The sequence below is a fragment of the Schistocerca piceifrons genome, chromosome 1 (assembly GCF_021461385.2).
Source record: "Schistocerca piceifrons isolate TAMUIC-IGC-003096 chromosome 1, iqSchPice1.1, whole genome shotgun sequence".
Lineage (NCBI taxonomy): Eukaryota > Metazoa > Arthropoda > Insecta > Orthoptera > Acrididae > Schistocerca > Schistocerca piceifrons.
The window spans coordinates 1,220,205,687-1,220,277,775 of NC_060138.1; positions in this window are offsets into that span (position 1 = coordinate 1,220,205,687).

Sequence of the window (72,089 nt, forward strand, 5' to 3'; positions counted from 1 at the left end):
TGATGATTTAACAGCGGCTGCGCTCAGACCTACAAGCGCCGGAATGCGTCAACTGTTTTCAGTCGGCTGTCTCCATAGACCTGTTTCACTCAAATGAATGAACGAGTAGCCCAACCTGTAAATAAAGCTACAACAGGAATCGATTGTTTTCAATCGGTTGCCCCATAGACTCGTTTCATTCAAAAGAATGACTGAATAATTCAACCGACACGTAAAATTAATAAAGAATGAGTTGATTCTTTCGAGCAACCAAATGAATCGATTGTTTTCATTCGCGTGTTCCCATTATTAGTAGTAGTGGGGTGATTCATTTTTTTCTGAAGTTTCACAATATATCACTTAAAACGTTTAACGTCTTTCATTCTCTGCAAACTTCCATATTATCCAATTTATTTTATATATATACATATATACAGGGTGTCCCATCTATATTTACCACCCTAAATAACTGTTTGATCAGATGCAAATTACAAAATGTTTCAAGCAAATGTTCTTTAGCCGTCAGGGGGACATCAATCAGCACGATTGCCTCCGTTGTAGCTCTTTTTTTTTTTTACAAAGATATCAACAACAGTATAACTTTTTTAAATGGCATCCTGTATTTTTTTATTAAGTAATTCATTTCCTCTCCTAAAGACCCATTCAAAAATGTATCACAGTGTACCATTCACTGGAACACAACATTATTAATTACATAACACAACATTGACTTCGAGCCCGGGATCACAAACTCGTCCACTTCCTGAAGTTGTCAGAAAACGAATGAGAACCAAGTAAAAACATAACACAAAATTGGCTTTGACTCTTCTGTACCATTGCCCAGGAGCAGAACATTCAAAGGTGCTCAAAGTGATTACCCTGGACACCGATACACTGGTGCACTCGTTGAATGAAAGAATTATTTACTGCTTCCAGTGCTGCCTGCTGGAGAGAATTACAAGCAAGCACGATACGTTCCCCCATGTCCTCTGGAGTTGTTGGAATATCGCGATAGACAACGTTTTGAATGCATCACCAAAAAAAAAAAAAAAAAAAATAGGATTTAAATCAGGAGACCCAACAGGCCGAGTAACTGTTCCTCCTCGACAAATCCATCTGGCAGGATACCTTCGGTTCAGAACACGGCGTGCACGCAAGACATTATGTGCTGGACATCCATCGTGTTGATACCACAGAAGCATTCTGGTTCATAGCGGCACTTTATCCAGAAGAGGAGAAAGAATTCATCTGATGAAGTTGGCATACGCTGTGCCGTTTAGACTACCATTGAAGAAATAAGGGCCGATAATTGTAGTACCAAGTATCCCACACCAGACGTTAACTCTCCATTGACACTGATGTTCCACCTGTCTAAGCCATCGTGGGTTGTTGCTGGACCAATAACGCATGTTCCTTGTATTCACCTGTCCTTTGTTTGAGAAGGAACATTCATTGGTAAATAGAACTTTGGAGAAGAAGTTCGGGATGGAGAGCATTTGCTGCTGTGCTCACTGACAGAACTGTACACGATTCGGGAAATCATTCAGATGCAATTCTTGATGTAGGAGTACATTGTAAGGATGGAACCGGTGACGTGTAAGAATACGATGTACACTGGTTTTAGGACTGCCAGTTTCGTGTTCAAGCTGTCATGTGCTCACATGAGAATTCATAACAACGGAAGCGAGAACAGTAACTTCGGCAGCTTTGTCTGTGCGAGTGCTGCGACGATTGCGTTGTCATGGGTTGAAACTTCTCGTTTACTGAAGCAGCGGAACAAGACGAGAAAACATCAGTTGGGAAGGTGGGTTCTTTTCAGGATATCGCTCTCTGTACAGTTCCGCTGCCTGCGTAGCATTTCGCCTACCTTCAACATCAACAATAAAGGACACATTATGTCGATGCAGTTTGTAGGAAGGACAGCCTTTACTGTATGCCTATTCTACACAACAGTATTTAAAGGACTAAACTACTGCACTAAATGTACCCGTAATTAAGAAAACAGTTTGCAATTACTGTTCTGCTAACTAATTCCCAAATAGACGAGCAGCATTTCTTCCTTCTCTTCGTTGGCGTACATTCTACTCACACGATTCTTCAACTGGCGATGGTTGACGGAATGACGGGTTTGCATTCTACTTATGTTTACATTTGTCCTCTGTCAACGTCGGTACGTGGATGTACTCCATTACCCCGAGTACCTGCACTATTCGCTGGGAGCGTCAACGTCAGTGTTGTGTTATGTAATTAATAATGTTGTGTTTCAGTGAATGGTACACTGTGATACATTTTTGAATAGATCTTTAAAAGAGGAAATGAATCACCGAATAAAAAATACAGGTTGCCATTCAAAAAAGTCATACCGCTGTTCGTATCTTTGTAAAAAACAAAGCTGGAACGAAGGCAAACATGCTGATTGATATCCCCCTGACGGCTAAAGAACATTTGCTTGAAACAGTTAGTAATCTGCATTTGGACAAACAGTTATTTAGGATGGTCAAGATTAAAATAGGGTGAGTCAGGACGATAGGTACATGCTTTGAAGTAGCATATTGAGATAGCAAGTTGATACGAAAAGTGTGACACGGGACACATGTGGTCTATCAAATCGGGAAACTACCTCAAATTGGCCAACAAAATCTATGTAAGCTACAAAGCATGCGCGTCGAGCGAGTTTTTCAACGATCTAGCGCGCTCTTTGCGCAGACCATTAGTTCTAGGGAAAAAATGTAAATTTAACAGTGGATTCCATCAAAATCGTCGAGATTTTGCAGTCTGGAAACAGGGATTCCACAGAGCACATTGAACCGAATTCTATCTAAGGATTGGCTCTGAGCACTATGGGACTTAACAGCTATGGTCATCAGTCCCCTAGAACTTAGAACTACTTAAACCTAACTAACCTAAGGACATCACACACATCCATGCCCGAGGCAGGATTCGAACCTGCGACCGTAGCAGTCGCGCGGTTCCGGACTGAGCGCGTAGAACCGCCAGACCACCGCGGCCGGCTCTATCTAAGGACCTCGGCATGCGAGCATATCACCTAGAAATAGTTGGAGTTTGATTGCTCGGAAGAAACAGGTGAGAGTAGAACGCCGTGAGAGTCTGGCAGAAAAGTCACGGATGCAGTCAGGCGTTATAGGCAAATGATTTTCAGTGAAGAAGCTACCTTTCATACCAGTGGTCATGTTAATCGTAACAACACAATTTTCTGGGACATTAAAAATCCACGTATCGGTCGTGAGCAGGAAAAGGCATCCCCGAAGATAAATCTGTGGCGTGTCGTGACCGCTACTGGTGTACTTCGTCCAATTTCCTATACAACCCCAGAGGTGAATGTACGTGATTACCTGAAAATGCTGAAAAAGTTTTGCCATTGGTAACATGCCCCTCAACGTATACGAGAAGGGCAGTTCCAACATGATAGCGCACCGTCCCATTTTGCTGGCTCCATTTGTGCTTATCTTGATCAAACGCACCCAAGCCGATGGATTAGTCGCGACGGACTGTTGCTATGGCCTCCCCAATCTCAGGATCACACTTCGTTTCCTGGTTATAGGGTGTGATAAAGGCACGGATCTCAACGACAGAATCAGGGATGAGATATACAACATTTCTCCAGAAATGTGTGTTCTGGCACTAAATTGTACTTTTGAACGTCGGTTTCAGTGCATTACCCGTGCTGGTGATCAGGCTGAGACTTTGTGTAACGAAAACTCTGAGCAAATGCTTTGTTCCGAACAGTGTTCACATAATTTTGATACACTCCGTAGAATGAAAATCAATAGAGGCTGTTACAACGTGACGTACATTGCTTGTTTGCAGCAAGACCAATGTCGAAACGGACAGTGCGAGGTCTGGAGCACTATAGGCTGTTAGCTCGACAACCTTTGTCGCGGCTTCAGTTAACACGGTGTAACCTCCCCCTCACTTATCGACCTTAATGACAGTGAAAAATTAAACCGCGTGTACCTAATGGAAATTTGGGAAAAGCAATCGCCACCGAAGTTAATCTGTCGGTAAAGAGGGAGGAAAGGGTTACATCTAAATGAAAGGAAAAATGCAAATGAAACTGGTGGAAATTAATTTTGAAAGGGGGTAAAGTTAATAAAGAAAGTAAATGTACGGCCGTTACGTTAACAATTAACTAGCGGTAATTAGATATTTGCGATTTGGGGGAAATTACGGTCGTCAGTCCTAAGGACAATTACTATAGTAACTGAAAAAGAAAGGTTATTACACATATAACTAGCACTAAAAGCGTGGCAACTGAAGGTTGACACGTGTAGTGTGAAAACTGAAAGTTTGTCAGAAGTAATAAATTTCGCTACACTCTGACTTAATTTAGCAAAAGAATTAATAAAACCGGAGAGTTAATTTAGTGACTGAAGTTAATAGTGAGCTTTCCTTCTGAAGCACATCGAAATTCAGTAAAATACGGTTAGTCTTGGACTTTGAACTTGAATTAAATGATTCTGAACAATTTACAATAGTAAAATTTAGTATGTACCAAGCTGAGCTGCAGTCACAGGTAAGCTAAAATACGGTATCAAAACTCGCACTCTTAATTTGTGCTTGTGTAATCTAAATATTGTAGCCAGCTATGAATACCTTAACTGAACTTTGAAATTAAAGCAGTGAAATCGAATGCTTTTACTTTAATGCTGGCGTTTGAATTTCAACGACACTCGAGTTCATTCCGGAAAAGGAAGGGACCCTGCTTGGTAACAATTGGGACAATGAGCAACAAATGTTCATGCTAAGTTGCTGTAATTATACACTCCTGGAAATTGAAATAAGAACACCGTGAATTCATTGTCCCAGGAAGGGGAAACTTTATTGACACATTCCTGGGGTCAGATACATCACATGATCACACTGACAGAACCACTGGCACATAGACACAGGCAACAGAGCATGCACAATGTCGGCACTAGTACAGTGTATATCCACCTTTCGCAGCAATGTAGGCTGCTATTCTCCCATGGAGACGATCGTAGAGATGCTGGATGTAGTCCTGTGGAACGGCTTGCCATGCCATTTCCACCTGGCGCCTCAGTTGGACCAGCGTTCGTGCTGGACGTGCAGACCGCGTGAGACGACGCTTCATCCAGTCCCAAACATGCTCAATGGGGGACCGATCCGGAGATCTTGCTGGCCAGGGTAGTTGACTTACACCTTCTAGAGCACGTTGGGTGGCACGGGATACATGCGGACGTGCATTGTCCTGTTGGAACAGCAAGTTCCCTTGCCGGTCTAGGAATGGTAGAACGATGGGTTCGATGACGGTTTGGATGTACCGTGCACTATTCAGTGTCCCCTCGACGATCACCAGTGGTGTACGGCCAGTGTAGGAGATCGCTCCCCACACCACGATGCCGGGTGTTGGCCCTGTGTGCTTCGGTCGTATGCAGTCCTGATTGTGGCGCTCACCTGCACGGCGCCAAACACGCATACGACCATCATTGGCACCAAGGCAGAAGCGACTCTCATCGCTGAAGACGACACGTCTCCATTCGTCCCTCCATTCACGCCTGTCGCGACACCACTGGAGGCGGGCTGCACGATGTTGGGGCGTAAGCGGAAGACGGCCTAACGGTGTGCGGGACCGTGGCCCAGCTTCATGGAGACGGTTGCGAATGGTCCTCGCCGATACCCCAGGAGCAACAGTGTCCCTAATTTGCTAGGAAGTGGCGGTGCGGTCCCCTACGGCACTGCGTAGGATCCTACGGTCTTGGCGTGCATCCGTGCGTCGCTGCGGTCCGGTCCCAGGTCGACGGGCACGTGCACCTTCCGCCGACCACTGGCGACAACATCGATGTACTGTGGAGACCTCACGCCCCACGTGTTGAGCAATTCGGCGGTACGTCCACCCGGCCTCCCGCATGCCCACTATACGCCCTCGCTCAAAGTCCGTCAACTGCACATACTGCGATGGAGCTCCGTATGCCACGGCAAACTGGCTGACACTGACGACGGCGGTGCACAAATGCTGCGCAGCTAGCGCCATTCGACGGCCAACACCGCGGTTCCTGGTGTGTCCGCTGTGCCGTGAGTGTAATCATTGCTTGTACAGCCCTCTCGCAGTGTCCGGAGCAAGTATGGTGGGTCTGACACACCGGTGTCAATGTGTTCTTTTTTCCATTTCCAGGAGTGTAGTTACGAAAATGGAACAGTTTGAAAAGCTGAGGTCTGCCATACAGTTCTAAAACTTTACGTGCTTCCAGTCTTCATTGTTGGTTGATTGAAGGTTTGAAGCCGTCGATCGAGGAGGTGGCGACAGTCACTCATTGTCGGCCGTCGCTGTTGCAGAAGCTGGATGTTGGCGCGCCTTCTTCTCGACACGGTCACCAGGCGGAACGGGCTCTTGATGTGCGCCAGCTAATGCTTCCCGTCCGCGACACCGTGTCAGAAACTATCATAGCAAGTCGAGCGCAATTACATGCTGCCCAACCCCGAAAGCGCGGCAACTCGCGGGAGCGTCACACAACACATCTGCTCCACTGCACATCCCCAGCCAGACTCCTTCTGCTCAGCCCGCGCTCCACGCGGCAGAGTTAACACTACCAAAGATCCTAAACACTTTCGTTCTCCACACGACCTATCGATGTATTCGTTCGATAGTATAGTTTTCCCTAGGCCAGACCCAGCGTATAAATACAAATAATATTGACAAAACAAACCAATTATACATCGACATAAATGCATATATATACAAATAGTAAAACAATTACAATATACAAAGACTCAGAAATGTTATATCTTCAGGTAACAAAATAAGGAAAAAAATTAGCAGTGCAACAGATGGAAATAGGAGGATATGCATTTCCGGCTTTACAACGGCACGAGAGAGCGGCGCGACGTGCCCAACGCCGACTCTGTACACGTGACTGCCACGACAGTGTCTTTCCAGTCGACGTCCGGTTCTCCGTACAGCATCACACACCGCGACGTAAGAATTCGTTTGAGGGGGTTCCGAGGAGAACGAACGTTGCCAGCATTTGTCATCGTCATACAGACCTGACATGGGGTGATACCGGGGTACATAACACGTTCATCTGAGGTACATTTGATAGCAGGGTACCACGTTATACATTTCGGTGAAAGAGGATTTTAACTTTCTTTCTCTTTTTTATTTTTATTTTATTTTTATTTATTTAGTTATTTTTGGGTCATCAGTCCTATGACTGGTTTAATAAGGCTCGCCACGATTTCCTCTCTTCTGCTAACCTCTTCATCTCATAACAGCATTTACAACCTACATTCTCAATTATTTGCTGGATGTATTCCAATCTCTGTCTTCCTCTACAGTTTTTATCCTCTACAGTTCCCACTACAACCAAGGAAGTTATTCCCTGTTATCTTAACACATGTCCTATCATCGTACCCCTTCTTCTTGTCAGTGTTCAACGTACAATTCTTTCCGATTCTCCGGACACTCTTCTCATACCTTCTCCTATCACTCCACTTAATTTTCAACATTCTTCTGTAGCACCACATCTCAAACGCTTCGATTCGTTTCTGTTCGGGTTTTCCCACAGTCCATGCGCTGCCATACAATGCTGTACTCCAAACGTACATTCTCATAAATTTCTTCCTCACATTAACTCCTATATTCGAAACTAGTAGACTTCTCTCCCCCAGGAATGCCCGTATTGCCAGCACTAGTCTGCTGCTCCGTCCGTCATGGGTTGTTTTGTTGCCTACGTGGCAAAATTCCTTAACTGCATCCACTTCATGATCACCAATCCCGATGTTAAGTTTCTCGCTGTTGTCATTTCTGTTATTCCTCATTACTGTTGTCTTTTTTCGATTTACACTCAATCCATATTTTGTATTCGTTAGACTGTTCACTCCACTCAGCAGATCCTGTAATTCTTCCTGTATATTCATTGAGAATTGCAATGTCATCAGCGAATCTTATGATTGATATCCTTTCACCTTGAATTTTGATATCCTTTATTTCGTTTCTGTCACTGCTTCTTCGATGTAGAGATTGGGGTGAGAGACTGAATACCTGCCTTACACCCTTTTTAATCCGAGCACTTCGTTCATTGTCTTCGAATATTATTGTTCCCTCTACATTATATATCAGTCTTTCTCTATAAATCACCCCTATTTTCCCAGAATTTCGAACATTTTGCACCATTCCACATTGTCGAACGCTTTCAAGATGTCGACAAACTCTATGAACGTATCTTGATTTTTCTTTAGTCTTGCTTCCATTATCAATCTCAATGTCAGAATTGCCTCTCTTGTGCCTTTTCCGTTTTCAAAAATCAAAGTGATCGTCATTTAACACATCTTCAATTTTCTTCTGCATTCTTGTGTATATTATTCTTGTTAGTAACTTGGATGCATCAGCTGTTAAGTTGAGCATGATGTTTTTTTCGAAAGTCTGATGGTATATAGCCGCACTCATACATTATACACATCGATGTCTGATACTTCCGCCTTTCTTGCACATTCGTCATAATTTGTACTGTTGTTACTTTCTGTCAATTCTGCGCACACGCCCCTCACTGTTGCCTCTTCGGCTTAGCTCCCTCCCTTTCGTCCCTCAGTGAGAGCCGCCCCATTCCAGCTGTCGTGCTGGCGTCACCACCTACCTGTCACGCTCTGATCACTTGAACACCACGAAAATGTTCACGACAGCAAAACACATATTTTTCACGTGTTAATCTGAGGTGCAGAAGACTATTTTGAATGGTTCCTTTTACTGAGGTACTTTTGTAACAACAAAATATTTGCCGCCTAAGAAGTCTTCTTGAATAATAGAGTGAAATATCTACTAAAACAGAGGACAGAAATAACACAAGTAATTACAGGGAACTCAGCCTTTTGCACGCTTCTTTTAAGGTCTACACCAAAATAATTAATGAAAGGCTTCGAAACAACTCTTAGTTTATCAGAACAAGTTCGTTTCCACGTACCAACGATGTTTTCACACTGAAACTAATTAAAAAAGTCGAGAATTTAATTTAGGAGCACGTGTGGCATTTATCGACTATGAAAAAAGCTTCGTCAGAAGTTGAAGAGAATGACAATCATCAAAACGTCGCGGAATTTCAACGCAGCCACCTTAATGGAAGACACAGAAATTTCATCAGTATGGAAAAGCATATGACCGCATCCACAGATAAAAGCTGTGGTCACCGCCGGAGAGAAAAGGTTTCTCCACTTGCCTGATAAAAGTATGCCAAGTTTTATACAAAAATACGAAAATAAGAACAGATACTGGCAAAGAGTTGACACCAGAAATAGAGATAAGCCAGAGAGCAAGGCAACGCTATAGTATGTCATCTATACTCTTGAACATCTACATCAACAACCCGATCAGGGAATGTATGGAAGGCAGAATATGGGGTTTAAGACCTGGGACAGGAAAATTTCTAAAGACAGCACCTTTTCGCGACGACCAGGTGTTAATGCAGAACATGTTCTCTGCAATCACCTATCAGTTGCCATTATCCTTCGTAGCATAAATAAGAGGGTTATTACAATCTCACTATGAAAATTACACAACTGGCCATTAAAATTGCTACACCACGAAGATGACGTGCTACATACGCAAAATTTAACCGACAGGAAGATGCTGTGATATGCAAATGAAGCTTTTCAGAGCATTGACACAAAGTTGGCGCCGGTGGCGACACCTACAACGTGCTTACATGAGGAAAGTTTTCAACCTATTACTCATACACAAACAGCAGTTGACTGGCGTTGCATGGTGAAACGTCGTTGTGATGCCTCGTGTAACGAAGAGAAATGCGTACCATCACGTTTCCGACTTTGATAAAGGTCGGTTTGTAGCCTATCGCTATTGCGGTTTATCGTATCGCGACATTGCTCCTCGCGTTGGTGGAGTTACAATGACTGTTAGCAGAATATGGAATCGGTGGGTTCAGGAGGGTAATACGGAACGCTGTGCTGGATCCAAACGGCCTCGTATCACTAGCAGTCGAGATGACAGGCATCTTATCCGCACGGCTGTAACTGATCGTGCAGCCACGTCTCGATCCCTGAGTCAACAGATGGGGACATTTGCAAGACAACAACCATCTGCACGAACAGTGGTGTACTCAACGACGAACCTGGGTGCACGAATGGCAAAACGTCATTTTTCGGATGAATCCTGGTTCTGTTTACAGCATCATGATGGTCGTATCCGTGTTTGGCGACATCGCGATGAACGCACATTGGAAGCGTGTATTCGTCATCGCCATACTGGCGTATCACCCGGCGTAATGGTGTGGGGTGCCATTGGTTACACGTCTCGGTCACCTCTTGTTCGCATTGACGGCACTTTGAACAGTGGACGTTACATTTCAGATGTGTTACGACCCGTGGCTCTACCCTTCCCTGCGAAACCCTACATTTCAGCAGGGTAATGCATGACCGCATGTTGCAGGTCCTGTACAGGTCTTCCTGGATACAGAAAATGTTCGACTGCTGCCCTGGCCAGCGCATTCTCCAGATCTCTCACCAACTGAAAACGTCTGGTCAATGGTGGCCGAGCAACTGGCTCGTCACAATACGCCAGTCACTACTCTTGAGACCGATGACCGTAGCAGTCTGGTCCCTTTGATCCCACACAAACCACTACTCTTGATGAACTGTGGCATCGTGTTGAAGCTGCATGGGCAACTGTACCTACCGAGCGAGGTGGCGCAGTGGTTAGCACACTGGACTCACATTCGGGAGGACGACGGTTCAATCCCGTCTCCGGCCATCCTGATTTAGGTTTTCCGTGATTTCCCTAAATCGTTTCAGGCAAATGCCGGGATGGTTCCTTTGAAAGAGCACGGCCGATTTCCTTCCCAATCCTTCCCTACCCCGAGCTTGCGCTCCGTCTCTAATGACCTCGTTGTCGACGGGACGTTAAACACTAACCATCACCACCACCAACTGTACCTGTACACGCCATCCAAGCTCTGTTTGACTCAATGCCCAGGAGTACCAAGGCCGTTATTACGGCCAGACGTGGTTGTTCTGGGTACTGATTTCTCAGGATCTGTGCACCCTAATTGCACGAAAATGTAATCACAGGTCAGTTCTGGTACAATATATTTGTCCAATGAATACCCGTTTATGATCTGCATTTCTTCTTGGTGTAGCAATTTTAATGCCCAGTAGTGTATAATAAAGTCTTCACCCGTGCCCTTCCTCATCGATTCATGATTTACTGGTCGGGCTGGATTGTGGGGGTCAGTACCCGTGCGACGGTAGGAGCAGCTGACGGGGAACCGGCACGCAACAAGTGCGTGCCGTGCGTAGGGGGTGACACGCTTGGGGGAGATCGGATCAGCTTGGCGAGTTTGGTCACAGCCGCACTGCAACAAGTGGCTGGCGCCCCGGCTGTCTGCCAAGTACCCCAGTGCCCCAGTCCTGCTGCCTGCTCCCGAGCCGCAAATGCGCCGCGGGGAAAAGTGAGTGACGCGGAAAGGGAAGACGTCGTGACGTCACACATTAGTCAGCACGTCTCCGATCGGAAGAGTGGACACGGTGTTGTGGGGCGCAGTCAGTGGAGGGTACGCGGCCACGTAAGCCCGTTTTACACGACTAGCTTTCTAGTTAAAGTCGACTGATCGTGGAGGGAAGAGCATGTGAATCCACTTCAAAAAAATCATCATTCCGTTAAATCGATGTTTAGAATTTCTTGAGAAAATTATTAGTTAAAAGAACTAAATTGGACATCAGGAAATTGTTTGAAAATCAAAGATCTCTCGGTGTACGTCCATTTCCATGTTTCCGTTGCTTCCACTTGTCAGTGCTGTCAATAGGCTTCTGTTCGAGAAACGTATACTATACATCTACTTTTCAAGTTGACAGCCCTGCTAAAAGATACGCTTTGCGATGTTCTACATCTATCTACATCTACATTTATACTCCGCAAGCCACCCAACGGTGTGTGGCGGAGGGCACTTTACGTGCCACTCTCATTACCTCCCTTTCCTGTTCCAGTCGCGTATGGTTTGCGGGAAGAACGACTGCCGGAAAGCCTACGTGCGCGCTCGAATATCTCTAATTTTACATTCGTGATCTCCTCGGGAGGTATAAGCAGGGGGAAGCAATATATTCGATACCTCATCCAGAAACGCACCCTCTCGAAATCTGGACAGCAAGCTACACCGCGATGCAGAGCGCCTCTCTTGCAGAGTCTGCCACTTGAGTTTGCTAAACATCTCCGTAACGCTATCACGCTTACCAAATAACCCTGCGGCGAAATGCGCCGCTCTTCTTTGGATCTTCTCTATCTGCTCTGACAACCTGACCAGGTACGGATCCCACGCTGATGAGCAATACTCAAGTATAGGTCGAACGAGTCTTTTGTAAGCCACCTCCTTTGTTGATGGACTACATTTTCTAAGGACTCTCCCAATGAATCTCAACCTGGCACCCGCCTTACCAACAATTAATTTTATATGGCCATTCCACTTTAAATCGTTCCGTACGCATACTCCCAGATATTTTACAGAAGTAATTGCTACCAGTGTTTGTTCCGCTATCATATAATCATACAATAAAGGATCTTTCTTTCTACGTATTCGCAATACATTACATTTGTCTATGTTAAGGGTCAGTTGCAACTCCCTGCACCAAGTGCCTATCCGCTGCAGATCTTCCTCCATTTCGCTGCAATTTTCTAATGCCGCAGCTTCTCTGTATACTACAGCATCATCCTCGAAAAGCCGCATGGAACTTCCGACACTATCTACGTTTCTATATATTGTGAAAATCAATGGTCCCATAACAATCCCCTGTGGCACGCCAGAGGTTACTTTAACGTCTGTAGACGTCTCTCCATTGAGAACAACAGGCTGTGTTCTGTTTGCTAAAAACTCTTCAATCGAGCCACACAGCTGTTCTGATATTCCGTAGGCTCTTACTTTGTTTATCAGGCGACAGTACGGGACTGTATCGAACGCCTTCCGGAAGTCAAGGAAAATGGCATCTACCTGGGAGCCTGTATCTAATATTTTCTGGGTCTCATGAACAAATAAAGCGAGTTGGGTCTCACACGATCGCTATTTCCGGAATCCATGTTGAATCCTACAGAGTAGATTCTGGGTTTCCAGAAACGACACGATAGGGCGAGCAAAAAACATGTTCTAAAATTATACGACAGATCGATGTCAGAGATATAGGCCTATAGTTTTGCCCATCTGCTCGACCCTTCTTGAAAACTGGAACTACCTGTGCTCTTTTCCAATCGTTTGGAACCATCCGTTCCTCTAGAGACTTGCGGTACACGGCTGTTAGAAAGGGGGCAAGTTCTTTCGCGTACTCTGTGTAGAATCGAATTGGTGTCCCGTCAGGTCCAGTGGACTTTCCTCTGCTGAGTGATTTGAGTTGCTTTTCTATTCCTTGGACACTTATATCGATGTCATCCATTTTTTTGTTCGTGCCACTTATTTCGATGTCATCCATTTTTTCGTTCGTGCGAGGATTTAGAAAAGGAACTGCAGTACGGTCTTCCTCTGTGAAACAGCTTTGGAAAAAGGTGTTTGGTATTTCAGCTTTACGCGTGTCATCCTCTGTTTCAATGCCATTATCATCCCAGACTGTCTGGATATGCTGTTTCGATCCACATACTGATTTAACGTAAGACCAGAAATTCCTAGGGTGTTTCTGTCTTTTCCTTGTATGCGTTTCGCTTTTGAGCGTTGCTTCCCTAACGAACTTTTCTGTAGTTGGAGTTGTTGTCATTTTGTAATTTTCGAAAGTTATTATGCCTCTAATTTCATTTAATGATGGGCTGTGAGGAGATGTGAAGTTCTAGAGTTGTAAGCAATATATTCTGGAGTTAGTAAGAGACAATCGCTGTTGGTAAATGTTTCCATGAGAGTGGCCGAAGCTGAAAAGTGGGTCCCTCAGGCAACTAAAGACCCCAGAATAACGAGGAGAAGCAGGAAAGGGAAGAGAGAAGACGATAAATGTGTAAACCAAGAAGATTATGCAGCTAGAATGTATTAGGAACAACAGAGGTGAGTAATAGATTAAATATAAGTTTGAACTGAATTTCGCGAGAGTTAAATTTTCTGACATGTTTATTTTATGCACAATAAATCTATTTGAGCTAGAAGCATAAAATTTCTTGGGATGTTCCAAGATACTATTTGGAGGAAAGTAGACTACAGGCACCGTACTATCAACAGGAAGAAAAATAATACTGGCTGATTACAAAAAAGTAATCTTAATTTCGATTAACAGATGTCAAATTTCTAGAACATAAACTTTTGCTTGAAATGACATGTTGTAGTCGACGTTTTAGATAGACGTGTTTTATGTATTACTTAAAGTTTCAAGCAGCTAAGTAAGATAAACAGTGCATGATTCCGATTATGAACAGGGAAATATAAATGAAATTTACTGAACTTCACAAATAATTATAATAAAGTCTGTTTCTTTTACCAAGAGACTGGACATCCCTGATCGCATCCTTGTGAAACACCTTGGCATAAAATACCAAATACAATACTGTATGCACCGTCTTTAGTATCTGCAGACTCTGGAACATTTTTCCTAATATAAGACTGTTTTCAGTAAGAGGAAAATAGACACAAATTCTTCACAAGTGCACAAGTGATACGTACTAGCTGCTATATTAAAAAAATAATCTGGAGATGAATGCACAAATGACCTCATTAATCAGAGGTGCTGCTGGCTGCTGCAGGGTTGCATAAACAAGAACACAATTTGTTTACTTGTTTGTTGTGGTCTTCACCCGAAACCTGTGTTGGTACAGCGTTCCGTTGTAATCTATTCTATGTAAGCTTCTTCATCTCTACCTAATTACTGCATCCTACATCCAATCGAATCTGCTTACCGTTGTCTCTACAATTTTGCTTCCATTACCAAACTGATGGGTCCTCGATGCCTCAGAATATGTCCTGTCAACCAACCGCATATTTTACACAAGTTGTGCTATAATTTGCTCTGTCTTCTCAGTTCGATTCAGTACCTCTTCATTAGTTATAATAGCCACTTATTTAATATTCAGCATTAAAACCATATTTCGAAAGCATTCATTGTCTTCTTGACAGAACTGTTTATCGACCACATTTCAATTACAGACAAGTCTGCACTCCACACTCTAACTTCACAAAATAGTTCCCAACGTTTAAATTTATAATCGCTCTCAACAAATCTTCTTTTTCATGTATGCTTTTCTTGCTATTACCAGTCTACATTTCATATCTTCTCTACTTCTGTCTTCTCAACTACTGCTTCCCTTTCAAGTTCTTGAAGATTTACAGCTACAGTCTGGTCTCTGTACAAGCTGTAAATAGGCGTTTCATTGGTAGTAAATATGCGACTAGTCGCTTTTTTTCGATTTATGCAACCATGGACGTGTTTTCGAGCCACTGCAGGCTCATCTTCAGATTGAGGTGTTACAGAAACATTATGTTGTGGACCAAGTGCAGCTAGACGCAGTGCTGGTGTCGGGTGCACTGCCTCGTTGTATTCACATCAAAGTGCTTCTTCTAACGCGCATTATTACGCTATGTACACAAATAAACACAGTATGTAGCTACACTTGGTTTTACACTGGCTCGCAGGATGTAAACATTCGAATGTTATGATACACTCTCAGAAGCTGTGTAGGTATTTCAGTCGAGATTCTCAAGATCTCTTAATCTACAAATGCCATTAACGTAGGTTTGCCTTTCTTCTGTCCGTCTACAAAGATAGGCTGTAGCGTCAGTATTGCGTCACATGTTCACACCTTTCACAGAATTCTAACATTGTGCTCAGTTTAGTTTGTGTAGACTCTTTCACAGCCTACACATACTCCCTCCACATTCTCTGCTTAGTTCTGGCTTGCCATCTGAGCTGTTGATATTCGTACAGTTGCTTTTCTTTGGTCCAAAGATTTATTTTATTTGATTGTCCTACATGCAGCAACTATCTTTCCCAAGTGCAACTGCAAAGCGTTTGTTGATTTCTGTCAGTGAAATTTTTTGGACATCTGTATTTCCTTTTGCCTACTTGACTTACTTCTTTTTTATATTTTCTTCTGTTGTCGATTCAAGTCAATATATCGTGTGTTATTCAAGGCATTCTACGGTACCTTTTTTCCCATTTTTATCTTCTGCTGCTCACGTTAGCTGTTCTCTCAAAGGTACCCATTCGTCTCCTAGTGTATTCCTTCCTCTATTTCAATTAATCGTTGCCTAATGTTCCCTTTAAGATTATCGACAAGCGATGGGTCTTAAGTTATTTAAGGTTTCATCTCTTAATTCCCTACATTTACCGGTCTCTTTCGTTGTAATCTGCAATAAATTATCCCAAGTCTGCATCTACACCTGGAAATGTCTTAGAATTTAAAATCTTGTTTCGAAAAGTCTGCTGTATTCCACGTACACGAGCTTCTTTCATGATTCTTGAACAATTTGTAGGCGACGATTAAAATACGCTCTGCGCAAAATTTTATCAGACGGCTCCCCCTTTCATTCCTTCCCCCTAGCCCACCTTCTCCTAATATTTCACCTTCCTATCCCCGCTACCGAATTCCAGTCTTTCATTACATTTCGAATATTTGTCTGCTTTAACAATCTGATTAATTTACTTTATTTTATCATTTTTTCTAAACTGTTTATCATCTGTGGTGTTGGTGGACATGTAAACTTGTACCTCTCTGGTGGGTGGGTGTTGGTTTTGTGTCTATCTTCGCTATGACAATGTCAATTGCAGCTTAGAGAGAAGTTGAATACTGTGAAACTATTTCATTGGTTGTGTCACTAACGAACACTCGCGAAGTGGTTGAAATATGTGATCTTAATAGAGAAATAACTGAGGATCAACTGACAGACATATTCAGTAACAAATAAATACCTACCATATTAACTGTAATCTACTATCATTACAGTAACTCAATGTAGGTACTCCATATTGCAATATTAAAAACTGTTATTAGAGTCACGAGAAATTGTTATGCTGGAATGATCACTTTTGTAAATGTTGTTGACTACACTAGGGAACAATCATGAACAGTTATTCATTGAAAGTGTCAGAGCTTGACGTCAGGAGCTACGGGAATTTTCGGCGAAGCGCTCTAGTGAACAGACCCGCTACTATGAAATATTTATCATCCGATTGTAAGAAAATATCCCGTGAGGAAAAAAAGTTATACTGTTTTCCGTCTTGGAGTCTGATATCCTCGCTCGATAAAGGGTTGCATTTTTTTCGTTATTCGTCGTTGTTACTGTGCTGCACGAAATCAAGTAAGAGACTTCACGGAATTTTAAAGAAATTCCAGAGATGAAAGCGCATTGGGTAGACCTTGCATTTGGTTCGTTTTAGATCTCACATTAATGCAGATGAAATGTAGGCCACATATGGAAATTATATTTAAAGTTGAGAGAAGAGCAATATGTATTTTCGTTCTCGAGATATTGGTCGATATGTCAGCTAGAAGGAAGATGTCGGACAACACAGAAGTCTTTATTAATGAACTCCGCCGTTATCCGTGGCTCTACGACCATAGCCGCCCAGATTATAAGGCTCTACGGCGGGAAAATGAAGGATGGAGGACATTCTCCTACACTGCTGGAATGAGAGGTGTGTACTTCATACGTTGCTAGAATGCTATCCATTATTATAAAATTCCGCCACCGTAGATCCTTAATCTTACTCACGGTCAATTAAATGGAAAATATTTCTGGCCGTCATGTTAGTTTAGCGTAGTATGTGCTTAAGAATTCGTACTTAAGCACAAATACACAAAAAAGGAGTAGTCGTAAAAGTTAATTGTTAGGAAATTGTGGCGTTGTTACTGCTTACTGATGTTAAGGTACGACTCAGCAAACAATAATATTCAAATTATTATCTGCCATAAACCTTAAGGCTTGAACTATATTACTTTTGTCGCAAAGTAGTGAAAACGAAAAATGTTTTTGTGCCTCGATAGTAAAACTGTCTTCGTAATTTATGCAGTTCGGGGCTGCTTAGTAAGATACATGTTAATGCAATATACTTTGGAACTGCCTTTTTTTAATGGAAGCTTTGAAAGTCTACTATACAGCATGTCCAAGGAGGAACTGTCAGTATTCAGGGATATGACAGGGACGATTATTCGAAACAAAAAGTCTAGTAAATATAGGCTCTAAACTGCGTGCCCTAAGAGTTATGATCACTTGTTCAGCAGAAGATGTATGTTTCACATTAGTGAAGATGAAGTGCTCATAGCCCTTAGGGTACGCCCTTTGGAGCCCACGTTTACTAGATTGTTTTCTTTCGAGTGATCTTTCGTCATATCCCTGACTATTGACCACTCCTCCTGAGACATCCTGTACATCTTATGGACACGAGTTCTGTGAACAAATCGTTACGAAAACAGTGTTAAGTATATTTGTCAATCTGCAGCCATTTATAAGTGTGAAACCTTCATGTACCTTCTTCGACATTAATGTCGATTTTAGATATTATTCCCATTTTGTACCAGCCTTGTTACGTACGCGGGGCAACTTAGTTGATCAAAAACTTGTCACTGTTTGATCACATAACTTATGCTGTCCACTAATCTCCAGTATTTCAAAGATAGCTGATAGTGCTAGTCGCTAGATCGTTGAAATTATATATTTTTTGTTAGAAAGACAATAGTTGTGGGAACAGGCTTATAGACATAAGGTAGTGCCCCGTTTGAGATAGTTTGTGAGCTTCCTTTCACACGCTCTTGACCACCTGTTACAGTGCTTCACCTGAAACGTGTTCAACTGACGAGCAAATCAGTGCTGCTCGTGTAAATATGAAATTAATAACGGCTTCATTTTCCAGTGGAGAAGAAATTCCATGTGGTCGGATATAAAATAATAACGTCATGTAACTAATATTCGTGGATGATGAGCCATTAATGTTAGACAAGCTCGCAGGTGATATGAAAAACTTGAATGTTACAAGCAGGCTAGTTCGTTACCCGTCGGTATGCTGTGGATGCTGGATATTCTACAGAAAATCCTTTGCTAGCCTTCACTGACAAGAATGTGCGAAGATAATACTTATATTTACTAAGTACTGTATTACTTTTTTACTGACACAGTTAAGCTAGAAGGTGTGAACTTCAATTTGGCACCGGAGTTGGAACACAAAAGAAGAAAGTTCTGCCCACTTCTTGACTCTCACATGAAGATCAGCAGTGTAGGGTTGGGGAAACAGTAACTATCTCCCTCGTTCTAAATTTCTGCTAAGTATCGAGCATCTACATACATGATTATACGCGGAAATAAAACGTACCTAGTAGACACATTCATGTCACACAATGGCGTTAATGGAGAGTGTTCCGTGTCAGGACTCAAAGGACTTCTGCCTGTTCAGGAGCACTGAGGTCGAAGTTAAATTTAAGAAATAGCACATACATCGTATCTCGTAGGAACAGAGTTAAAGCATATGCCACTAAATTAACGAGAAATAACAGTGGCATAACTAAGGTTGAGGACGGGGGGGCTTTGGAAATGCATTTTGGGAATCTTGTTTACTAATAAACATTCAAAGAATGGATATGATTCATCAGACTTTCAAAACAAATCTTATCGCCAACATCATCGAAGTTAAAGCAGACATGTTTTATTTACAATACTTAATACTACTGGAGCATTTACTCTGGAGCCGCGTGTTGAGTTTCTGAGGAACGTATTGATTGGTTTTAATTTGGAAAATTATCTTTCTACCGTAACCGAAGTAACTGGCAGAATAAATCACAGCAAAAGAGTCGTATGTACAGGGGGTAAATTTTAAGTTGACAAACCAGAATAACTTGGAAAATAAGCTTCACACGAAAAAAATGTGTAGAATCCAATACTGATTATTTTCGATGGGGACATCTACGGTGGGGTAGAAGCAACTTTAAAATTTCAAATGGGAACCCACATTTTTATTGTAGAATCAGATTCTACATTAAAAACTACGCACATTTTGTCTTGAACATTTGTTTTGATTCTTGGTAGTGGGCGCTGTAATTCAAGAAAATCCATGTTCTCATTTTTGGGTGGAAAATGGTTACGGATAGATAAAAAATATTTATTTACATCGTAAATTTTGATTCGGTAAAACGGAAGCTCTCCCTCCCTCCCCATAGGGTGGGGTTTGAGAGAGAGGAATTAGAGTTTTACAAATGTTGACCCAAATATTAATTTTTTCCGCAAATTCGGATAAGTTTGGGTCAACATGTCTAAAACTTTAATTCCTCTCTCTCAAACCCCACTCTATGTGGAGAGTTTTAGTTTTAGCGAATCCATATTTACGAAGTAAATAAGTATTTTTTATATATCCGTAACCATTCTCCATGCAAAAATGAGAACATGGATTTTCTTGAATTACAGCGCGAACTCCCAAGGATCTAAACAAATGCTTAAGACAAAATGTACGTAGTTTTTTATGTAGAATCTGATTCTGCAATAAAAAATGTGGGTTCCCATTTGAAATTTTAAAGTTGCCTCCCACCCCACCACCAGGGGGCTGGGGTGGAGGGCTAATTTTAGCACCAGTAGATGTCCCCTCGAAAGTAATCAACATTGGATTCAACACATTTTTTCGTGTGAAGCTTATTTTTCGAGTTATTCTGGTTTGTCTGCTTTAAAAAACACCCTGTACGGTATACCAGGTTGACAACCCCCAAGAAAAATGTTTTCAAATTCCGCGAGAACGTTAATTGACATTTTTCCTTCCTTTCCAAACTCCTTCGGCAAAAGTGTTTTCATGCACACAATGCCACATGGTTGATGCATGGCGGTTTTTAGTCAGATTTTCACCTCTTTTCTGAATAGTTGTGAATTATAGTCGCAGATGCAAAAAGTAAATGGAAGCGTTTAAGCGATAGGAATTACAAAGAAGTGCATGAGCACCAGCATTCCTGTGGATCTGGTGCATAGGCCACAAGCACGTGGCCGCAGATGAAGCAATTGGAGTTTGTGAGAGGAGTGACACGCCATAAACCGTAAGATGAAAAAAGAAAAAGTAGCGTGTTATTTAGTATTTTACTGTAATGTCAATATGTCTACACCTGACATATCGAGTAAACGATTTTTATTTTCAGAACCACTGGCAACTGCTGGGCCCCCTAAGTCCACAGCATGAGTCAGAAGCCAACAATTATGGACTGACAGTATCAGGTTAACACTAGCGTTTCAGTAAATTGTCGTTATTGAGCTTGTGCTTTATAACTTGTAGGTTTTCTGGTTAAATTACAGATATCTTGGACAGCGAAGCTACCAGTCTTCGTGAGGCAGACCAGGAATCAGAAGTCCCTAAACAGTAGTGGTTCTGAAGAATCGGAATTTTTTCCCCAGGTGTGAGGAATCAAAGAAGGTGGACTTAGCTTTCTCTAGAACAGCAGATTTAGAAAATCCAACACCTGCAGCAGTAGACAGCGGAACACTTCCAACGCCAGGTAGCGATTATAGAACGTCATCTCGAAAAAATAGTGGTACATGGCCTTCTTAAATGTTGCTTTAGAATGATCGGCACTGAACGTTAACTTAATAGCTATATACATTTTTTTCTAATTTATAGATGCAGCGAACACCTCCATAAAAGATAAACATGATGAGAGGTATGTATGCTGCAAGCATTCAATGAGAGCTTGTCTGAAAACTCAACCACAGAAGATGCAGAATACTATTACTGCGCGGATGTTGCTGCTACCTTGCGCCGGCTAGACTCTTGGTCCCGCGAAAAGACAAAAATCGAAATTGACAATCTGCATAAGGTTTAGAATTCCTAAGTGAATCTAATGAGGCAACGTTAAACCAAAGTAAGGCCTAAAAATATATTGTTGTTTTAGTGAAAGTTTGGAAGGTAGGAGACGAGATACTGGCAGAAGTAAAGCTGTGAGGACCGGGCGTGAGTCGTGCTTCGGTAGTCCATAGCCGGCACGGTAGCTCAGCGTGTTTGGTCAGAGGGTTAGCTGCCCTCTGTAATAAAAACAACTGAGTTAATAGATCAACAACGAACTTAAACGGATGTCTTACGACGTCCACCCCGAGCAGATGCAACGAACAAAACCGAACAAAATGAGATTTAAAAAAAAAATTAAAAAAAAAAGTGGTAGAGCACTTGCCCGCAAAAGGCAAAGGTCCCGAGTTCGAGTCTCTGTCATGCACACAGTTTTAATCTGCCAGGAAGTTTCGAAAAAATGAAAGTTACTTCTTTCTTTTTCGTTAAGTACAATATGCAATGTTTTTATTTCATTTAAATTTCTAACAGGCTGGAGTATTTTTTAGTAGCCTTTATGTGATGCCTGTTCCTTTTAAGTTATTATTAGTATTTTCCACTTCCTGTGTCAACTTTCAGGTACCTGGAAAGACAGGAGCAGAATATTTCTGAAGGTGGCTCTCATCAATGTGAATCAGTTTTATTTCAGTACATGCAGATGCACTACATTAACCGACTTTCTGTAAGTTTTATATACCGTGCGCAGTTTCTTTAATACATACGTATGAAACCGTTTGCGCAGAACAGCATTACAGTATAACAGCGTTTACCATACTTCCCGCACACTGGTGAACCTCATTTCAAGTACCAGTTCAGTGATGTTACGCCACCCAATAGCTTTCCACGCCAGGTTATCGGGAACAAGTGACGTATGTGTCTCGAGGTTGGGTGTTTAATGTGGCCTATCACCAGGTCGTCCATGGAGCCGCTATGTCGATCTAACCGGCAAAGACTAAAGAGCAATTCATCGTTGAACGTCACAGAATGCTCGCAATGCCTCTATTGACCCTCGCTTTACACCAACGGTCTCTGTTTGTGGTGCGGTGTTAGCGGAAACAACGGATGGCAACTCTAAATCGTAATCCAGCGTCCAGCAATCTGTTCCCGCGGGTTTACGGCGACACTCGGCGTGTTCCCTCTGCCCGGATTTCAGTTTTCATCTCTCTGTTCGTCAGAGCCAGTCCAACAATGGTGCGATCCGTTCGTTTGGTCCTCCAGCAAGCACCTGCGCCTACTGTTCTTGCCACACTGTTGTCGCGAGTCCATCTCGTCACGATTCGTCCTCCACTCATTAAGCCAAAACGATTTGTGGGCATGATGGTCTTATGTCCATCATGTCTATGATTCGATCTTCCTCAAAATCTGAAAGAAGGCGAGAAGTTGCACGTGCTTGTCCTTCTGACCATGATGTCCTTATATCTTCTACATCTACATCGACATGATTACTCTGCAATTCACATTTAAGTGCATGGCAGAGGGTTCATCGAACCACAATCATACTATCTCCCTACCATTCCACTCCCGAAAAGTGCGCGGGAAAAACGAACACCTAAACCTTTCTGTTCGACCTCTGATTTCCCTTATTTTATTTTGATGATCATTCCTACCTATGTAGGTTGGGCTCAACAAAATATTTTCGCATTCGGAAGAGAAAGGTGGTGACTGAAATTTAGTAAATAGATCTCGCCGCGACGAAAAATGTCTTTGCTTTAATGACTTCCATCCCAACTCGCGTATCATATCTGCAACACTCTCCTCTTACGTGATAATATAAAACGAGCTGCCCTTTTTTGCACCCTTTCGATGTCCTCCGTCAATCCCACCTGGTAAGGATCCCACACCGCGCATCAATATTCTAACAGAGGACGAGCGAGTGTAATGTAAGCTGTCTCTTTAGTGGATTTGTTGCATCTTCTAAGTGTCCTGCCAATGAAACGCAACCTTTGGCTCGCCTTCCCCACAATATTATCTATGTGATCTTTCCAACTGAAGTTGTTCGTAATTTTTACACCCAGGTACTTAGTTGAATTGACAGCCTTGAGAATTGTACTATTTATCGAGTAATCGAATTCCAACGGATTTCTTTTGGAACTCATGTGGATCACCTCACACTTTTCTTTATTTAGCGTCAACTGCCACCTGCCACACCGCACAGCAATCTTTTCTAAATCGCTTTGCAACTGATACTGGTCTTCGGATGACCTTACTAGACGGTAAATTACAGCATCATCTGCGAACAACCTAGGAGAACTGCTCAGATTGTCACCCAGGTCACTTATATCGATCAGGAACAGAAGAGGTCCCAGGACGCTTCCCTGGGGAACACCTGATATCACTTCGGTTTTAGTCGATGATTTGCCGTCTATTACTACGAACTGCGACCTTTCTGACAGGAAATCACGAATCCAGTCGCACAACTGAGACGATACCCAATAGGCCCGCAGCTTCATTAGAAGTCGCTTGTGAGGAACGGTGTCAAAAGCTTTCCGGAAATCTAGAAATACAGAATCAACTTGAGATCCCCTGTCGATAGCGGCCATTACTTCGTGCGAATAAAGAGCTAGCTGCGTTGCACAAGAACGATGTTTTCTGAAACCATGCTGATTACGTATCAATAGATCGTTCCCTTCGAGGTGATTCATAATGTTTGAATACAGTATATGCTCCAAAACCCTACAGCAAACCGACGTCAATGATATAGGTCTGAAGTTCGATGGATTACTCCTACTACCCTTCTTAAACATTGGTGCGACCTGCGCAATTTTCGAATCTGCAGGTACAGATCCATCGGTGAGCGAGCGGTTGTATATGATTGCTAAGTAGGGAGCTATTGTATCAGCGTAATCTGAAAGGAACCTAATCGGTATACAATCTGGACCTGAAGACTTGCCCGTATAAAGCGATTTGAGTTGCTTCGCAACCCCTAAGGTATCTACTTCTAAGAAATTAATGCTAGCAGCTGTTCGTGTTTGAAATTCTGGAATATTCCATTCGTCTTCCCTGGTGAATGAATTTCGGAAAACTGCGTTCAATAACTCCGCTTTAGCGGCACAGTCGTCGGTAACAGTACCATCGGCACTGCGCAGCGAAGGTATTGACTGCGTCTTGCCGCTTGTGTACTTTGCATACGACCAGAATTTCTTCGGATTTTCTACCAAATTTCGAGACAATGTTTCGTTGTGGAACCTATTAAAGGCATCTCGCATTGAAGTCCGTGCCAAATTTCGCGCGTCTGTAAATTTTAGCAAATCTTCGGGATTTCGCGTTCTTCTGAACTTCGCATGCTTTTTCCGTTGCCTCTGCAACAGCGTTCGGACCTGTTTTTTGTACCATGGGGGATCAGTTCCATCTCTTACCAATTTATCTTCACGTAAAAAGTTCCAGACACACCGACTCGCTGCAGTCCGGAACCGCGGGACTGCTACGGTCGCAGGTTCGAATCCTGCCTCGGGCATGGGTGTGTGTGATGTTCTTAGGTTAGTTAGGTTTAAGTAGTTCTAAGTTCTAGGGGACTTATGACCTAAGATGTTGAGTCCCATAGTGCTCAGAGCCATTTGACCCAGTTGACACACCGACTAACCATCATGTTCTTCGTCTGTAGGAATAGATATTTTTCTCTACTGAGAATAGGTCTCATAGGGATAATGTTTTAATCTACACAGTTTGCATGGATAGAAAGGTAGAGTATCATTTTGATAGCGTTTGGTCATGGTGTAACACTTCCCATTTGCATCACTGGAGTTTCATTTAATAATACAAATTCGGCATCATAATTCGGGAGCTATAAATGTTAAAAAGCACTTCCGCAAATCAGAACACGTGCCCCATTGCCCGGTACAACTTAGCCACACTTAGCCAAAACCGCTCCTCGCTGTGGATATACACCGCCTGACAAAGAAGTGAATCACCTACAAGACAAGGTCGGATTTGGCTGTAAGTTCTCGCACCCTACGCATCGTCGAAGGGGAGTGTAAATTATTAGAGTTACAATTCTCTGTGACAAGCAGAACGGCATACTCGTGTGAAACAGCGTTAACACTTGACAGAGCTTGATAAGGGCCTTATAATGAGTCGACTTTTGGCCTGCTGATCGGAACGTACAATATCCAGATCTGTGGGACAATCAGATGTGATGGTGGCCCGATGTTCGACTGCGTGAGAACGTGAGAGCCGTCCTCGAGGTTACCGTCGACCACGTCTGACCACCACACAGTAAAGGCCTGGCCAGACAGAATCCGGCCTGCCGCTGCGACGGACGGCGCAGCGGGTTGCCGGGCCCGACAGCGGCCAGGGACGACACACAGGCAACGGCCGCAATGACTCTTGCTGCGTCAGCTGTGTTACGCTGTGGAAGGGGCAGAACCCCATTATTGAGCTTGCATGCGTAGCGCGATTGTCTTGGCGTTAGACGATTTGGAATCCTCACACGGGACGCGTTATCTTTGTGCGAGTTTATTATTTTTTTTATTGCAGAAATGGGTAGCTCGCACTAGCGATACGAAATGGCACTAAGAAGAGGAGATGTTGGTTACACGACATTAATACCAAGAGAGAAAGCTTAGGAGAATACCATCGTCTGTGTATTGATCTAAGAGTCTGACGAAGATAGGTTCTTCAAATATTTTCGTATGTCGCGAGAATTTTTCGAGGAAATGCATCGCCTGTTAAAATGGTAGCACCGAGAAGTGCACAACGAACTGGAGAAAGCCAATTGATACAAGGCACAGGCTAACAATTTGTTTGAGGTAAGTATTACCGTTTGTGGCCTCTTTGTGCTTCAAACAGAAGTCACATAAATTATTCCATTTCAGTTTTGCTGTATGATATGAAAGGTTCGGCGGAAGAAAGTTCTGTCTCACAACGTAGTTACGAGTGGAGTGATAAATTGATCTGCAGTGTTTACGAATACAGCAAACGATAGTAACATCCAGTTCCGTATGTCCCGCTAGAGAGAACTTTCTACTTAATAGATTGTTTTGTTTCATTGTATTCATACCATTGTCATTGAATTTAAACGAACATATCTTTGGTCGTTAAGCTATCCATTCGTTCTATCGGCATAACAGATTTTAATCTTTTCCAGATATTTGACTACAGGCGACAGTCACCAGACCATAGCTTTCTCTTTTCGGTTAGGACGTTCAACAGTCTCAGATATTGTGAAATAAGTGTGCCAGGCAGTATGGACTGTTCTACAGCCCAAGTATTTACATACTCCTAAAACAGAGATGTGGAAGAAATCTGAAGGAGGATTTCTAGAACTTTGGGGGTTTCCGGACTGCCTTGGAAGCATAGACGGAAAGCCTATCAGGTTAAAATGCCCGAAGGATACTGGATCGTCGTGCGGTAGCGTTCTCGCTTCCCACGCCCGGGTTCCCGGGTTCGATTCCCGGCGGGGTCAGGGATTTTCTCTGCCTCGTGATGGCTGGGTGTTGTGTGATGTCCTTAGGTTAGTTAGGTTTAAGTAGTTCTAAGTTCTAGGCGACTGATGACCATAGATGTTAAGTCCCATAGTGCTCAGAGACATTTGAACATTTGATACTGGATCCCAGTTCTTCTGCTACAAACAGTTCTTTTAGCTAGTTCTCCTGGCGATCGTTGATCCATACTACGGAGTTTACAGTAGTTGATATTGGAAGTTATGGGCGTCACAGTGAGAACAATATTTCTGAGAATTCAGCTTTCTATCAAGAGTATATCGAGGGCAAAAGTATTCTACCTCCAAATCAGGATCGCGTGTATCAGACAAAAAGTTGTCTTCTCTCACCTCCTCTGTAAGTCTTCCTGTGTCCATGATGCATGCACTACGAGCTGCGAGACAAAAACCGCCTCACGCCGCTGCTTCCAGTGTGACAGCAGAGCAGTTGAGTGCGCCAACAGAGGCAAGCAGCCGCTCCGGCTTGCGTCGAATCTGTAATCTGTGACAGCGCGGCGGCGGCCGGTGCGGCAGGCCGCATTCTGTCTGGCCAGGCCTTAAGCCCTAGGTATCCGCGCCTGCCATCCGCTCCCTGCCGCCGTTGGATAAGCAGCTGCAGCAACAAGTCGTATACTCCTAGCTCACTCATTTGTTACATAGTTTAATTCTTAATTTCTTTGCGTGTTTTTGGTACTTGCATTGTTTAATTCATAAATTTCGGGCGTATTATAGTATTTGAGAGTGTAGCATCGCGTTTTAGTATCTGAATAGTGTAAAATCGCGTAGTCTCCTTCCGCCGCCGCGCAGTGTGTCAGCAGTGCGCAAGTAGCAGCATTACTGCATTTACTAGGCAATCTTGTATTTTAATAACCGTTTAAATTTTGTCGAGGGACGGGAAAAACCCACCGTGGTACAACAACAAAGTTAGGAAACTACTGCGAAAGCAAAGAGAGCTCCACTCCAAGTTTAAACGCAGCCAAAACCTCTCAGACAAACAGAAGCTAAACGATGTCAAAGTTAGCGTAAGGAGGACTATGCGTGAAGTGTTCATTGAATTCGAAAGTAAAATTCTATGTACCGACTTGACAGAAAATCCTAGGAAGTTCTGGTCTTACGTTAAATCAGTAAGTGGCTCGAAACAGCATATCCAGACACTACGGGATGATGATGGCATTGAAACAGAGGATGACACGCGTAAAGCTGAAATACTAAACACCTTTTTCCAAAGCTGTTTCACAGAGGAAGACCGCACTGCAGTTCCTTCTCTAAATCCTCGCACAAACGAAAAAATGGCTGACATCGAAATAAGTGTCCAAGTAATAGAAAAGCAACTGGAATCACTCAATAGAGGAAAGTCCACTGGACCTGACGGGATACCAATTCGATTCTACACAGAGTACGCGAAAGAACTTGCCCCCCTTCTAACAGCCGTGTACTGCAAGTCTCTAGAGGAACGGAGGGTTCCAAATGATTGGAAAAGAGCACAGATAGTCCCAGTCTTCAAGAAGGGTCGTAGAGCAGATGCGCAAAACTATAGACCTATATCTCTGACGTCGATCTGTTGTAGAACTTTAGAACATGTTTTTTGCTCGCGTATCATGTCGTTTTTGGAAACCCAGAATCTACTATGTAGGAATCAACATGGATTCCGGAAACAGCGATCGTGTGAGACCCAACTCGCTTTATTTGTTCATGAGACCCAGAAAATATTAGATACAGGCTCCCAGGTAGATGCTATTTTTCTTGACTTCCGGAAGGCGTTCGATACAGTTCCTCACTGTCGCCTGATAAACAAAGTAAGAGCCTACGGAATATCAGACCAGCTGTGTGGCTGGATTGAAGAGTTCTTAGCAAACAGAACGCAGCATGTTGTTATCAATGGAGAGACGACTACAGACGTTAAAGTAACCTCTGGCGTGCCACAGGGGAGTGTTATGGGACCATTGCTTTTCACAATATATATAAATTACCTAGTAGATAGTGTCGGAAGTTCCATGCGGCTTTTCGCGGATGATGCTGTAATATACAGAGAAGTTGGAGCATTAGAAAATTGTAGCGAAATGCAGGAAGATCTGCAGCAGGTAGGCACTTGGTGCAGGGATTGGCAACTGACCCTTAACATAGACAAATGTAATGTATTGCGAATGCATAGAAAGAAGGATCCTTTATTGTATGATTATATGATAGCGGAACAAACACTGGTAGCAGTTACTTCTGTAAAATATCTGGGAGTACGCGTGCGGAACGATTTGAAGTGGAATGATCATATAAAATTAATTGTTGGTAAGGCGGGTACCAGGTTGAGATTCATTGGGAGAGTGCTTAGAAAGTGTAGTCCATCAACAAAGGAGGTGGCTTACAAAACACTCGTTCGACCTATACTTGAGTATTGCTCATCAGTGTGGGATCCGTGCCAGATCGGTCTGACGGAGGAGATAGAGAAGATCCAAAGAAGAGCGGCGCGTTTCGTCACAGGGTTATTTGGTAACCGTGATAGCGTTACGGAGATGTTTAGCAAACTCAAGTGGCAGACTCTGCAAGAGAGGCGCTCTGCAGCGCGGTGTAGCTTGCTCGCCAGGTTTCGAGAGGGTGCGTTTCTGGATGAGGTATCGAATATATTGCTTCCCCCAACTTATACCTCCCGAGGAGATCACGAATGTAAAATTAGAGATATTCGAGCGCGCACGTAGGCTTCCAGACAGTCGTTCTTCCCGCGAACCATACGCGACTGGAACAGGGAAGGGAGGTAATGACAGTGGCACGTAAAGTGCCCTCCGCCACACACCGTTGGGTGGCTTGCGGAGTATAAATGTAGATGTAGATGCAGAACAAGTACAATTCTGTGTCAGCTCACACCTTCGGTCGGAGACCAGCTTCTAGTCGCACTACGGAATTACTGTCCCACGCCGTTGACGCCACAACACAAACGGTCGCGTTCGGAGTGTGCTACGACTGGGAAGAATGGAATGCTGAGCGGTGTCGTATTGTGGTCACCGATGAACCGCGGCTCTGCACTTCCGAGTGTAAAAAACCTAACAAAATGTTGATAATTAGACCAGCTATGCGAGAGATAAATCGACTCGTAACACCCGAGACGCGAACTGTCTCATGTAGTAAACTAACCATGGTAAGCGCTGCCCAGGGACGTCGGGCTCACTTTCAGAGACCACCTCCCTGAGCAGCGCCGGTGAAGGGGCTACTGTCTCTAACACAAATCTTTCTTAGCTTCTTTTTCTTCTCTTCTTAAAAATTAATATTTTACAATTTTCCATTTTCTAATTTCATGTATTATGATTTCAGGAAATAATCACAGCGGTATCTTAAACAGAGAAGGACAACAGACATGGGTAAAGGTGCCGGTGGCCTCAGATGCCTAGTCAAATTTCGCTGCACTGTTGTTATTGTTGTTGTTGTTGTTGTTGTTGTTGTTGTGGTCTTCAGTCCTGAGACTGGTTTGATGCAGCTCTCCATGCTACTCTATCCTGTGCAAGCTTCTTCATCTCCCAGTACTTACTGCATCCTACATCCTTCTGAATCTGCTTAGTGTTTTCATCTCTTGGTCTCCTTCTACAATTTTTACCCTCCACGCTTCCCTCCAATGCTAAATTTGTGATCCCTTGATGCCTCAGAACATCTCCTATCAACCGGTCCCTTCTTCTAGTCAAATTGTGCCACAAACTCCTCTTCTCCCCAATTCTATTCAATACCTCCTCATTAGTTATGTGATCTACCCATCTAATCTTCAGCATCCTTCTGTAGCACCACATTTCGCAGTGGGGACCGTAAACAGAGTCTAAGAGGATTGAGTGGAGCAGTACGCCCCGCACAAAATTTATCAGATGGCTGAGCGTAGCTGTCTAAATGCAGCCCTGGAAAAAAAAAAAAAAAAAAACTATAGCTTTCCCAGGATGACCATCGTCGGCGATTTATGTGACTACCTGGAAAGAAGTCCCATTCTTCCAACGTTTTGTAGCGGCAAAGTGGTGTTATTCTTGGCGACATGGTGTGAGAAGCCATTAGGCGTGACTTCGTATCACGGCTGGTAGTGACCGAAGGAGCTCTGATGTTACAATGCTAAGTCACGGATTTCCTGCCTCCTCATGTACTGCCTCTCTTGCGACGGTATAGTAGTGAAATTTTTGAAAAAATGGCTCTGAGCACTATGAGACTTAACTTCTGAGGGCATCAGTCCCCTAGACTTAGAACTACTTAAACCTAACTAACCTAAGGACATCACACACATCCATGCCCGAGGTAGGATTCGAACGTGCGACCTGCAAATTTTCAAGTGCACAAAGTTCGTCGACGTACGTCACTTTCTGCTTCATGGTAAGATATTCCCGTGGTCAGTAAGACCCTCATATCTCTCCCCAGTAGAACATGGGTGGAACCAGCCGGGAGATCAACTCTGTGCCATTGTGAGTATCCACTATATTAAGGAGGTTCCAACAGATGTGGTCCAACTTGCCTCGTGAGATAGTAGAACGGCTTTAGGACACTCTTCCTGAACGAATCAAGCATGCGCCCGAGTCAGAGGATGGTGCAACAACGCCATAACGATTAGTGGGCTCATACTGTCAAGTTCTTTGTAAATCTGACTCGAGTTTGTAATTAGTGAAACAGTATCACATACCCTTTCAAATCGTGAGGTTTTAGTTCTGTTCCTCTTTCCCTTCTGGGTGCTTCGCGCCTTTTGTCAGGCAGGGTGTGTGGGGCACACAGCGCCCTGGCTTACCTGCCGCGCCCTGCGCTCTGGGGTGGGCGTGGCCAGAGCTGGGCCCCCGGCCGGGGCTGCCCGCACCCAGCTGTCGCCCACGCACCTGTTGCGGCCCCTGGGGCGGCTGCCGGCAGCCGGTATCGATTGCCTGACCCCAGCTGCAGCCCCCTCCACTACTCCGGTCTGCTCGGGTCACGTCCGGGCCGACCGGGCTGGGCTGTGACCCAGTTTTCCAGCCGCCCGGGACCTCCCGGGTCAATCCTAGGCAACCAATCGATTCGCTTGCTCCTCAGCAAACAAAGAAGCAGAATGCAATACTCTAACAAATCCGTCACCCTCCGCCGAAAAACATCAAACTGCGCGTGCTACTAGTTGTTCAGACGACTTGTGGATTTCATTTTATTGCGCAATATTTCGACGCCGACTTTTAGCAGTCTTCTTCAGGTGTTACACGCAAGGATTATAAAAAGATCATTTGACTGATGTTGCCTAGAAACAGATCAGCCCTACAACTAAAATCGACAGGAAGATGATGACTCTTCTCACTTTTCTACGCTCGCCATAAAACGCCAAAAAATGGTTCAAATGGCTATGAGCACCATGGGACTTAACTTCTGAGGACATCAGTCCTGTAGAACTTAGAACTACTTAAACCTAACTAACCTAAGAACATCACACACATCCATCCCCGAGGCAGGATTCGAACCTGCGACCGTAGCGATATAACGTCATTTGATGTCCTCCAACACAAGCAGGTGTGGCGCCACTACGTTATGGGCTTTTATATGGCACCGTTTTTGAGTCATACGTCACGTGACTACTTTCATCCACCCTGCCACGAACTCCTCTCCTCTGCCAACCATTTCATCTCAGAGTCGCACTTTCAACCTACGTCCTCAATTATTTGCTGGATGTATTCCAATCTCTGTCTTCCTCTACATTTGTTGCCATCTACGACTCCCTTCAGTATCATGGAAATCATTCCCTGATGTCTCAACAGATGTCCTATCATCCTGTCCCGTCTTCTTGTTGGTGTTTTCCATGTATTCCTTTCCTCGTCGATTCTACAGAGAACCTCCTCGTTCCTTACCTTATCAGCCCACCTAATTTTCTTCATTCGTCTGCAGCACCACATTTAAAATGTCTCTAATCTCTTCCGGTTTTCCCGCTGTCCATGTCTCACTGCCATACGATGCTGTGTTCGAAACATACACTTTCAGAAATTTCTTCCTCAAATTAAGACCTATGTTTGGTACTACCGGACTTCTCTGCGCGGGAAATGCCTTTTTCGCCAATGATAGGCTGCCTTTTGCGAATTCCTTGCTCCGTCAGTCATAGGTTATTTTGCTGACGACTTAGTAGAATTCCTTAACTTAGAATACTTCGTAACCCCTAATTGTAATGTTAAGTTTTTCGCTTTTCTTACTGCGGCTAATTCTCATTACTTTCGTCTTTCTTCCATTTATTCTCAATCCGTATTCTGTACTCCTTAGACTGTTCATTCCGTTCAACACACTGCAGCCCTTCTTTACTTTCACTGAGGGTGACAACGTCATCTGCGAATCTTATCACTAATATCCTTTCACCCTGACTCTTGAACCTTTATTTCCGCAATTGGTTCTTCGACATATAGACTGAACAGTAGGACGAAACACTCCATCCCCTTCTTGCACGCGTTTTAATCCGTGCACCTCGTTCTTGATATTCCACCCTTATCGTTCCCTCTTGATACTTGTGCGTATGGTATATTACCTTCTTTCCCCATAGCTTATTCCTATTTTTCTCAGGATTTCCAATATCTTGCACCATTTTATACTTCGAACGCTTTTTCCAGGTTGACAAATCCTATAAATGTGTCTCGATTTTTCTTCAGTCTTGCTTCCATTATCAACCGGAAAGTCAAAACCGCCTCTCTGCTGCCTTTACTTTTTCTGTAGCCGAACTGATCGTCATCTAACATTTTCCTGTATGTTATTCTTGTCAGCAGCTTGCGTTATGAGCTATCCCTTCTGCCTTATTTGATTTTAAGCCTTCCAAAGCTCTTCTAAATTCTGGTCCTGATACTGGATCTGCTATTCCTTCCCTACCGACTTTGTTTCTTCTTCTATTACGTCATCAGACAAGTTTTCCCCCCGTAGTGGCCCTCAATGGGCTCTTTCCACTTATTCGCTCTCTCCTCTGCATTTAACAGTGGAATTCCCGTTGCACTCGTAATGTTACCTCCTCTGCTTTTAATTTCACCGAAGACTGTTTTGACTTTCCTATACGCTGAGTCAGACCTTCTGACAATCATTTCTTTTTCGATTTCCTTACATTATTTATATAGCCATTTCGCCTTAGCTTCCTTGCACTTCCTATATATGGGATTGCCCAGAAGGTAATGCATCTCGTTTTTTCTACAACAATTCTTTATTGAACATATTGAGAACCACACATCGAAAGAGTGTGTAACGCCGGAAATGCATATCCTCGTATTTCCATCTATTGTACTATAATTTTTTTTCCTTATTTTGTTACCTGAATATATGACGTCTCTGTGTCTTTGTATATTGTAATTGTTTTCCTATTTGTATATATATGCATTTATGTCGATGTATAATTGGTTTGTTGTGTAAAGATTATTTGTATTTTTACGCTGGGTCTGGCCTAGGGAAACTATGCTATCGAACCATTACATCGATAGGTCGTGTGGAGAACCAAAGTGTTTAGGATCTTTGGTAGTGTTAACTCTGCCGCGTGGAGCGCGGGCAGACCAGAGAGAGTCTGGCTGGGGTGGTGCAGTGGAGCGGGTGTATTGTGTGAAGCTCCCGCGAGTTGCCGCTCTTTCGGGGTTTGGCAGCATGTAATTGCGCTCGACTTGCGATGATAGTTTCTGACATGGTGTCGCGGACGTGAAGCATTAGCTGGCGCACATCAAGAGCCCGTTTCGTCTGGTGACAGTGTCGAGAAGAAGGCGCGCCAACATCCAGCTTCTGCAACAGCGACGGCCGACAATGAGTGACTGTCGCCACCTCCTCGATCGACGGCTTCAAACCTTCAATCAGCCAACAAGGAAGACTGGAAGCACGTAAAGTTTTAGAACTGTATGGCAGACCTCAGTTTTTCAAACTTTTAAAATTGTTGCATCACAAAATTACAGCAACTTAGCATGAACCTTTGTTACTCATTGTCCCAATTGCATTGCCAAGCACGGTCTCTTCCTTTTCCGAAATAAACCCGAGTGTCGTTGAAATTCAAACGCCAGCATCATTCGATTTCACTGCTTTAATTTCAAAGTTCAGTTAAGGTATTCATAGCTGGCTACAATATTTAGATTGCACAAGCACAAATTAAGAGTGCGAGTTTTGTTACTGTATTTTAGTTACCTGTGACTGCAGCTCAGCTTGGTACGTACTAAATTTTACTATTGTTAATTGTTCAGAATCATTAAATTCAAGTTCAAAGTTAAATCTCTTATTTCTAAATTGCATAGATTCAAGTAGCTTTTGAAATGATTGTTGAGGTAGTCCAAGACTAACCGTATTTTACTGAATTTCGATGTGCTTCAGAAAGAAAGCTCACTATTAACTTCAGTCACTAAATTAACTTTCGATTTTCCGGTTTTATTAATTCTTTTGCTAAATTAAGTCAGAGTGTAGCGAAATGTATTACTTCTGACAAAGTTTCAGTTTTCACACTACACGTGTTAACCTTCAGTTGCCACGCTTCGAGTGCTAATTATATGTGTAATAACCTTTCTTTTTCAGTTACTATAGTAATTGTCCTTAGGACTGGCGACCGTAATTTCCCCCAAATCTCAAATATCTAATTACCGCTAGTTAATTGTTAACGTAACTGCCGCACATTTACTTACTTTATTTACTTTACCCCTTTTCAAAATTAATTTCCACCAGTTTCATTTGCATTTTTCCTTTCATTTAGACGTAACCCTTACCTCCCTCTTTACCGACAAATTAACTTCTGTGACGATTGCTTTTTCCCAAATTTCCATTAGGTACACGCGGTGTAATTTTTCACTGTCATTAAGGTCGATAAGTGAGGGGGAGGTTACAAGTGGTGTTTTATCTACGCACCCTATTTTCTCACATGATATCCATCCCGTTCTATTGCCTCCCTCCAGCGCGAAACAACGAAGTGTATGCCTTGTCGGTACCAATCCTTGTCCTGGTGGCGCAGCCAGTGCTCCACTGTGTGAACTTACTATGCAGGGCCAACTGCCGAGTCGTAATGCGTCTGTCCTCGCGAATGACAACTTCAGCTCGCTGCAACAGGTCAGTTTGGCAGCCGTGGATGATCTCCCAGACCGCTGCAAATCGTGGAGCTCCGCCGAACCCTTTGTGATGACCGCACTCTCCGTGCCCAGCGATTAACTGTACTTCTGTAGACAGCAGAAGCTCCGTAGACTTTGTACAAGCGTTTGTCAATATTTCCCACAGTTTCTTTTTCTGCAGTGAGAATTTCAATGACGGCGCGTTGCTTGTAACGTGTATCACCTACAGAGACCATTTTGAAACTGTCCTGCAGGTTCGTTGTATGTCGGAAATGACGGAAACTTGGCGCGCTCACTCATTAGACTTTAAATAATACATACGTAACGTTTCGCATTGGTAGCATTGTTTTCAACTGAGAAAAAAAAATACGGTGCATTACTTTCTGGGCAACCCTCGTACTTCATTCCTAAGAGTCTTATATATCTGCATTCCTTAATTTCCGTAAACATTTTGGTACTTCCTTCTTTCGTCGATCAACTGAAGTGTTTCTTCTGTTACCCATGGTTTTTCGCAGATACCTTCTTTGTACCGACAGTATTCTTTCCAGCTTCTGTCATCGTCTTTTTTAAACATGTCCATTCCTCTTCAACTGAACTACTTAATGAGCTATTCCTTATCACTCTATGTATATGGTTAGAGAACTTCAAGCGTATCTTTTCCTTTCTTGGTATTTCCGTACGCCATTTCTTTGGGTATTGATTCTTCCTAACTAAACTCTTAAACTTCAGCCCACTCTTCATCACTACTATATTGTGATCTGAGTCTATATCTATTAGTGGATACGTGTTACAATCCAGTATCTGATTGCGGAACTCTGCCTGACCATGGTGTAATCTAAGTGAAAGCTTCCCGTATCACCCGGCCTTTCCCAAGTATACCTCCTCCTCTTGTGATTCCTAAACAGAGTATTCGCAATTACTAGCTGAAGTCTATTACAGAACTCAAATAGTCTTTCTCCTCTTTCATTCCTTGTCCCAAGCCCATAGTTTACTGTAACCTTTTCTTCTACTCCTTCCCCTACAACTACATTCCAGTCCCTAATGCCAATTAGATTTTCATCCCCCTTTACATATTGTATTACCCTTTCAGTATCCTCATACACTTTCTCTATCTCTTCATATTCAGCTTGCGACGTCGGCATGTATACCGGAACTATCGTTGCCGGTGTTGGTTCGCTGTCGATTCTGCTGAGAACAACCCTATCACTGAACTGTTCACAGTAACATACTCTCTGTTCTACCTTCCTATTCATAAAGGATCCTACTCTCGTTATATCACTTTCTGCTCCTGTTTGTATTATGCTATACTCATCTGACCAGAAACCTTTGTCTTCTATCCATTTCACTTCACTGGCGCACATTATATCCCGATTGAGCCATACCATTTCGTTTTTCAGATTTTGTAGCTTCGTTGCCAAGTTCAAACTTTTGACATTCCATCTCCCCTTCGGCGGTCCCCTCCCAGAGATCCGAACGGGGGACTAGTCCGGAAAATTTTGCCAACGGACAACATGACACTTTTTCAATTACAGGCCACATGTCTTGTGGATACACGTCGCGTGTCTTTAATGCAGCGGTTTCCAAAGTCTTCCTCACGCTAGCTGGCGAAATACCCAAAACGCATTCTCAGCGGGGAAGTGCTAACACCACATCCGAAACTCCGCTAACTGCGCACACCTCAGTCGATTGTGACTCCAAGATACGAATACCATGGACGGTTTCAATTTGGTCTCCCGCTTTACAAATGTCTCAGTTTCCTCGTCTTTGTAACTAATTAGGGAAAAGTTTGAAAACTGTTTCACTCACGACACCTTATTTCCTATCTGACGGAAAATACAGTGGTCAAAATATATGTTGCATACTGATTAAATTTTAATACTGAACTTTGTGACCTAGAAATAAGCTATGATGTCAATAAATTGGTTGGTTGTAATGTATTCTAGCGCAAACTATCCATATTTGTACCATGAGAGGGCAGTGTGTGCAATATATGTGTCATTACGAGAGTTATGTTGCTTCAGTATGGTTCGGACAACAATAACGCTTGATCAGAGGCTCTGTATATTCACACTAACGGAGTGTGAGAGTTTGAAGTCGCAGCGTGTGTCGCTCTGGGTCAAAGTGATGTCTCTAGAATCTGAAACAAGCTTCTAGCGACAGCATCAGTCGAGGATCGTCACAGAAGTGGCCGTGGAAGAAAAACAGCAGGTGTGCAGGACCGTTATCGGCGAATAACAGCAAGCAGAATACCTCAATACAATGCTACACGTCTATAGTGGCAGTACCAAACAGCTATAGAAGTGCTAGTATCAACATAAACGATGCGAAATAGAGTGCATGAGCAGGGATTACGTGCCAGAATAACTCTCAAGGCTCCTCCTCTAAACTGAGTTGGGAGAGGGGCTCGTGTTGCACGCACGTGAAACCACTCCTCGTGGACTAGGCAGCAGTGGGACACAACGCTGTTTCTTGATGAGCTGAGTCAGTCTCCACTACGACAATACGCATAGTCGTGTGTGGAGACAACGAGGACGGTGTTTACACCCTAACCGCATCATAGACTGCCGCCCTTATCGGGGTGGTTCACTCATGTTGGAATTATGATGGCCGCAGGCCACCCTTGTGCCAGTACATGGGAGGAAGACTATTGTGAAATACCGGGACAACATCCTTGCAGGCATTGTCGCTTTATCTGGTGAACGTATTGGAGCGAGATTCACCGTAATGGACGACAATGAACACCTCTGTCGTCAAAATCTTGTGAACAACTTCCTAACGGAGCCTAGAACACGGTCGGATGGAATAGTTTCCGCATTCTCCAGCTCTCACCTGCATTGAGACTGCATGGGCGTTGTTAAAACGAGCGGTTTGCAATCGTCCTGACCCACCAAAGACCTGATATGGCATGATAGAGGCCGCTGTAGAGGAATCACATTACATATATATATATATATATATATATATATATATATATATATACAGGGTGAGTCACCTAACGTTACCGCTGGATATATTTCGTAAACCACATCAAATACTGACGATCCGATAGTGTAATTGTTTAACACAAACCATACAAAAATGCATGGAAGTATGTTTTTTAACACAAACCTACGTTTTCTGAAAATGGAACCACGTTAGTTTTGTTAGCACATCTGAACATATAAACAAATACGTAATCAGTGCCGTTTGTTGCATTGTAAAATGTTAATTATATCCGGAGATATTGTAATCTAAAGTTGACGCTTGAGTACCACTCCTCCGCTGTTCGATCGTGTGTATCGGAGAGCACCGAATTACGTAGGGATCCAAAGCGAACGGTGATGGACCATAGGTACAGAAGAGACTGGAACAGCACATTACGTCCACATGCTAACACCTTTTTACTGGTCTTTTTCACTGACGCACATGTACATTACCATGACGTGGAGGACGCATAAATTGGCCAGCTCGTTCTCCTGATCTTACACCTCTGGACTTCTTTCTGTGGGGTACGTTAAAGGAGAATGTGTACCGTGATGTGCCTACAACCCCAGAGGATATGAAACAACGTATTGTGGCAGCCTGCGGCGACATTACACCAGATGTGCTGCGGCGTGTACGACATTCATTACGCCAGTGATTGCAATTGTGTGCAGCAAATGATGGCCACCACATTGAACATCTATTGGTCTGACATGTCGGCACACACTCTATTCCACTCTGTAATTGAAAACGGAAACCACGTGTGTACGTGTACCTCACCCCTCATGGTAATGTACATGTGCGTCAGTGAAAAAGACCAATAAAGAGGTGTTAGCATGTGGACGTAATGTGCTGTTCCAGTCTCTTCTGTACCTAAGGTCCATCAGCGTTCCCTTTGGATCCCTACGTAATTCGGTGCTCTCCAATACACACGATCGAACAGCGGAGGAGTCGTACTCAAGCGTCAACTTTAGGTTACAATATCTCCGGATGTAATTAACATTTTACAATGCAACAAACGGCACTGATTACGTATTTGTTTATATGTTCAGCTGTGCTAACAAAACTAACGGGGTTCCATTTTAAAAAAAACGTAGGTTTGTGTTAAAAAACATACTTCCGGGCATTTTTTTATGATTTGTATGAAACAATTACACTAGCCCCTCTCCTCACGTTCGGTCTGTGGAATCGATTCGTCAGTATTTGGTGTGGTTTACGAAATATATCCAGCGGTAACGTTAGGTGACTCACCCTGTATATATCACAGGCCTATCTGGGCGATTTGGTAAAACGTATGCCTATCCGCATTTAAAAGTGTCTCCATTTACGAGGAGGACCATTTGATTCACGAACAACGTGTTATGCACGATGATAGTTCAAGTTGCCACTGTGTCTGACGGGAAAAAAAAAACAGTTTTGTTTCCTATTATGCCCAGTATTGACAACGAAGCAACATGCAACATTTATTTTTACCACCGTTTTGTCTGCAAACCGATGGTGTGGCAATGGATAGGCTATCATTACCTGTCGTGACGAGCTTGTACATGGGAGCCTTTGAAGCAAAGGCACTATAATCAGCCAAGTTGAAACGAAAGCGTTTCTATCGCTATAAGGTGTGACGGCCGACCATAAGGAAGTGTCCTCGCAACATTTAGGTTGTGTCCACCCTAATACAACATCTGTGCCTTGAACCATCACCATCTCTCTCATGGGACTACAAATTACGTGTTAACAGGGCCATTCGACATGATCCCCCGTTTGGGGCGCTAAACTGAGAAGGGACCCCAGAGAAGCCACAAGTGGAATATTTCTACACACGTGTTACAAAAAGGTACGGTCAAACTTTCAGGAAACATTCCTCACACACAAATAAAGAAAAGAAGTTATGTGGACATGTGTCCGGAAACGCTTAATTTCCATGTTATAGCTCATTTTTGTTTCGCCGGTATGTGCTGTACTTCCTCGATTCACCGCCAGTTGGTCCAATTGAAGGAAGGTAATGTTGACTTCGGTGCTTGTGTTGACATGCGACTCATTGCTCTACAGTACTAGCATCAAGCACATCAATATGTAGCATCAACAGGTTAGTGTTCATCACGAACATGGTTTTGCAGTCAGTGCAATGTTTACAAATGCGGAGTTGGCAGATGTCATTTGATGTATGGATTAGCACGGGGAAATAGCCGTGGCGCGGTACGTTTGTATCGAGACAGATTTCCAGAACGAAGGTGTCCCGACAGGAAGACGTTCGAAGCAATTGATCGGCGTCTTAGGGAGCACGGAACATTCCAGCCTATGACTCACGACTGGGGAAGACCTAGGACGACGAGGACACCTGCAATGGACAAGGCAATTCTTCGTGCAGTTGGCGATAACCCTAATGTCAGCGTCAGAGAAGTTGCTGCTATACAAGATAACGTTGACCACGTCACTGTATGGAGAGTGCTACGGGAGAACCAGTTGTTTCCGTACCATGTACAGCGTGTGCAGGCACTATCAACAGCTGATTGGCCTCCACGGGTACACTTCTGCGAATGGTTCATCCAACAATCTGTCAATCCTCATTTCAGTGCAAATGTTCTCTTTACGGATGAGGCTTCATTCCAACGTGATCAAATTGTAAATTTTCACAATCAACATTTGTGGGCTGACGAGAATCCGCACGCAATTGTGCAATCACGTCATCAACACAGATTTTCTGTGAACGTTTGGGCAGGCATTGTTGGTGATGTCTTGATTGGGCCCCATATTCTTCCACCTACGCTCAATGGAGCACGTTATCATGATTTCATACGGGATACTCTACCTGTGCTGCTAGAATATGTGCCTTTACAAGTACGACACAACATGTGGTTCATGCACGATGGAGCTCCTGCACATTTCAGTCGAAGTGTTCGTACGCTTCTCAACAACAGATTTGGTGACCGATGGATTGGTAGAGGCGGACCAATTCCGTGGCCTCCACGCTCTCCTGACCACAACCCTCATGACTTTCATTTATGGGGGCATTTGAAAATTCTTGTCTACGCAACCCCGGTACCAAATGTAGGGACTCTTCGTGCTCGTATTGTGGACGGCTGTGATGCAATACGCCATTCTCCACGGCTGCATCAGCGCATCAGGGATTCCGTGCGACGGAGGGTGGATGCATGTATCCTAACGGAGGACATTTTGAACATTTCCTGTAACAAAGTGTTTGAAGTCACGCTGGTACGTTCTGATGTTGTATGTTTCCATTCCATGATTAATGTGATTTGAAGAGAAGTAATAAAATGAACTCTAACACGGAAAGTAAGCGTTTCCGGACACATGTCCGAACATATTTTCTTTCTTTGTGTGTGAGGAATGTTTCCTGAATGTTTGGCCGTACCTTTTTGTAACACCCTCTATATGGGAGGTATGACAGTTAGTTAGTGGCCGCTTTAGCGACAAGCTGAGATGTGTACAAAACACGTGTCACAAATAAGAGTGCACTATGGAAAAGAGGGGAGGGAGTACCAAATGATAAGTCGCTTGTGTGGAAAAATGTTCTCGAAACGACCTTGTGTGCTAGAGACTGGTCCAGAGAGCCCACCGCTGTCAGATAAGGAGGGGTCTCGCCGTCCCGAAGGACTGGAAACTCAGACAGACAACCAGTGGGGGCATCGCAGGCGAAGTCAACTATGCCTGAGGAAGAGGTTGAGGTCGAGAAAGGAAAGGAGTCGAGAACCGCTTATCCCCCTTGTGCTGGCTCGATCTCCGGAACGATTGGTAGACTCCTACGGCATGTGGCATGCCGTATGTGGAACATACCATTACAACAGTAGAGGAGAGATAAAAGAAACATGAGTGACACACAGGAGCGAAACAACTAGGCCGAGAGATGTCTTTAGTATGATCACGAGATGAAATAACGACTAGGGCATGTATTGTGATTCAGGTGCCAAGTTCCCGAGGCAGCGTAATTAAGGAGTGTACAGAAGTAAACGTGTACGAGAATCTAATACATCAAGCCGGATACAATTTAAACGAGTTTCGGAGCATGGCACTCAATTTATTAAGCTCTTACCGGCAATTTCATCCACCTGAAGTGGAAAACGCTGATATGAATGCGTCTTTCATGGAACAACAGTGCGGGCTACGAAAACCAACGTCCGTCAGAGGGAACAGCGAACTCAAGGAGTAGGACAGTTGGTAGAACACAGTTATAAATAGCGACTGGACTGGAATCCACCGCGCCAGTATACAAAAGAAGCACAGGTCACACCAGCTGAAGCAGACGATTGGGTCGTGCGTCGAAATATTTTACATAAAAATGGATTCGACAACGCCCGAAGCCATTGTCACGCAAAACAAAAAAGAAAAAACAAATATATATATATATATATATATATATATATATATATATATACCTTGAAAATATATATATACCTTGAAAAAAAATCTCACATCCCAAATCCTCAATGCGTCTGTACTCGAGTCGAGCGGCAGCGAGGTCAGCGTCTGTCCATCTAATAGGTGCGGCTGTATTATATGCTCCAGGAACTGACAATCCCTGGTTCTAAACACCCAGTGGAAACACTGGACCAAAACTTACAAGCTATCATGATTCGTGAGAGTAATGACAGAATTACCCCAGGTGGTAACCAATCCACTCGTCGACAGACGACAACTGGGTTTTCGGATTCTGGGGAACCCGAGCCATCACGATCAGAGTTCTCAAGCAAACTTCGTCCCAAGATTCCCATGTACATTGGTACCTTTAACATTCAGACCCTAATTCAACCTGGAAAATTACACAACTTAGTAACAGAGCTAGAACAACAAAAAATTAAGATCTTAGCGTTAAAAGAAACTAGATTCACGGATGAAAATACAATAGACTATGGAAACTATCGCATCTTCAAGAGCAAGACTGACAAACGAATTGCCAATGGTACGCCACTCCTGGGCATGGCATTTGTGGTGCACAGAAATATATTAGGCTCAATTAGAGAGGTCTCTTCCATAAATAATCGCCTCATGACCATGCGTATCCAGTGCGCCAACAAGAAATACACATTGATAAATGTTCATGCACCCACAAACATAGACAACAAAAAACACCAACTACAAACTGAAAAATTCTGGACTAAACTTGAAGATGTCATGGCCAAAATTCCCCGGGATGATATCAAAATCTTAATGGGAGATTTCAATGCACAAATTGGCAGAGAGAAAGAACACCAAAAAACTGTAGGAAAATATCCAGCACACAGATTCACCAACAGAAACGGACTGAGATTTATTGAACTATGCCAACAAAATAATCTAAAAATAATGTCTACATCTTTGAGAAAAAAACCTAGAAAACAAAAGACCTGGAGGTCCCCCATACAAGAGATCGGCGAATATCAGATTGACCACATTGCCATCTCCTATTTCGTACAGAAAGAGATCCATGATGTCCAAGTCCGCAGAGGGGCGAACATTGACTCAGACCACTACTTAACACGCATTAAAGTGAAATTCACCCCAAAAAAATTCTATCCGAAGAAAACACACATGATGAAATTTGACACACGAACAATCAAAGAAACCAATCTGAAGGAGGAGTGGGAAAAGGAACCAGCTGACTCTTGGGAAAAATTTCGAACAAAAATTACAAAGAAGGCAAAAGAACTGATCCCATTGAAAAAGAACACAAAACACCCCTGGTGGGACTCTGGATGTGAAAAAGCGCTGGAAGAAAGAAAGAAAGCCTTTCTGAAGTATAACAGTAAAAAATCCCCAGAAAATCTAGATCACTTCCACAACACCAGAAGACAAGTGGCAAAAACAATCAGACAAGTCAAGAGGAAGTACCTCAAGGAACAGTGTGAGTCTATTGAAGAAAATTTCCGTAACTATAATGTACGAGACTTCTATAAGACCTTTGCTGGGAGAATCAATGGATACGGCTCACGAAATCTATGTTTCAGAAAACCAGATGGAAAACTAGCGCTCACAAATCGGAAAAATTGTGAGAAGCTGGCAAGATACTTTTCCGGACTCCTCAATTGCCCTGAACCTTCTTCAAGATTCCCTCAAGAAACTGCTATCTACACAAATCCAGAATCCCCACCACCTACACTAGACATATTCATAGACTGAAAAACAACAAGGCATCCGGAGAAGATAATATCACTGCAGAACTACTTAAAAATCTTGGACCAAATTCCCTCAAAGAACTCACTCAAATCATCACAGACATTTGGCAGACAGAAAAACTACCAGAAGATTGGAAATGAGCCCTAATTCATCCACTGCATAAAAAGGGAGACATGGCAGATATAAACAACTATCCGAGGAATCTCCCTTCTCCAAGTCACTTATAAAATCCTCTCAGCTTGTCTTCTTCAACGAACACAAGAACAACTCGAACACAGTATTGGTGAATACCAAGCTGGCTTTCGCCCTCACCGATCCTGTGCAGAACAAATTTTCAATTTGAAGACAACACTAAAATACAAAGCAGTCAGAAACAGTCCGATCATTTGTTCCTTTGTTGATTTCGCAAAGGCTTATGATTCAATCGATAGGCAATCTCTCTTTATTATCCTTGAGGAGCTAGGACTCGATCCGAAAACCCTAAACCTTATCAAAGAAACGCTCACAAACACAACTTCTAAGATAAAATTCCTGGGTGAAATATCAGAGCCCTTCCTGATCAAAACCGGCGTCAGACAAGGTGACGGCTTGTCTCCACTCCTCTTCAACCTTGTCTTAGACAAAGTCATCCGAGAATGGGAAAAAGAACTGAAGAATCAAAATTACTGGAAGCCTATACAACTAGGAAGATCTAAAGATGGTATTAAAATTTCATGCTTGGCATTTGCAGATGACGTGGCCATTCTAGCAGAAAACGAGACCACAGCAATTAAACAGATAGACATTCTCAAAGAATGCGCCGAAAAAGTTGGGCTACAAATTTCCTTCCAAAAAACCAAATTCATCTGCTCAAAATTTGAAACTCAAAAACTGCTACAAAATATGGACAAATTGAGAGAGTTCCATTCTTTAAATACTTAGGCGAGGTCCTAGAACCCACAGGGGGAGAGAAAACTGCACAAAAAGTTCGACTGCAAAAACTGAAAAGAGCATACTGGAAAACCCACAACATCTACAATAAAAAGTGTCTCTCCATTCACTCAAAAATACGACACTAAAATACAGTAATCAAGCCCGAAGCACTATATGCCAGCGAAACACTCACACTCCATAGAAAAGGCGACCTGGAAGGCATCCTGAAAGAGGAACGCAAAATTATCAGAAAGATTCTTGGCCCAAAAAGAACGGAAGATGGATACAGGTTACAGTCTCGGAAAACTACAGAAAAATTATCTAACCTCGCCGCAGACATCCGGAAAAGAAGACTAAAATTTTACGGTCATATCCACAGACTCCCAACACCCAGACTCTCCCACAAAATTTTAATATACATTGAAAAATTGAAAACCATACCCTGGATATAAGAAACCAAAACAGACCTAGCAAATGCACAAATAAATTCATCAGAAGTTATAAACAGAAATGTATACAGGCAAAAAATCAATAGTTGGAAAGTACAACCCGAGAATGAAGTTTGCAAGAGACAGGGGACAAAATGGACAGAGGAAAGGAAGAGAATTCATGGGGAAAGAATGAGAGAAGTTTGGAGAATTAAAAAATTGAATCGGAAAAGCTTTGCGTGATCCGTATGGGTCCAATCGCACATAATAATATATATATATATATATATCTGAGCAATCCAATCGCTATGACGTCCCGTCATCCAAATTTTAGGAAAAGCTAAATAAAAATGGTGAGCTTACCAAAACTCTTCTATAAAAACACTCATACACAGGACGCAGATACATATCTCACGAACTGTTCTGATCGGCCGAGCGGTTCTAGGCGCTACAGTCTGGAACCGCGCGACCGCTACGGTCCCAGGTTCGAATCCTGCATCGGGTATGGATGTGTGTGATGTCCTTAGGTTAGTTAGGTTTAAGTAGCTCTAAGTTCTAGGGGACTGATGACCACAGCAGTTAAATCCCATAGTTCTCAGAGCCATTTTTTTAAATTCTGATCGCAAGTGTAAAACTTTCTGTTCAGTGCAAATGATATATGATATTGTGTCCACCTAAGAGTTGGAGAAACGCTTTACATGATGATTGTAAGAGTAAGCTTCTGCGGCCGTAGTTATTATCAATAAAATTCTCCGACGTTTCGGCCATATTTGCAAGTGACCGTCCTCGGGGTGTTTTGCTTATTGATGAAAGAGGAAAATCTTTATTTTATATGTACTAGTGGAAGAAGCTGTTCGTAACCTGATAGAGTATAGAGGATGAGGAGGCGGGGTGTTAAACGTCCTTTATTGGCGTTTGGTTATTTCTTATTGTTGGTGGAAATAGCCGTCCTTGATTGGTGTTTCAATACGATTACTGCACAACTGCAGTATCGATCACTGAATGATAAGCCATCAGCTGGTAAACCAATAACTTCATTTGACGCGTTTCGGGTAGAATCCATCCTCAGATTAACAGCAGACCTGGAATACATAGCAAATAACAGAAAATCTAACTACACAAAGAGTATAGAAGAGTACAAAACCACAAGTATTGTCAAAACAAACAGCTCAAATACACACCGTAAACATCTTGGTGATAGCATATACAGAAAAAGGGTCCAAATGGCTCTGAGCATTATGGGACTTAACTTCTGAGGTCATCAGTCCCCTAGAACTTAGAACTACTTAAACCTATCTAACCTAAGGACATCACACATATCCATGCCCGAGGCAGGATTCGATCCTGCGACCGTAGCGGTCGCGCGGTTCCAGACTGTAGCGCCTAGAACCGCTCGGCCACCCCGGCCGGCGATAGCATATATGAAGGCAGCATATAACAAGCAAAGCTGTCACGGCAGAGTAGCTCACTAGCAACAACGCGATAATCAGGAAGACAATTTAGGCCACCAGCGGACGAAAATGAATACAAACATAGTGCCACGTAGCCGCAAAAACAGAAAAAAATTGTTTTTTACTTTTTCGTCAGACACGTACCACAAAAATTTAACTTTTACATGGGTTTACAAAGTCATAATAATAAAATAAACAAACAATGGAAATTAGATTTATGTAGAAAGTACCATTGGCAAAATGACATACATAAATGACAGATAAACAGAATAAAACTTCCAGAACAGGTACATAAATTCCAACTTCCGTAAAAATTTACAGAAATAAAACAAGTGAAGGAAAACAATTTAATACGGTACAATAAAATAGAAATAATTAAAGCAATCGTAAGATATAGCAAGTGTTCAAATCCTTGGAAGATTAGGTGGGGGAGATCGTGCAAGTAAAAGTAGTTAAAAGATAAAATAAATAATGTAATAATAAAATATCATGGGATCGCAAAGAAAAACTGAGGATGTAATATAATTTACGAAATTATTGGGCTAAGCGGTAACAACAGCCTATTCGGTACGTGAGCATTAATTATCGTATTAGATGTCAAGGACACCGGGGACTCCAGCCCTCAAGACATACATATGTAAGTATGCGAAACGGCTGCATGGAGGTAGAGATGTAAAAGAGTGGAATATTACATGCGGGAGTGCTTGGAATTACAGATCAACTATTTCGCTGAATATTTTAAAGAACCGCTGCGTCTAGAAGACAGCTGTTCGTCCAAAACTACAGATGGGTTGCACGATTAATGTATGAAGATTACTAATTCATCTAACACATCCAGTTCAAGCCCTTTCGGTTCAACGTAGATTATCTGCAGCCCTCTATCTCTGTGCCGCTCCTGTGATAAATGGGAACCAAGTGCAGAACTATTTTAATAAGTGTGTTCACGGAACCTAGTGACAAAGTCAGTACCAGATTTACCCACATAAACTGAATTACAGGAACCACATGCAATTTTCTACACTACTCCACATGTATATCTATTAGGTTCATCATCAAAAGAATTTCGCAAAAAAACAGCCAATTTTTTTTCTTCGTACTAAACCTAATCTGCAATTTAACTTTTCTAAAAGCCGGCCCTATAGTCTCACTATGTGGTCCTGAATAAGTAATAGAAGTATAAAGTGTTTTTTCCTGAGACTACGTTACATTGAAGATCTCTTTTATCGAAGACTTTTTTCTCAATGACACGCATAAAGAAATCTGAGTAAAGTATCGGTACGATCTATTTACACGACAATTTCTTTATTCATTGCTGAGATCTGTTGTACACTGAATGAAAATGTACTCTTTAGGATGCACTTCATTCACAGCCTGTGCGAAATTCAGAATATCCTGTACATTACCATGGTACCCGAGCACCATATCGTCCACGTATCTACGATAAATAACATTTTTATCCGCGACTGGCAAATCATTTTTGAAGCTATTCTCTAAGTCGTTGATAGAAATTTCTGCTAGAATGCCAGACAGGCTACAACCCATCGCGAACCCATCATTTTGATGATAAATCTCACCATAGAACACAAAATAACTGAAGGAAAGAGTGAGACGAATAAGCTCGACAACTTCATGAGCTTCGCCGTTACTATTTTATGTTTTAAAACATTCTTACGAATTTTTTCCAAAGTTTCGTCAGGCGAAATGTTAATGTAAAGGCTGGTAATGTCAATGTGGCTAACACTGAATCCTCTGGCATAACACAGTCCCTAATTAATGCTGCCAACTCATAAGCTGTGCTTGACTGTCTGCGTATTAGAAAAATAGAAAGCTTCTTTCAGTTTGGTTTAGCAAAAACTATTTATTAAATAAGTTGGGATTTGGGAGCCATTCACGATCGGTCTCACCGGAAACTTCTGTTTATGAAGCTTAATCTGCGACCTTAATTTGGACAATTTTAGATTCTTAAGGGGAGCCGGAGGTGGTCAAATTTAAAAAATTACGATTTTTTTTTTTTTTTTTTTGCTACCGAAAATTAACTGGAACATTCCTCTTTAATGTAAACTTTGAATTATTGTTCTACTCGCCCTAGAAGTTGAGTTATTACCATTTTCCCCCACGCCTGCAGAGGAAATGGGCGGCGGCTGAATATATGTAACACCCTCTCGTGACTTCCTGGCGAACTGCTTGGGATTTTCTCGGCCTTTTACGCATACAGCGCCTTATGTTACGCATACAGCGAGTGTGCAAGGGTTGGCTACATTGTTTTCTGTGACAAATGAAGAGCTAAGAGCGCGGAACATCGTCTCTTTGCTGTTTACCGTTTCGGCTTTGAAGGCTCAAACAAACTTTGGGTTCAAGTAAGCTCAGTGATGGAAAGACAATAGCAGGGAGAGGCAGGCTTACTGATGAGGTGATTGAACGTCTACAGAGATACTATGGGTATGCTATAAGGCAAAATACTAGTAATATTAGTGACATGCGAAAAGAAGTGTGGGCATTGTTCCTTCATACTGCCTCTTCCAATGAATACCCTCAACACAGCCTGTGCCCAAAAGATTCCTGGTGCAAATATAATGCAAAAAAGGACTATGATCACAAACATGGTTTGCCAGCAGCTGTGATAAATGCAATAAAACCAATTTTTCATGACTTAGCACAGCCAGAATTGTTACACAAATGTCTACATGGAAAGACGCAGAATCCTAATGAGAGCGTAAACAATTTGATTTGGAAAGTGATTCCTAAAAGGGTGTTTGTAAGCATAAAACACTGCACTTTGGCATTTATGATGCAATAGCAACCTACAACCAAGGGAACAGTGTGAAGTGTGAAGTTCTGAAGGCATTAGGATTTACAGCTGGGGTGAACACTGTACGAGCCCTAAGAAATATTGACAGAGAAAGGATAAGAGGAGCAGAAAGAAGAGAAAGGCATATGAAGTATGATGGAACAACAGGCCAGAAAAGAAGACAGAAGAGGAAGCTTTTGGAGGATGAAGAAGAAGACCCTGATAATCCATCCTATAGTGCAGGAATGTACTTAGAAACTTTGATAGCCATTTCCCGTAAATTAGAATTTTTCGAATATAAGGAACATTTTCTCAAAATCCACTGAAGCTAGAGAGATGAAATTTTTATACAGCACTCCTAGTGGTCAAAATTACATTGTAACACAGCCATTTGGCAATATGTTCAGTAGTTTCACTTCAGTTTAATTATAAAGCAATTATTTGTAAAAAAATTTGGGTCATTAATAAAAAAAATAATTGGAAGGAAACCAGAAAAGATACTCCAAAATCCCTCTGTCATAACTGCAATACTAAACCACTCTATATGTAAAAAAAATTCAAATTTTTCTATTTGGTAGTTTATTCATAAATGTTCCTCAAACTTAGTGGTTTTAAGATGGGCAGCGTCGGCACCTCCGGCTCCCCTTAATGAAACGTCTTTTTTAACAAAGTCTGAAGAAAACAATGAATTAGACTTATTCACATGTTTTTTTAAATCTTCACTAAATCTTGGCTTAAGATATTTCTTTACTTCCTTAACACCGTTACTTTCAAAAATTTCTGAAGTCTTAGTAACATAGTATCCGAGACGAGTACAACCGCACTGACGTCAGGTCTTTTTACGTCAATGCAACTTACACGTAACTTTGCGTTACGGGTCCAGCCTGAAGACGGGAGGGCTTTGGATGTGAATGGAGCATTAAGTGTTTTAACAAGGGCCTTGTGTGTTTTTACTGCAATGTCTGCCTGAAGATTTCCGGAAATGTTACACTGTTCACATACATTTCTAACGACAGTAATGGGTCTTGTGACACTCTGGCTATTTAACACTGTTGGAATGTTTAAGCTCAAGCCTTTGCTTGGCAAGGGATGCTCATCAGAAGACAGCTCAAAAGGATGAGAAAGGATGTAAAGGATGCAAATGGATGTTTATACACGGCGTGCTTATTGCGCCTGTCTTCAGTGGTACATTGTGATACAAGTGCACCTAACTTGCGCTCCTGTCTGCGCGATAAGACACCTATTCCTCAAAACAGGAAATCGCTAATCGAATTACCCATCCTGAAAAATTGTGTAAAGAACAAAGAACGTGAAAAAAGTAAAAGGGGACCGTCCCGTTTGCCATGTCGATTTTCAAGAAATGTGAATGAAATTGTGAATTTGATCAATGTACTAAATCTCTGCAGTATCGATGTAATCATATTCTTGGTATGTCTGTTCTTGAGACCACAGATGCTGACCAGAGATATTTTGATGAAAAATATCGAGTAAGTAAGACTGTATTAATGGAGGAATTATGTAAGCCAAGGTGTAGGTAATCCAGTTTTTTTTTATATTTGCAGTTGTGTAGTTTCTTACTGTTAGAATATTACGTATGACTGAAGTTTGCCATAGAAATGCTATAATGCAACATACGCTTTTGTGGAACAAGTCTTAAGGAAAGTAGTTGTACACAGCAAAATTATTAAGAACTATTTTGCTAACTTGTCTATTTGTGAGAATTTTATGAAATGGTGTACTGGAGTTATGGCTTAATGAAGCATAGTTATACTTCGAGTCTTTGTTCTCATTTATCAGTCGTTTAGTTCCTCATTTTTCATTCTCTACCTTTATTAATGTCTTTGTATACTCGCACTGTACAAAGCGAGTTGTGCTGCAGAAGCGTTTTGTAGAAAATGGTGAGATACTGTCCCGCATTGCACGTCGCAAGTACGTAAATGAAATCTGATTTTTGACAGTCACATAATTAGTCTTTATAACGTAAGGTTGCAGAGCAGACAAGCGTTCCGTGATCACACAGGCCGACATGTTTGATTATCATCAAAATTCATGTCCACTGTAAGATACAGTGACTGTCGGAATGTATTTGTGAAAATAGCATATCATTCCACATCTACACCTACGTGATTACTGTGCTATCACAATTAAGTGTCTGGCAGAGGGTTCAATGAACCACGTTCAAGCTGTCTCTCTACCGTTCCACTCTCGAACGGCGCGCGGGGAAAAAAAAAACGAGCACTTAAATTTTTTTGTGCGAGCCCTGATTTCTCCTATTTTATTGTGTTGATCATTTTTCCCTATTTAGGTGGGTACCAACAAAATATTTTCGCAATCGGAAGAGAAAACTGGTGATTGAAATTTCATGAAAAGATCCCGTAGCCACGAAAAACGCCTTTACACTTGAAGTATGAATTAAAAAACACCTTCAGTCACAATTTTTCGTGTTTTATTCAGTACACGATGCACTTCGGACCCTGTGGGTCCATCTTCAGGTGTAATTTGTCTTAATACATGCTTTATTTGCTCTCTTGAATGAGATGAAATGCATATTCCTGTCACGAAAAGGTTTGACGTTAGGTTACCATCTTCGCAAGTCAGACGCGGAAAATATGTGCGAAATAGTAAGAAAGATGAATAGCGTAAACTTACCAAATAATCCAATAAAAGCTGTTTTTAACGTTTTAGAAACAACGTAAGTTTTTTCCTCCATCGTTTTCAAACATAATCGCTTCATTCAAGAGGCACATTCCCAAACACATTTTTGTAAACACTTCACAGATGTTTTTGTACATGGTCTCGCCAAAGATGAATTTTTCATAATGCTAAATAGACATAATTTTTTAAAACTTGATAAAACATAAAAAACTGTCTATTGCAGACGCTCGACGAAAGATCCGTACCCCTTGCACAAGTCCTATCATTATTCAGGAGTGGCAATACGATTAATCCACCAAATTACATTTCCATATCATTAACGTCGGTATGCAGCAGAATTTTGGAACATATATTGTGTTTGAACATTATGAATTACCTCTAAGAGAACAGTCTATTGACACTTAGTCAACACGGATTTAGGAAACGTCATTCTTGTGAAATACAACTATCTCTTTACTCACATGAAGTGTTGAGTGCTATTGACAACGAGTTTCAAACTGATTCCTTATTTCTAGGTTTCCAGAAGGCTTTCGATACGGTACTTCACAAGCGGCTTGTAGTTATGTTGCGTGCTCACGGAATATCGTCTCAACTATGCGACTGGATTCTCGAGTTCCTTTCAGTGAGGTCACAGTTCGTAGTAAGTGACGGAAAGTCTTCGCGTAAAACAGAAGTCGGAGTGGCCGAGCGGTTCTAGGCGCTTCGGTCTGGAACCGCGCGACCGCTACGGTCGCAGGTTCGAATCCTGCCTCGGGCATGGATGTGTGTGATGTTCTTAGGTTAGTTAGGTTTCAGTAGTTCTACGTTCTAGGGAACTGATGACCTCAGATGTTAAGTTCCATAGTGCTCAGAGCCATTTGAACCATTTTTTTTTTAAACACAGAAGTGATTTCTGGCGTTCCTCAAGGTAGTGTTACAGGCCGTCTGTTGTTCCTTATCTTTACAAACGATTTAGATTTTTTTGCAGATGATGCTGTCGTTTATCGTGTAGTAAAGTCACCAAAAGATCAAAACAAATTACAAAAACTATTTAAATAAGTTGTCCGTATGGTGCGAAAATTGGCAATTGACTCTAAATGATGAAAAGTGTGCGGTAATCCACGTAATCCACGTAAGTGCTCAAAGGAATCGTTAAGCTTCGGTTACACAATAAATCAGTCAAGTCTAGAGGCCGTAAATTCAGCTAAATATCTGGGAATTACAATTAGGAACAACTTAAAAAATGGTTCAAATGGCTCTGAGCACTATGGGACTCAACATCTTAGGTCATAAGTCCCCTAGAACTTAGAACTACTTAAACCTAACTAACCTAAGGACATCACACACACCCATGCCCGAGGCAGGATTCGAACCTGCGACCGTAGCAGTCCCGCGGTTCCGGACTGCAGCGCCAGAACCGCTAGACCACCGCGGCCGGCGGAACAACTTAAATTGAAAAAAAAACACATAGAAAATATTGTGGAAAGACGAACCAAAGACCATGCTTTATTGGCAGAACACTTAGAAGATGCAACAGAGATAATAAAGAGACAGCCTACACTATGCTTGCTCGTCCTTTTAGAATACTGCTCCCAGTGTGGGATCCTTAAAATATAGGATTAACGGACTACACCGAGAAAGTTCAAAGGAGGGCAGCACGTTTTGTATTATCGATAAATATGAGAGTGTCACGGACATGATACAGGATTTGGGATGAAAATCATTAAAACAAAGGGGTTTTTTCTCACGAAATTTCAATCTTCAACTTTTTGCTGCGATTGAAAAAATATTTTGCTGTCGCCGACCTACATAGGGAGAAAGGATCATAATAATAAAATAAGGGAAGTCAGAGTTCATATGGAACGATATAGGTGTTCGTTTTTTCCGCACGCTGTTCGAAAGTGGAATAACAGAGAATTATTTTGAAGGTGGTTTGATGAGACCTCTGCCAGGCACTGACGTGTGATTTGAAGAGTAACCATGTGGATGTAGAACAGCAAGGGTTCCAATCCACTTCCCTGGGTCACTCCCGGAGTTGCTTCACCTGTCAATGAATGCTAGTCTATCTGTCGATGACTCTCCATCCAAGATAGGTTGCTGAGTCATACGTCACATATACAGCGTGAGTCAGGAGGAAAAGTACACGCTGTGAGGGGTGACAGTATTAGTGATTCTGAACAAAAAACTTCATCCCGACTTGATAAACCGCAAGTGTCCCGTATCAAGCTGTTCGTCTCAACTTGCTACCTCAATATACTACCTCAAATCGGTCTACAAAAATTACGTAAACTACAGCGCATGCGCGTCGAGCGAGTTTTTCAATAATCTCGCGCTCTCTTCGCACAAACCATTAGTTCTAGAGAAAAAAATGAATAGGACCTTTTTTGTAGGAAATTTAATATACTTTTATTTTGTATTGAGACACGTTTTCGCTGGACGGTGGGTGTTTCGGGTTATTCAAAAAAACGTACAAAAGTGATATTAAATGTGTTCTACGTCGGAAACCATTCGGAATATGGCATACGTCCATATGAAGTATTTTGTTCAGAACCAATAATACTATCTCCCCTCAAAGCATGTATCTTCCCTCCAGACTCACCCTGTATTTTTCAACAAAGTGGCATGCATGTGTCAAAGTAAGTAATTTATTCATTCTTCGTAACCTACCGGATAACTTTTTCATACCTAATATTTTATATTCTTTATTAATGCAGGCAATATGCTGATTATTTTAGATTTATGTAGCACACGTTACTCATATGGTGCCTTGCTGAGCGCTACTCAACGAAAATTATTCCTATGTCTTTTCCACAGTTGTCATTACCTACTGGTAACCCATTTTTCTTATTGTTGACGCCCGTTCTTGAATTATACTGGACTATATTGCAAAACTGGCATTTTCCCAGAACATTATACCGTATTCTGGCATCCTATGCTCAAATGGTTCAAATGGCTCTGAGCACTATGGGACTTAATATCTGAGGTCATCAGTCCCCTAGAACTTAGAACTACTTAAACCTAACTAACCTAAGGAAATCACACACATCGATGCCCGAGGCAGGATTCGAACCTGCGACCGTAGCAGTCGCGCGGTTCCAGATTGAAGCGCCTAGAACCGCTCGGCCACTCCGGCCGGCATCCTATGCTCATCTGCATAGTAAGCGAATAGCACTGTTCCAACGGTATAACACTTCATATGCCTTCTTAAAATGTAACAGCATTCATTAAATTCTTTTTCAGTATTTTGACGTGTTTTCCCTATCTTAAATGGCCTTGTAACTAAACTGTAAGAAACTTTATGAATAAGTTTTCTCATTGCTACAGCCACCCAATTCTTGGATTATATTGCTTCTAGCTTTTCCTCTTATGTCTCTAAAGCCACATGTATCGTTTTCTTCTCATTTTCCAGAATGAAATTTGTCTAAACCACCTTTTTGCTGTTACGAGTGGCGATCAATGAGTAATGCAACACCTTTCTCTCGCCCAATTTCGGGTCGAAAAAAGCGGAAAATAGATCCATGAAATTCCGATACGTGGCGACGCTATACGTAGCCTTCAAAATGGCGTCTGTAACGGACGTGCGTTCCAAGCAGAGAGCTCTCACTGAGTTTTTCTTTTGTCGGGGAAAACCAGAGCTTCGCAGATATTCAAAGGCGCTTGAAGAACGTCTACGGAGTTCTGTCAGTGAACAAAAGCACGGCGAGTAGTTGGGCAAAGCACATGTCATCGTCGCAACAAGGTCTTGCGAACCTATCCGATCTCCCGCGGCCGCTCGGCCGTACACAACTCTGACTCCTGCAATGTTGGAACGAGCGGACACTCTTGTTCGAGGTGATCGACCGATCGCAGTCAGACACCTCGTTGCACAGCTGGGCCCGAGAGGAGCTCATAATACTTCATTGGACTGTTCTTTCTCACTGACCCACAGAACGGATTCTGCACCTCCCGACATGCATCTGTTCGGCCCAATGAAAGACGCACTCCGCGGGGAGCAGTACGGGGATGACGGGGAGGTTATTGCTGCAGCGAGACGTTGTCTCTGACGTCGACCAGTGGAGCAGTACCGTGCGGGTATACAGGTCTTCACGGTAAGGTGGCATAAGGCTGTCGCGTTGAATGGGGATTATGTTGAAAAACAGCTTTTAGTAGCCAAAAGAGTTGGGAATAACATGGTGTGCTGGAATCCTGAAAAAAAAAAAAAAAAACCAGCCTGCTTTCAGAAGAAATACGTTGCATTACTTACTGAACGCTCCTCGCGATTTTGTTGTTCTGAGAACTACAACGAAGACTGTCCCATTCAGTAATTAACCCGCTGGTCGCAAGTCACGAAGCGTGTGGCTGCTCAAGTGGCGGCAGGTTGCGCAGGCCCGGCCGGCGCCTTGCTGCCAGTGTTCCAGCCAGCCGCGTCCCATTAGCACGGACCCCCCCCCCCCGCCCCCACCTCCCTCATTACCCCTTCTGCCACCCCCCCCCCCCCCGCTTCTGCCCCACATCCACCTGTTGATGTCGCCGCTACCTCTGTCCTTTCTCGCTGACGCTCCCATCTAGAGCGGCGGGAGGTAAGGGTTTGGGGGACTGGCGTCCCAGTGTTTCAGAACCTCATCTAACGCCAACCGTAATGACTCACAAAAACAAAACAAAAAAGTCTGCTCTTCACGCAATCCGCCTGCACCGTGAGTCCCCACTTTCTGTCGCCGTGATTCCATCCTCCACTGCATCCAATTTTTCATGTTTTCTTTTTTTACCTCAACGAGTGTACTACACTGTCACCATAATCTGTGTACTATATTCAGACTTCTGCCTACAACTACAATTCCAATCTGTCTCTATTGGGAAGTGTTTTCAATTCGCTCCTTCCATCGCATATTCCTGGCATACGGCACGTACCACTCCTTTTCGCCTGTCTTCTGGTGTCCTAAAAACTGTGGCTAGCGACACTGTTATTACAAAAATTAGTGTGAATGTGCCAATAAGTACGACCTAAACTGTGGGGATATTACTACCAGTTACTACTCGAACAATGAACAAAGTTTTAACTTAAATCTGTCCATATATTAAACAATGAACTTCGAGAAAATGCACTTTCTCAAAAGACAACACTAATCAGAATACGTAAGTCTGCAGGCTTTCGTGGCCGTTGTCAATAATGATAAAACCTTGTGAGTCGTTAGGACGTGTCATATTCCTCTGCAGCCTTCTCCAGCGATCGACGTTTCGCTCCCTCTGCTCCGATCTTCTTTAGAGATTCCATGGGTGTCCCTGGATGGCTGCACACTGTCTACAGACAGTGTCGTATTTACTTACAGAAGGCTATTTCCCCACGCATTTTCGGAAAAGTAAAGTTAATGGATAAAAATCTTTAGGTTGCTTGAACTTCCTCAGAATGGCTCAAATGGCTCTGAGCACTATTGGACTTAACTTCTGAGGTCATCAGTCCCCTAGAACTTAGAACTACTTAAACCTAACTAACCTAAGGACATCACACACATCCATGCCCAAGGCAGGATTCGAACCTGCGACCGTACTGGTCGCGCGGTTCCAGACTGTAGCGCCTAGAACCGCTCGGCCACCCCGGCCGGCGAACTTCCTCACATTGAAACGGAAGGAGTGATCTAAATTTGACTTGAAAAAAAACTTTTTACAGCCAAGATGTGTCGATTAGACCGTCAGTGAGTAAGCACTGCGAGTTCCTGCTAATAATAAAGCGAGTGCACTGTTTGTTTGTTACATATTTTTACGAGCTTCAAACAGGAGCGACTTATTTTCAGTTACCTGTGTAGTTACTAGTATGTTTTTGTAATTTCTTAGGTGTTTGAGTGCTTACTAGAAACAGCCTTTCATTTTAAAAACAGTGTAACGTACAGTACCACCATTGCTGTTGACCCTCATATCGAACAGGCTTTTGTTTGTTTTTCTTAGAACAGCTCAGTGTCGATTAGACTGTCAGTGAGAGAGCACCGCTAGTTCCTGCTGCTAATAAGGTGAGTACACCGTTTGTTTATTGCGCATCTTTACGAGTTTCAAACATGCTGTGTACAGATGCAAGCTGAGTTGGTGACCCCTGCCTCACAACTCCAGGCAGTGTTGACTTCTGTCACACAGCTTGAGGCTGCTGCCAAGGGGCATCACTGTGGGGGGGGGGGGGGGGGGGCAGTCGTCCACCATTTTCCAGCGGAAGCTTCTCGGCCCACAATGTCTGGGCATTCACTGAGGGTGGGTTTGCTGCTAGTTGGGAGCTCCAACGTTAGGCGCGTAATGGGGTCCCATAGGAACATGGCTGCCAAGGGGGGGAAGGAATCCAGTGTGCACTCCGTGCGCATAGCGGGGGGGAGTCATTCCGGATGTGGAAAGGGTGCTTCCGGATACCGTAAAAGAACAGGGTGCAGCCAACTGCAGGTGGTGGCTCATGTCGGTACCAATGACGTGTGTCACTTTCAGGAGATTCCCTCTGGTTTCGGGCGGCTAGCAGAAATAGTAAAGACTGCCATTCTTGCTTGCGAGATTAAGGCAGAGCTCACCATCTGCAGCATCAGCAACAGAACCGACTTGGTCCTTTGGTGCAGAGCCAGAGGTTCAGGCTGTTTGATATGGCCCGCCAGGACTTCCTCCTCTCTACTCAGATTTCTGTATCCTTCTGCAACGTCATATCTCTAACGATTTAGTTATCTTCTTTTTCACGCTTTCCTTCACGCCATGATTCACTTTTCACTTCCATATGATCCTTTTCTCCAGACGTACATTCTCAGAAATTTCTTCCTGAAGTTAAGGTCTGTGTTCGACATTGCTTTTAGCGGATATTTCCCCTCTCTGGCTGTGCCAGTCTGCCTCTTTTATCCTTCTTCGTTCATCGATTGTGGGTTATTCTTCTTCTAAGTTAACAGAATTCCTTCACTTGGTTTATCGCGGGTACCCGATTTTGATGTGACACGCACCGCTAATCTCTCTCAGTCCTTACAATGTTTTCTTGAAACTGTTAGTTAGTATCTTAAGCGGGCCAGTGTGTTTTAGGCCACAGCGTTGGTGTCAGCTGACGAGCCTAGTAGCTTCTGCGGCTGGCGCACGTATGGCAGAGAAGATATAGCAAGCAATTTGATAACAGTAAGAGAATCGCTTCTGAAAAGTGGAAATATTGTAACATGTAATATGTATTTAAGTGTTAGGAAGTTGTAGGGAAGCAGCCTACTCACGCCGTAATAAATTCACATCATTCTTTCCATTGTGTGCCAGCCAGTCCGCTGTAACTAGCTCTGACGTCATAAATGTTGCGCAATACTTTAAAAGTCAATTAAATAACCTAAAACGATTCTAGCATGTCAGGAGTAATACTAAATTAATATGTGTTGATTGTCAGTTCGATAACTTTAATCATTTTCGAAATTTGGACGTTTTTCTGTAAAAATCATTGGCGCAACAGAAAAGAGCTAGAGACTTAAAAATTTATATTCAGATTCCTTTTTCATAATTATTTAATAGAAACAGTCTTCTGGATCTCACAAATTAAGATTTTAGTTGAAATTCATGATTTTCTGGTTTTTGTCTTAAAAATTAAAGAAGCAAGATAGATTAAGTAGGCTAATGAATAAGGCTAGGATGTTTATATTTAAGTAGAATGGAGATCCGCTATAACCATAAAGATGTGAGAAGTTTCATTTGAATAACTATAAAACTATAGTGATAGCGTATCTCCAAAGGGCAAGTTCAGAGCTCGTCTACTGCGTGCAGTGTAATTAAATTAATTCTCTCGTCCAAAATATTTAACTTAGCCACGTCAAACTTTTATTAAGATTACTTACCTGTGTGTTGAATGCACATTTAAATTGAGAGCTTCAACGGTCATCAGCAAAAGAAGCTATGATTTATTCAATGACTTAAAGTGGTGCGTTACTAGCCCAGCGGCTAGTCGGGAGAGCCGATTTGATCAGGCGTTCCCTTAGCCGTCCGCACCGCGGCTTTATACATAAGAACGCTGCGCGAGAGAGAAAAGGCCCCAGTTCTCTCCAGACGCTGAATAGCACACCATCTGTGTCGGGAATCGCGTCGCGTCGGTATCATTGCTAATAACAGCCTCGGATGGCGTATTAAGTTACTCGGGATACGCGGAACCATGAAATCGTTTTCGAGTGAAGTGTAAATTCTGGGATGACTTTAATGATATATCTTCAGTTTGCGTATGTCGTATTTTCACGTGCCGTCGCGGGACAGACATTCTACCATTATTTAGCGTGGCATTTGATGTACATTATCATCAAATTATGGCGAGCATTCATTTAAACATTTTTTTTCATCTGTGACTTTCAGAATATACTGAACTATTTTAATCAAAATCGTTTTTGATTATGAATCCCAGCACAATCTCTTAATTTCTCAGAGCTATAAGTTGTAGCTATAAGTGTATTTCTCAGATGAAGTGGGCACTAGGAATTCTAATTACAGGCTTCACGTTTTGCTAATCACTTTCTGGTTGCCAATATTGTAGTTAGAGAGCCAGTGTTGAGAACAGCAAAAGACAGCATAAATAATAGGAACATCATAAACAACAATAATTCCAACCAGCCGCCCCACATATGGTTAAACAGCCGGGAAGTGTTTCAACATTCAAACATTTATATATACAACAGTAAATTTTCTAACCGCCGCCCCACATATGGTGCATCAGCCAGGAAATGCCTCTTTTCTACATCACATTCTAAATATAATTAACAATAAATTTTCTAACTGCCGCCCACAAAGTCTCTTGTAAAAATACCATGTGTGATCAGAAAGTAACGGGACTATTTGTTTTTCTTAAAGTATCTTTATTCATCAACTTTGTCCCCTTCAAAGTAATCCTTCTTGGACATAATACACTTGTGCCAGCGCCTTTTCCAATCTTGGAAGCACTCCTGGAACTCACTTTTCGTTATGGTGTTCCGTTCCTGCAGCGATTCTGGTTTTATCTCATCAATGGTTACAAAACGACGTCCTTCCACGGTCGTCTTCAGCCTTGGGAATGGAAAGAAGTGGCAGGGGGTCATGCCTGTCGGATTTGGAGGCTGAGGCAACATAACGGTTTTGTGTTTTGCCAGAAAAATATCGAACAAGCATTGATGTGTCAGCGGGAGCATTATCAAGATCCAATTTCCATGAGAGGTTTGGTACAATTCTGGTTGTTTTCTTCTACATCTACGTCTACATCTACATGGATACTCTGTAAATCACATTTAAGTGCCATGCAGATGAAGCATAACTTGCAGGTAGTATTCCTTATTGACCATGGACCTTAAGGCAGGAACTCTTGATGCACCATCCCATCCCAAGGAATCGAACTTGTCGAATGTTTTTCGGTCTTTCCTTGAGAGGTGGCATGAGCCCCCTCTCATATTTCTATCTTACGATTTTCCTCTCTAATTGCATGTGGTGAAAAGTTGCTATTCCTTCACACGCAGACTTGCCACGCAGCGTATCTCGTCACCCGGGTGGTCCAGTGACAGGCGGGCTCTGCTGATCTTGAAAGGGTAAGCCGACGGGTGTGAGGGACTCGAGTGAATGCTTTCCAGATGCCGACATTGTAGAATAGCGGCAGAGACACGCTCGCAGGGGCCTGAAGTAGTGGCTGGGCTAGAGGTTCCGTTACTTCGCAGAAACTTAGCGAAAACACTTTCTGGCGGGCTACCAGCGAGGCCTGGGAATGACTTGTGTACCCAGGCAGTTGTGGCGGGCAAATTCCCGCGCTTTCTGCAAAATAGTAACTGTGATTGGCTTGCTCAGGGCATAGCTCCGTGATGTAGCAAAATCAGCGCAGAAATTGGCGCCAAGAATCTCCATTGGTGGTATGGTAGTGCTCCGGCAATAGAGTGGAATTTTCCACCAGTTTTCGAGTTGCTGATTGGAACGGTTAACCACGGCCACTGTCGTGGGGGCGGGAATGTTCTGTGTTTGGTTTGTACGGGTGCTCTTGTAGGAGTCGGCTCTCGCCTTTTGGTCGGAGTAGGTTACAAGACTGAGCTCTCGCTGCTCTGGACAGCCTGCCTTCCGTTGGCTGTCTAATATACTTTTATTTAATTGTAACAGTTTGACAAAGTTGCTGAAGTTTCGACTTCAACGTAACTTTCCAAGTACAGTTGGCAATTGAGCGTTCTGTGTACAAGAGGCCTATGTTGTCTGTCTTGAGCAGTTTTGGCTAAAGTTGACTGTATCGGACTTACTGTGTGACTTCACTTGTTAAAATCAATAACTGTACCGTCAGTGATTGTGTGGCGAGCCTTCTTCGTCTCCCTCAGAGGCGCATTTGTATTGCTAGGAAGTCTTTAGTCTGGAACAACCAGGCCAGGATAATTTGTTTCGGGCTATACTCGCGACATTATCATCACCACGACGGGACGTCGAAGCAACCAGCCATCGCCTCCGGTATGCCAGATCGTGTCCGTACAGTTAAGAAGACAGCTTGGTAATGTACATCCGCAGCACCAGCAAAGCAGGCAATTTTGCTAGGTGATAATCCGAACTCAGCAGAGCGCGCCTGTTTGTCTTTTCTAACTTTGATCTGTCTTGGGTGTTCATTGTCTGAGTTCTCACTAATGTAGCAGCAATTAATGCTGGGTTGGCTATGTGTCTCTCTTAAGACTTGAGTTGCAAGGAATTGGCTCCACATACCACTTCATCATAAATGTCACAATCTAGTTTAGGGACAACATCACCTACACAGCATTTATTTGAGTATCCAATTGATGTATTGTAAATGTTTCATGTGTTTTTGTTTATTATTTTGAGTTATAATAAATCATATTGTTATTTTGGACAGAACTTTCATTCTATTAATCGGTAGAGCAACCCTATCATTTCTAACTACGTTAATGAAACTTTCCTTTATTTTACTTATTTATCAAATAAAATTATTGCAGGTGCCAAACTCTTTTCTACTCCACTTGCAGGTTCGATTACAGTCAGTTCGCGTTTCTTTTTAATCCGTGTGCAACAGCAAAAGTCGGCGGAGTTAGAATAGGAGGGGCTTAGAGCATCATTTACATATGTAGATTCTAGAAGAATTTAGTGTTAAATACACTGCTAACCCCGGCACCTCGCAGCCTCTTCAGGCAGTTTCCATAGGGACGACTGGACCTTGGTTTCGACGTCATACCCCTTATCCCATGTTTCGTTCCCGAGCCATGTCTACGAGAAGTCGTCGTTGGTCAAAATTCTGCAATTTCGGAACAAACTTCGCTGATACACGTTTCATGCACAAAACATCCGAAAAAATTGGTTGGCATGAGACAAAGGATAGGCCGGCAGCATCAGAAACTTCTCTGACGGCGATTCGGCTATTTTCCGGAACCATGATGCTCTTCATTTCTTCCACACTGTCGCAGCAATTTATGTTCTAGGGCGTCCAGCGCGGTCGTCGTCATCAACGTCTTCTCGACCCCCTTAGAAACGTTTACGCCTCTCGTAAACTGTAGCCTTACTCACGGTAAATTCGCCAAAAGCCACAGTCGGCATTTCGAATACTGTGCTGCACTTTATTCAATTTTTCAAGCAAAATTTTATGCATGTTCTTTGATCCATCTTTTTCGAAAGTATGATCTTCTCGACCTTTAAGTAAACTAAATATTGAAAACAGCTGCAAATGCAAACATACATAGGGAACCTGCTCGTACCAACAAGATACAATGGAATTTTTAGGATCTGACTTATAAAGCTGGTGAAATTAAAAAATTCCCCATGCCTTCATATCGCACCCTATATACGAGTATGTCTGAAAAAGTAGCCTTAAACGAAACGGTAACATGAACTATAAACGCTACAGCGAATAAGAGAATGATGAAGATTAAAAGGATAGATCAGGTCGATAATGAAGAGCTACAGATTCGAATTACTGCTAAAATAAATTTTTAGCACAACTTGACTAACAGGAGGTGTCGGTCGATACGACAGACGCTGGAGCATCAGGCTGTAGTGAAGGTGCTGCCGGAGGGAAGTGAAAATACAGACATGGCAAACTCCAGTGTGGAAGTGGAATAAATGTAATTGTTATATGAGCTAGGTTGGTGTCTAGGCATTGTTAGGAAGAGTTATTTACCAATTTAATAAACGAAGTGAAACGGTACTTACAGTTATCCTTTGAAAGCAACATTTTCCATTTACATTTGAGGAATAGAATAAAGAGACACATTTTCTTGTTAGGCGAAACGATCAGATTTCGCAACTAAGTATGTTCTCCTTGGTAGCCATCTCTACCCCATGTATGATTGCCGCAAACCAAACTCCTGAAATTCAGTATGAGTGAAAAGTATAGGTGAGGAAGGTTACAGGGAATGAGGAGGAGTGGTAAAAATTGTGGAGGGAGAAGAAGTAAAGACCAAGGTTACTAAATAGTAAGGTTGGGCAGTAAGCGCTCTGCTCTGCCATTGGCTGGCCTAGTGACGTCAGCGTGGAAGCAAGCGCTCACAAGCAGACAACACGGCATGCGCGTTTACGTCAAGTTTTTGGCGGAAGATTTTGTTTATACCAGAAATGAGATGTCTAAACTGCTTTTCTGCTGCTAAAATATTACAGTTAAAACTGATGAGTTATATTCTTTCGCAGCTTATGCCTCACACATCGGTAAAATGTCAGATCACAACCACACTGACACACACTTGAAATTCAAAACCTCGGCTCAAATAAATCAGAAAGTATTCATTTAATCGCATTGAAATGAATTTACTTAAGAGCTCGAAGTTGCACACACTTGTTTGTAAGAACAGCATTCCTTCTTTCTAAAGCCGCTATAGTATTCATCAAAGTAACTTTATCTGTGTCTCAAAAAAAAAAAAAAAAAAAAAAAACTGTCATCTGTACATGTGCTATTATTATGATGTTTCTTATTTGGTGACAGCTTTTCCAGAGTTTCCAGATATTTCTTATGTAGTTCTCGTTTCTTATACCGTTTGGTTCTGTCTTCTGTTGCGGGTGACACATTGACAGTCGCACTACTGCACGGCAAATTGCGCGAAGGAACTGCATCTGGCTTGAGCATTGTTTTTCGGGGCAAATTAAGCAATTCAGACTGTAAATCCCTTAAGTAATCTGTTTCTTGCATGCGCAACATTTACACTGTCTTTCCCTCAACATTTCGACAACCATAGTTTTTGTAATGTTTCATTACGCGGGAACCTGTGATACATTACGTCAGTTCCCTTTGTGCGCCAGTTGTAGGAAAAACAGCCCGTTACAGCACAGCCTGGCATTGTAAAAATTAATTTTGTCACTCACTTGTAGATTCTCCAATAAGAATTTCACAGGACGAACTATAAACTATAGAGCTGGCGAACACAATGTTGATTCCGCTGTCCACTATCGCTAACTATTTCAGTTCCGAATCAAATATCAATCACAGCAAAAACCGTTAACACTCCCGAATTCCGAATGTTTCCCCTGATGACTGAGTACCTCAGAAGAAAGAACTCAATCAAAACACTCCTTCAAACACAAAACAACACAAGAAAAACAATCACACACAATTCGAACTGTGTACTGTTTGGCACAGCTGCTTCCTCCATGACGTCATGCGCACAACTGAGAAAACACGTTGCTTTCTGCGCCCCCCTGGTAAAGACCCTCACCCCCTCCTGCCACCAATCCCCGTGCCGTCCTCACGCACCCCCCCCCCCCCCCAAATCCCTCATCCCCGGAAGTCTCCAACCGCCAAAGATTTTTTTAATCTTACCTGCTCAGGCGACTGTACCTGTACAGTTAGTTGAAATAATTGAAAAAAATTCGGTCACCATATTAAAGATTTCTCAGAAAGAATAACCGCGAGTATTAATCTAAACGGAAAAGCTCCGGATCGAAAGATACTAATTCGATTCTACTTGCAGGTTAGTCAGCACTGTTGTGACCGTGAATCGATTTCACAGTTCGAAGATGGGTAAGGACAGCAGCACACAATCTATGATTTGAGATGGGGATACAAAATAATTTATGAACACGAGAACCGTGGTAGAAATGACATTTACTCTTAATAAGTTTCAATACACAAGCTGTGATGACAAGATCGTACCGAATTTTTTTGGGCTCGAGAGAGACCAGAGGACAACTGTGCCTGAGTTTTGTTTACGAACAGAGATCTTACCTGCTTACTGCAACGTGATCTGTTACAGTTACAGCGCCTTCAGTGGTGCGAGAACTTGGCGTCGGAAGCAGAGGTTCACACACCTCGAATCCATGAGACGTCTCTTCTTCAGCGTTGTCCATCCACAAGAGAGCTGTTCCACCCCAAAAACCGTTGGCCTTTCTTCGGGAGTTGGCTTTTGATCGTGATGAGCATCACAGCAGATGACAGATGTTAATGATTACATAGTGAAAATCACCTCTACCACCTGTTTCGCTCTTATAACTGAGAGTTGGCAATACTCTCTTAGGATTTAAAGGTTGGCTACAGCGCGCATACACAAGCTCTGGAATCTAAGATATTGTTGTCGCGCCTCGCAGCGCACGGATTCATTTGTGGCAGTTTGGAAGCCAGCGTAGGAGCCCACCTGCTGTGGTGCGCACGTGTGTTGGGCTAGGGGTCGTCGCCGAGCTGCCCTACTGCCGTGTCCGCCAGCAGCCACACAGGATTTGGTATTGAGTTGATATTTTTTATAATTTGCAGCGCTCTTATTAATTTAAAGAAAAGGGTTTGTGTATGTGCGTAGCAGCAGACGGTAATTTTGATAATGATTGGAGTTGAAGTCTTAAGGGAAACCATTGTTATGCGAATAGTTTAAGTATTGATTTTTGTCATTGATTTCTTTTGTAATTGCCAGGGAATTGTTTCACTGTGTATTTAATTGAGAAGTATTTCAGTCTCTCTCAAGAATTTGATTAATTTGTAATATTGCTTTAATGCCACTGGAGGCAGATTTATATACGAAGCGATAGTTCAAAGAGCATCTAGCGTTTTGTTAATTGAATGAGAAATAATCGCTTTCAGGATATAGTTTTTGAAAAAAGGAATTACTTATTTGGGTTATCATTTATCGAGTTTAGATTTGACCAAACCCTTTCTCTTGAACTACATGCAGTTGTAGTAAGCAGCAGCAGCCGCAGCAACAGCAGGAGCCGCCATACAGAACATGCATTCCACTTAGCATGAATAATAGATTTTTTTTATGTTTTTGTTAAATAATGGAATGCAGCAGATCAAGCAGTGACAGCAGAAAGGCCAAGTAAGTTATTTGTTGCGCACAGGACCAATAAAAAAATATAAGTTTTGGTGATCTCTGTAATAGTAAAGAAACAAGAGTACAAGCACGAGATTATCAGTAGAAAACAGGAGATAAGAAGAAAGAACTCGCGACTTACATAACACCTTCAGGTTGCCGAGTTGTGCTGCAGTCACGATAGTGGGTCTCGTTGTCATTTGTGATCAGAAGCAGCTTAAGGTGTGGGCGAAGTGGGCCACCGCAGTCTGAAGGACGTCGCGCCTTCACGGCTTATGCAGCTTCCTTTAACTCGTGAAAAATATTCAGCTCGGGCCAGTAAAAACTGTAACCGTGAGCAAAGATTTTACTCTCCATAAGCTGGGGTAATATTAACATATAACATCTCACCTACAGTACAATTACTAAAAGGAGGAGGCTGCTTACACCCATAGTATTCTTCATGTTAACTCGAGTGCTCTTTGTTTACAGTTGCTGCCAACTTCAGCGCTCTAACAATATTAGTAACGGTGCTTAGTGTTGTTATTCTCTGTTAAGTGTCACTGGCAATATGCAGAATGGATAATGAAGACGAAGTACTTGCTAGCCCATCGGTGTCTTCCCCAACAACTCCCAGAAAAGTTAGAAGCTGTAAAGGAAGTGTAATACGTGGTAAGACTAGGAAAATCATACATCAGGTCAAAGAATGCTGCGATCTGGAGAAGGGGAGGACAATAGCGAAGGTCTGTCACGCATTTGAAGCTGACCATCTCTATAACCCACTTACACGTATCCCTGATACTTCTGTATGTAATTTATACCTTAGCTATGGATCGGTATGAAGCGTGCTCGCCGGCCGGAGTGACCGAACGGTTCTAGGCGCATCAGTCTGGAACCGCGTGACCGCTATGGTCGCAGGTTCGAATTCTGCCTCGGGCATGGATGTGTGTGATGTCCTTAGGTTAGTTAGGTTTAAGTAGTTCTAAGTTATAGGGGACTGATGACCTCAGAAGTTAAGTCCCATTGTGCTCAGAGCCATTTGAACCATTTGAAGCGTGCTCATTAGTGATTTGTTAGCTCTGTTGACAGTGGAGGCCTAGTCATTATTTGTCCTCTCCCCGCTTGCCCCTCAGCCAAGGGGCCTTCTTCCCGTAATCATAATATAACTGTCCATTGTACATTTGCCGCCTTGAAAACGTGGAACTAAACTTTGTTTACATATGGGCGGGGCCAAAGTCGTCCGAAGAAACGTGAATGACGTCCACTGCTCGGCAATGTACAGTCACGTTAACACTCGTAGTATATTATTCCTACTACCAAGGGTGCCCATACGCGGGGGGCTTCAGCCCCACTTACCCTTGGCGGCGGGGGGGGGGGGGGGGGGCAGAGGGATCCGCCGTCCCTCATTCACGTGGCTTTTAAGGAAAGGAAAAGATACAGTGTAATCAGGAGGGTTTTATTCCAAAGGAATGATTTAAAAGTCTTTGTTAAGTAGTTTTTTAACACAATCTCAACTATAACATTTTCATGGCTACTTATAAGTCGCTATTCGTCTTCCAAAATAGTAAAAATACTCCATATCCCCAGGTCTTACCTCGCCCCTCCCCTCCCCACCCCCGTCCCATACAAACTGTCTTACGGGATCTTCACTTAAAACTTCCGGGCTGATAGGCCGTGGTCGAAGTATAAAACTCTCCCCTGACGTTTCGTCTCCGACTACGGGAGACATCCTCGTAGGTAAAGCGGCGAACTGCGAAGAGAACTCGAGGAAGCGCTGATTATACAGGCAGTACAGAGGGCGCCACTGTCGATCACGTGGCGTCGGCTATGAGATTGTCTCTGGTAATGCCAACATTCTCGATTGAAAGTAATCGATCGTCACGCTTGCGGTGCAACGCTGACATCCAAATTTTATTCAGTTTAACACCTTCGTCTTTCCTGTTAAAATTATTACGATGTTTATCAATCTCGATAGCCTCTCTATACAAGCGTGCATAATAATGTGAGGTTTTTGATATGACGCTCGTCTCGCTGAATTTTATTTCATGATCACCTTCCTGGTAAATATGTTCCGCTACGGTCGATTTATCCATGTGACCTAGGCGGCAATTCCTCTTATGTTCAACAAGGCGGCTGTTCACACTTCTCTTTGTGGTACCTATAAAAACCTGTCCACATCTACAAGGAATTTTATATACCCCCGGTGTAGCCAAAGGGTGTCGTGCATCTTCTGGCGATCTTAAATATTCTTTTATTTTCCTGGGGGGTCTAAAATAGTTTCCACCCCATACTAGCTCAAAACTTTCCCGATGCGATCTGTGACCATACTACGGGAGTTCTTGACTACTAAGTATAGTCAGCGTCTGCCGAAATGGATGGTCAACGCGAAAACATACGTGGTAGCAGAATACGATCTCAAGGTAAAACTTTGTCAAATAACGTAGATCAACAAAAACGAAAACGTTTGTTAATACCGTTAGCGAGAACTATGGAGGGAGCATTGGCAACAATAGGAGATAGCGTAAGGATGCATCGTTATGTGAACAACATTAATGAAGATCCTCACATTAACTTCACAGGGAAATGAAACACTTCTTGTAAAATTTTGAAGGGCATAGGGTTTCGTTTAAAAATACATATAAATAAAAATAGAAGAACGTTACTGGTGGAGAGGGAGAACAAACTTGCATTGCATGTTCAGCTTCATTGTGTTGTTTTCATTTCCTTCGTTTCTCTGTAGTAGCAAGAATTTACAGCGAACGTAGCAGTTTTCTCTAGGTGAATGTATTAATAACGAGGTTAGTTTTATCTGGTGCGTTCTGGCTCGCAGTTATTAGATTAAAATACAAGTTTTAGTTTCTCATGCTTTTCTACAGAAGAATTTAGTAACGGTGAATGTAGTTTTGTGTTTGTTTCATACGCTGCATGAACAGCGCAAACAGTTTAGGACCCCGGCTCCATTTGGACTCAACGCAATTATACCGCTCGTGCGTCATTCGAAAGAACCAATAGCAGAATACGTCAATAATCCGCAGCGCGCCCAGCTAAAATGGGAATTGTGAGGTGGACAAGTTATATCTTCGACCACGCTTCTCAGCGGCTAGAGAGCCAATCAGGGTGCCGCACGCAGTCATGCCAATGTGCGTCCTTATTTAACGTATCGTGTTTTTGTAATTCTGACAGATTGCTGCTTAAGAATGAGTCTGATTCATTGTTTAATACCGGTAAATATTAAATAAATAGGAAGTGATTATTGGATGGATGGCTCTGAGCACTATGGGACTCAACTGCTGTGGTCATAAGTCCCCTAGAACTTAGAACTACTTAAACCTAACTAACCTAAGGACATCACACACATCCATGCCCGAGGCAGGATTCGAACCTGCGACCGTAGTGGTCGTGCGGTTCCAGACTGTAGCGCCTTTAACCGCTCGGCCACTCCGGCCGGCAAAGTGATTATTAATCGGTGTTGTAGATCGAACTAAAGCAAGTACAGAACTGTTTTAAAAATTAAAACTTGATTTGTTTGTGAAGAAAAACAACGGTGTACGTGCTTATTTATTGAGACTAA